Source organism: Humulus lupulus, chromosome 6 (genome assembly GCF_963169125.1).
Source record: "Humulus lupulus chromosome 6, drHumLupu1.1, whole genome shotgun sequence".
Classification (NCBI taxonomy): domain Eukaryota; kingdom Viridiplantae; phylum Streptophyta; class Magnoliopsida; order Rosales; family Cannabaceae; genus Humulus; species Humulus lupulus.
Genome location: NC_084798.1, coordinates 214,138,808 through 214,210,896, shown reverse-complemented (window position 1 = coordinate 214,210,896; position 72,089 = coordinate 214,138,808). Strand labels below are relative to the sequence as shown.

General features: G+C 32.6%; 1 protein-coding gene and 1 non-coding gene across 2 annotated transcripts; both read left to right on the top strand.

Moving 5' to 3' along the window:
* Positions 1–29,298: 29,298 nt before the first annotated feature.
* Positions 29,299–29,405, top strand: LOC133787279 (small nucleolar RNA R71). Its single transcript, XR_009872309.1, has one exon. It is a non-coding gene; the product is annotated as a small nucleolar RNA R71 (small nucleolar RNA).
* Positions 29,406–54,849: 25,444 nt separating this feature from the next.
* On the top strand, positions 54,850–66,265 carry LOC133783198 (lupeol synthase-like). The gene is made up of 18 exons (XM_062222748.1): positions 54,850–55,067; positions 57,420–57,608; positions 58,882–58,971; positions 59,073–59,270; positions 59,550–59,634; positions 59,756–59,922; positions 60,020–60,208; positions 60,833–60,946; positions 61,049–61,168; positions 61,251–61,373; positions 62,122–62,220; positions 62,333–62,389; positions 62,493–62,539; positions 62,618–62,761; positions 63,314–63,491; positions 63,600–63,680; positions 64,589–64,672; positions 65,994–66,265. The coding sequence occupies exons 1-18, from the start codon at positions 54,873–54,875 to the stop codon at positions 66,105–66,107; spliced, it is 2,274 nt and encodes a 757-aa protein (XP_062078732.1). The 5' UTR covers positions 54,850–54,872; the 3' UTR covers positions 66,108–66,265.
* Positions 66,266–72,089: the final 5,824 nt, after the last annotated feature.

The window sequence follows — 72,089 nt, the reverse complement described above, 5'->3', positions numbered from 1 at the left end:
CTGTACAGGGTGCAACTATGTCCATACACTGTTTTCTTACCTCAAGTTCGAGCGAGAAGTATGGTAAAGACGACCCCTGAGAACGATCGGTCTTTTAGTTCCTTAACGGTTACCTAATCACAACCAATTATAACCTCCATTAATGAGAATCCACAATAATAGGGTCTTAACCTAAGCACCATCCTCGGGACCTCGAAACATGCCCACACGGTGAGTAGAATCGATCCCGGGCCTTAAGGATTGAAACCCCAAGTCAAAAACCCTTAAAAACACTCAAAACGGGGTTTGGAAGGAACAGGGTAGCGCTACAGCGCTCAACCCCTAGCGCTACAGCGCTATACTCAGAACCGCCCAAGTGCCAGAAACCTCCCTGAGGAGCGCTATAGCGCCCTAGGGTGGGCGCTGTAGCGCTACCTCCAGCCCAGAACACCCCTGAACCGACCTTGATGCCAAGCTTCCAAAGCCTATTCTTGATGCCAAATGAACCCAAAAACCATCCCAACACATCCCAAACATCACAAGCATGGGAACCCTAGCCAAAACTCCCAACAAAACCCATGAATTCACCCTAAACATTTCAGCTGCAAAACAAAACTAAAACAGAGCAAACCAGAGAAACTATGGTTAGAAACTTACCCAAAGCTTGGATTATGATGGCCTTCACTAGTGGAACATACTCCCAATCTCCCAAGGCTTGCTTCCCAAGCTAGAATCCTCAAAATTGGTTCAGAAATCACAAAGAACAGTGAAGAGAAAAAGGTACGGGAGGACTCTCAAAAACACTCTGTTTTTCCATCACCTTTTCAGCTGAATAAGGGTTATATCTATCCTAGGGGTGAAATGACCATTTTACCCCTAGGTCAATTAATGGTTTCTAAAGACTCCCAAGGGCATTTTTGGTACTTTCCTCCTAACTCGTTAATCATAATTAACGCTCTCCAATTCCCGTTATTCTCGAAAATCATAAACACCAATTATTCACATCCCGTTACCCTTTATCTCCCGGTAACGCTCTAATCATCAAAATCACCCCGAGACTCAAACCAAGTGTAGAGTCCAAGAACTTTACTTAGCTAATTGTTAGTAGTATTATAGTATGTTTAGTGTTATCTTTGTTACTATGGATTTTTGGTTCAGACCGGGAATTATTTGGACACTCATAGTAGTACTTATAGATTTTCTAAGTTTAACCTATAGTTTAAGAATATTAAGTATAACCTAAGGTTTGATTAATGTGTCTGATATTAAGGAATATATTATTATATTATAAGGTTTAGACATCAACCAATAGGATTTTAAGCACATGTTTTGAATGGTAATTAAGGATTTAGTATTTTTGAGGATTAAATTAAATAAGGGTAAAAGTTTGAATGATATAGGGTCAGTCAGCAGCTTTGAGTACGTTGAGGGCTTAGTCAAGGCTGTTTACTCCATTCAAACTTAGCTAAAAATGTGTAATTTCGTGTTTAAATATTCAGCGTATGCCGATATATCGCAGCTATAGGGGGCGATATATCGCAGCACGTAGATACGGAAAACACGAATCGATGCACGGTCGCCTCGGGAACAAAGGTCCAGGCGATATATCGCCTATAGGGGGCGATATATCGCCTCCACCAGCATGTTTTCAAATACATTTGAATTATTTTCCTTTCAGCCATTCAAACTCCTTCAACAGTCCAGCATCTTCTGAACGAGTCTTCAGCCTCTGCTGAACGATTATTCAAATGATTTTCACCTAAAAAGCCATTATTTTTATTCAAGTAAAATCAAGATATTTTCATTCCCAAACTCTATAAATAGGACCTAGTACCCAGCCATTATTCACCATTTGCTCTAAGTTCAGAAGCTGCTAGTGTTAAGTGAGTGTGAGAGTGTAAACACCTGGTTTGGGGAAAAACTATAAGCTTAAACATCATAAGCTTATCAAACACTTTGGGAAGTGAGTTCTATAGTATTTCGGTGGAGGTTAGATTGATCTTGCAAATCTTTGAGGTAACCAAAACTCTAGTTCCTTTCTGTATTATGTTTCCTTTCTCTTAGTCTTCTACTCAATTTCCTAACCTCATTCTTATTTTGGTTAGGGAATCCAAGTTCTTAAGCACTTAAGTTGTGGTAAGCATATTTTCTTTTAATGGTTTAGTCTTCCTATTCTCTTTCATTTCATCTCCTTTCTTAGACTCACTCTTTCTTATGGTTTTAGGAGTGTTCCAAAAGTCCCAACTCAGTCCATAATCCCGGTAACTTTGGTAAGGAAAATAGGCTAGAATTAATATGTTATGTGCTTATGTTATCTATATGTTTTATGTTATTAATGTGTTATGATATGTATATGTGTATGTTTGTAGGCTTGGGCATATGACCCATATGGCTAACAAGACCCCAAATGGGTTATGGGCATATGACCTACTTAGCTAGTAGGACCCCACTAATCCCATGGGCATATGCTTGTTTAGTCTATGGGACCCCAAGTAATAATGGCCATTATAATAAGTGTATGTTATATGTATTATGTTAAGTCTTTATGTTTTCTTATGAAATTATGTATGTGACTTTGTGTTAGATTTTCCTTACTGGGCATTAGGCTCACTCCTTTCTGTTTATGTGCAGGAAAATAAGTTTAGAGGCGGAAAGATTCGTGACGCTTGGAGAATGTGTATCGATGATGAATGGAGTCAAGGGGCCGAGCGTTATCGATTCGAGGATGTAGTCTCCTTTTATGTTTTTTATGGTTTTACATGTATTTTCCGCATTATTATGTAATGTCTTTTATTTTAAATCTTATTTTGTTTTAAAAACAATGGGATCCCATAATCCTTCTTAGTATTCTGTTTCTTTGTAAATAACTCTTATTTTTCAAGTTACTCAATAAATTATGGTATTTTTGTAAAAATGTAAGTTTTATGTATAGTTTCGATAATGGTCCAATTAGTCTAGAGTAGTGGGTCATTACACCAAGTCACGGCACTTAAACCCGTTGTGATTAAACCGCTAATCAATAATCTACGATCGTCTCATGTCGAACAGCTCGAACAAACCCACATCATAATGTGGTCTCAACATATATCACCGACATGCATACAATTAACATTATATTATAATATAATTCTCATAAACATTCATAAACACGTTTAACAGCATAATTAAGCAATTATGGCCCTCCCGGCCTACTAATCCAGCCGTTAAACCACATTAGGGAATCCGGGGCATTACAACTATCCCCTCCTTACAGAAATTTCGTCCTCGAAATTTACCTGAACAGCTCGGGATACTGACTCCGCATATCAGACTCCAGCTCCCAGGTCGCCTCCTCGACCTTGCTGTTCCTCCACAATACCTTAACCAAAGGTATTGTCTTGTTCCTGAGGACCTTATCCTTCTGATCAAGTATCTGAACAGGCTGCTCCTCAAAGGAGAGATCTGGCTCAAGCTCCAGATCCTCATAACTCAAAACATGTCTCTCATCAGATACATACCTCCGAAGAGCGGATACATGAAACACATTATGCACGGCCGACAACGCCGGAGGCAAAGCTAGCCTGTAAGCTACTTGACCAATCCTCTCCATGATCTCAAATGGACCTACAAACCTGGGACTCAGCTTGCCTTTCTTCCCAAATCTTCTCACCCCTTTCCATGGCGAGACTCTAAGGAAGACATAGTCTCCTACCTGGAACTCCACGTTCCTGCGTTTGGGATTTGCATAGCTCTTCTGCCTACTCTGAGAAGTAAGCATCCGAGCTCTAATCTTATCAATAGCCTCACTGGTCCTCTGAACTGCCTCAGGACCTAAGTATCTCCTTTCACCTGTCTCATCCCAATGAATGGGAGATCTACACTTCCTACCATACAGCATCTCATAAGGTGCAACACCAATGGTAGACTGGTAACTGTTATTATAGGAGAACTCTATCAAAGGCAGATACTTACTCCATGATCCACCAAAATCCAGTACACATGCCCTCAGCATGTCTTCTAATATCTGGATCGTCCTCTCAGATTGCCCATCTGTCTGAGGATGATAAGCTGTACTGAACTTCAGTCGTGTACCCATGGCTGTCTGTAAACTCTTCCAAAACTTGGAAGTGAATGTAGGGTCCCGATCAGACACGATCGACCTAGGAGCTCCATGGAGACGCACGATCTCTCTCATATAGAGATCTGCATACTGGTCAACAGTATAAGTAGTCCTCACTGGTAGAAAGTGAGCTGACTTGGTATAGCGATCCACTATCACCCAAATGGAATCATGCTGACCAACAGTCCTGGGCAAGCCCACCACAAAGTCCATTGTGATGTCTTCCCACTTCCATTCTGGGATATCCAGAGGCTGCAATAACCCTGCCGGCCTCTGATGCTCAGCCTTGACCTGCTGACAAGTCAAGCACTTAGCCACATACTCTACTACATCTCTCTTCATCCCTGGCCACCAGTACAATGATCTTACATCCTGGTACATCTTAGTGGTGCCTGGATGCAAAGAGTAAGGTGTAGTATGAGATTCATCCAGAATCTCCCGCCTCAATGCAGTGTCTAACGGAACACATATTCGTCCCTTGTATCTCAACAACCCCAAATCAGACACTGTATAATCCCTGGATACTCCAGCCAAGACATCCTCTCTAATCCTGATCAGCTGTGGATCACTCAATTGACCCTCTTTAATCTTCTCTAGCAGCGTAGACTGTAGCGTAACATTGGCCAACTGGCCTACCAGCAACTCTATACCAGCTCTGGTCATATCATCAGCTAACTCCCTGGCTATCAGCCTAATACCATGATTCTGTCCCGGACCCTTCCGGCTTAAAGCATCAGCTACCACGTTGGCTTTCCCTGGGTGATACAAAATCTCACAATCGTAATCTTTTACTAATTCTAGCCAACGCCTTTGCCTCATGTTCAAGTCTTTTTGAGTGAAGAAATACTTCAGGCTCTTGTGGTCTGTATAAATCTCACACTTCTCTCCATAGAGATAGTGCCTCCAAATCTTTAAAGCGAAAACCACCGCCGCCAACTCTAAATCATGGGTAGGATACCTCTTCTCGTACTCCTTCAGCTGACGAGAAGCATAAGCTATAACTCTCTCTGATTGCATCAAAACACAGCCCAAACCCTGATGAGAAGCATCGCAGTATATCACAAACTTCTCCTGGTCTGTCGGAAGACTCAGAACTGGAGCTGTAATCAACCTCTGTTTTAACTCCTGGAAGCTGTTCTCACATTTGTCTGACCACACAAACTTCTGACCTTTGCGTGTCAACTCAGTCAACGAAGTAGTAATCTTTGAGAACCCCTCCACAAAACGTCTGTAATACCCTGCCAATCCAAGGAAACTCCTAACCTCAGAAGCATTCTTTGGCCTTGGCCAATCTCTGACCGCTTCAATCTTTGCTGGATCCACTGTAATCCCCTCCTTACTAACAATGTGCCCAAGAAAGGACACCTGAGACAACCAGAATTCACACTTCTTGAACTTCGCAAACAATCTGTGCTCCCTCAACCTCTGCAGAACCAACCTCAGATGCTGCTCATGCTCTAACTCAGTCTGAGAATACACCAGAATATCATCAATAAAGACGATCACAAACTGGTCCAAATAATCCTTGAACACTCTGTTCATCATATCCATGAAAGCAGCAGGGGCATTAGTCAATCCAAATGACATAACTAAAAACTCATAATGCCCATACCTAGTGCGAAAAGCGGTCTTCGGTATGTCTCCCTCCTTAACCCTCAACTGATGATAACCAGAACGAAGGTCAATCTTAGAGAATACCGTCTTACCCTGCAACTGATCAAACAGATCGTCTATCCTTGGCAAAGGATACCGGTTCTTGATTGTCAACTTATTCAGTTCTCTGTAATCTATACACATCCTCAGAGAACCATCTTTCTTCTTCACAAACAGAACTGGCGCACCCCAAGGTGAAAAGCTAGGTCTGATAAAACCCAAGTCCAACAGCTCTTGCAACTGTACTTTTAATTCTTTCAACTCAGCTGGGGCCATTCTGTATGGTGCTCTAGACACTGGCTCCGTCCCTGGGGCCAATTCTATAACGAACTCAATCTCTCTATGTGGTGGCAACCCTGGCAGATCCTCCGGAAACACGTCCAGAAACTCACACACAAGTCTAGTGTCCTCTGGTCTCACTGGCATGACCTTAGTGGTATCAACCACACTGGCTAAGAATCCAATGCAACCCCCTTGCAATAAATCCCTAGCCCTCAATACCGAAATCATAGGAATACGGGGTCCATGCACAGTACCAACAAATACAAAAGGATCCTCACCCTCAGGCTCAAAGGCGACCATCTTCCTCCTGCAGTCAATGGTTGCCCCATACTTGGCCAACCAATCCATACCCAGTATCATATCGAAGTCAGTCATAACCAACTCTATAAGATCCACTGACAATTCTCTGCCCTCCACTACCACTGGCAAAGATCTGACCCACCTCCTGGATACAACCAGCTCCCCAGTGGGTAACAAAGTACCAAACCCCACAGCATAGAAATCACAAGGTCTACACAATCTATCAATAACACTACTCGCAACAAAGGAATGTGTAGCACCAGAGTCAATCAATACATTATAAACAGTTCCTGCACTAAGAAGCTGACCTGTAACAACTGAGGGCGAAGCCTCAGCTTCTGCTTGAGTCAAAGCAAACACTCGCGCTGGGGCCGAGCTATCTGCCTTCCTGGGCTCTTCCTTTCTTGCCTTAGGGCAATCCTTTTTCAGATGACCTGCTGCTCCACAAGAGAAGCAGGCCCTTGCCTTACACTCTCCCAAGTGATGCCTCTTGCATCTAGGACACTCGGGATAGGACTTCCAGGCTTCACTGCCCCCAGGACGACCTATTGTAACACCACGAGGTCTCCTGTCAGGACCTGAAACTGGGAAGGTGTCAGGAACCTTCCTCTTCTGATCACTGGGGCCAACACCCCTACCAGAACCCACAAATGGAGGACCTGGCCTCCTAAAATCCCTTCTGGCTGCATTCTCGCGCCAGATCTTAATCTCTGCAGTTTCAGCTGTAAGTGCTTTCTCCACCGCCTGTGCATAAGTAGTGACTCCTGCCACAGTGGTGATGCGCACATCTCGGGCTAACCTAGGTTGTAGCCCCTGTAAGAAACGCTCTCTCCTGGTCCCATCAGTGGGCACCAACTCCTTGGCAAACTTTGCCAAACGGTCAAACCTTAAGGCATACTCGGTCACTGATAAGTTTCCCTGAAGTAGCCTCATAAATTCATCAGCCTTCGCCGCTCTAATGGCGTCATTGTAATACTTTTCATTGAACAAGGTCTGAAATTCCTCCCAGCTCAGGAGATTAACATCCTTGGTCTGGCCAACCACTTCCCACCATATCCGGGCATCTTCCCGAAACATATAGGCAGCACAGGCCACCCTCTCATTACCAACTACCCTCATAAAGTCAAGCATAGTGGTAAGCATGCTCATCCATTGTTCAGCTTTGGTAGGATCAGCACTGCCTCCAAACACAGGAGGTTGCTGTTTCCTGAACCGCTCATAAAGAGGTTCCAATCTGTTTTCAACCCCAGGCAGTGACCCAATAACTGGCACTGACACAGAAGGTGCCTCTGCAACACTAGCCACTACAGGCACTTGCTGCTGTCTTAGGAGACGAAGCTCTTCTCCCTGTTTTAACACTGTAGCCTGCAAATCGTTAAACAACTGTTGCCAGTTTGCAGGTGCTGGCTGTGGAACCTGAGATTGGTCATTCTCTTGACCCTGACTGTTATTATTCTGGCCTGGATCACTCTGGCCAGCTGACATGTCTGTCTGTCCTGAGTTCATTCTGTCACTGATACCTTACTGAAACAATAATCAATACGGCCAGTCAGGTAGTAATAACTAAACCTCTTGCCGCCTCACGGTCCAAGAACAACAGACAACTATTACATTCCACAGTCATTCAGTATTCACAAACAGATACATGTTTATGGCACTCAGCACTCAACATGTATCACATAATAACTTATAAACAACCATGCTAATAAGCAGGCGCCAGCAATCTCAGTACTAATTAGTACACATTTGCTGAAGATATAATATCTCAGGGCACAAGCTCAACATAATACCTCATGCACACAGGTAAAGCATATATATCACATTTAAACAATTATACATGTAACCACTTAGATAGTTACCAAACCATGAGTCGAGCTTGTCTTCGACGATGTGTGTACATACCCAGCCAGTCTACAGGAACCCTAACCTTGGCATTGCTCTGATACCAAGTTGTAACGCCCTGGCTACCCCAGAACAGTTACGGAGAACGGTGAACCGAAAATTTGACCCGCTACCCGAGTCCTTTGGCTAAAAACGTGATCTAAGTGTTATTATCAGGTTAAGGTGGAAAACCAGTAAAAGGAAAGGGTACATTTCATTAAGTACATAAACTGCTCATGAGCCTTTTAAAATGTTTACAAGTAGTTCAAGTTACAAAAGAGTTGCTACAGTTCATATATACAATCCCCGCCGGCCTAAGCGGCAAAAATAGGGTAAACCCCTAGTCCCTCTGAGAACTCCTTGACCGTGGCAGTCAAGCGGCCCTGTATGTACATTACATCGCCCAAGCTCTCCACTCAAGGCTGGCCAAGCTTTTCCTTTCCTTTACCTGCACCACACAGCACCCATGAGCCGAGGCCCAGCAAGAAAACACAATATAGCATGATATATTATCAACAATAATCATAGTTATTCCCTCAGGACTATCAGTCCAACAAATAGGTGACAATAGCCAAAAGTCACAATAATGAGCATCGCTCCCTCTAGCCATGTGACGATAGGGTCACCAGGGCTTAATCGATAAGTGTTTCACTCATAAGTTTGTTCAGGACAGGTGCATGGTGATTGGTCACCAACATAACCTTCCTCACGACTCTAGAGCCGAAACTATGGACAACGTCCCTTAGCCACGTGACAAACGGTCACCGGGGTCATATACCTTGGCTACAGTCATCTGGTCGTAGACCAGGCAAGCGCTTATAAGTTCATCGACCTTAGGTCGGTCTCGCATTAATGCCATAGAGCCACTCAATGCGTGATCATCGACTTTAGAGTCGGTCCCTGACTAGTCAGTGTCTTTAACAGGTGATTAGCAATCATTAGCATTTGATATGCAATCCACGTTCACATATAACAAACAACATGCCTCAATATCAAACCATGCATGTCATATACCTGTACAGGGTGCAACTGTGTCCATACACTGTTTTCTTACCTCAAGTTCGAGCGAGAAGTATGGTAAAGACGACCCCTGAGAACGATCGGTCTTTTAGTTCCTTAACGGTTACCTAATCACAACCAATTATAACCTCCATTAATGAGAATCCACAATAATAGGGTCTTAACCTAAGCACCATCCTCGGGACCTCGAAACATGCCCACACGGTGAGTAGAATCGATCCCGGGCCTTAAGGATTGAAACCCCAAGTCAAAAACCCTTAAAAACACTCAAAACGGGGTTTGGAAGGAACAGGGTAGCGCTACAGCGCTCAACCCCTAGCGCTACAGCGCTATACTCAGAACCGCCCAAGTGCCAGAAACCTCCCTGAGGAGCGCTATAGCGCCCTAGGTTGGGCGCTGTAGCGCTACCTCCAGCCCAGAACACCCCTGAACCGACCTTCTTCATCTCCTTCGATTCTAACTCGATTCCCAAGCTTCCAAAGCCTATTCTTGATGCCAAATGAACCCAAAAACCATCCCAACACATCCCAAACATCACAAGCATGGGAACCCTAGCCAAAACTCCCAACAAAACCCATGAATTCACCCTAAACATTTCAGCTGCAAAACAAAACTAAAACAGAGCAAACCAGAGAAACTATGGTTAGAAACTTACCCAAAGCTTGGATTATGATGGCCTTCACTAGTGGAACATACTCCCAATCTCCCAAGGCTTGCTTCCCAAGCTAGAATCCTCAAAATTGGTTCAGAAATCACAAAGAACAGTGAAGAGAAAAAGGTACGGGAGGACTCTCAAAAACACTCTGTTTTTCCATCACCTTTTCAGCTGAATAAGGGTTATATCTATCCTAGGGGTGAAATGACCATTTTACCCCTAGGTCAATTAATGGTTTCTAAAGACTCCCAAGGGCATTTTTGGTACTTTCCTCCTAACTCGTTAATCATAATTAACGCTCTCCAATTCCCATTATTCTCGAAAATCATAAACACCAATTATTCACATCCCGTTACCCTTTATCTCCCGGTAACGCTCTAATCATCAAAATCACCCCGAGACTCAAACCAAGTCACGGCACTTAAACCCGTTGTGATTAAACCGCTAATCAATAATCTACGATCGTCTCATGTCGAACAGCTCGAACAAACCCACATCATAATGTGGTCTCAACATATATCACCGACATGCATACAATTAACATTATATTATAATATAATTCTCATAAACATTCATAAACACGTTTAACAGCATAATTAAGCAATTATGGCCCTCCCGGCCTACTAATCCAGCCGTTAAACCACATTAGGGAATCTGGGGCATTACATTGTCTTTAAGCAGCTGGAAGCTTTCTTCACATCTATCATTCCAGTTGAATCTTTGCTGTTTCCGGGTCAGGTTGGTGAGTGGAGTGGCTATCTTAGAAAAACCCTCTATGAACCTCCTATAATAACCTGCTAATCCCAAAAAGCTCCTTACTTCAGATGCGTTCTTTGGTCTTAGCCAATCCTTCACGGCCTCTACTTTAGATGGGTCTATAGAAATCCAGTCCTTGGATACTATGTGGCCGAGAAATGCTACTTGTGAAAGCCAAAATTCGCACTTCTTGAACTTGGCGTAAAGCTGATGCTCCTTCAGTCACAGCAAGATCAACCTTAAATGTTTCTTATGCTCGACTTTATCCTTTAAGTACACCTAGATATCGTCAATGAATACTACGACGAATTTATCCAAATAATCCATAAATACCCTATTCATTAAATCCATAAACGCGGCTGGAGTGTTGGTAAAACCAAAAGACATAACTAGAAACTCGTAATGTCCATAATGAGTTCTAAAAGTTGTCTTGGGATTATCCTCATCCCGTACTTTGAGCTGTGATACCCGGTTCGTAGATCAATCTTTGAAAACACGGTTGTTCCTCGAAGTTGATCAAACAAGTCGTCAAGTCGGGGTAGCGGGTACTTATTGTTAATTGTCACCTTATTTAGCTCGTGATAATCTATACACATATGCATACTTCCGTCCTTCTTTTTCACAAATAGAACCGGTGCTCCCCATAGCGAATGGCTCAATGCCCGATACTAGTTCAATTGTGAAGTCTATCTCCTGTGTCGGCGGCAATCCTGCTAGTTTCTAGGAAATACCTCTAGGAATTCCCTTACATTGAGGAAGTCTCCAACTTTTAGTGTATTTCCTTTACCACATCCGTAACGCTAGCTAAGAATGCTTGACACCCTTTTTCTATCATTCTTTGGGCATTGAGAGATGATATTAGCAGCGTACGTAGTCCTAAAACTTTTCCCATATAGCATCGTTTCTGACCATCAGAAGTCTCGAACATCACTTGCTTACGTCTGCTATCGATGGTTACGCCATGCCTTGCTAGTCCGTCCATTCCTAATATCATGTCGAAATCTTTAATCTCTAGTTCTATCAGGTCTCCTTCCAGTTCTATCAGGCCACCCAAGGCAAGAAATGCAAACCATCCAAGAAGGACAAGTGGAAAAATAAAGTGCCTCCCCAAGGCGATATAAAGAAGGATTCCATCAAGTGTTTCTTCTGCAAAAGAAGGGACATGCGAAAGAGGAATGCGCCAAGTTCAAGAAATGGATGGACGACAAAGGTAATCCAATTTCATTCGTATGTTATTAATCTAATATGACTAATGTTAATATTAACACATGGTGGATTGATTCTGGATCAACAATTCACATTTCAAATTCCTTGCAGGGTTTACGAAACCTAAGGAAGCTAGTGGGAAGTGAGCAAAGCATCTTATCCGGAAACAAGATGGGCTCACATGTGGAGGCTATTGGAACGTGCCATTTAGTTTTAGGTAGCATTTTTGTTTTAAAGTTAGAAAATACATTTTATGTACCAAGTTTCTCTAGAAACTTGATTTTCGTTTCAAGACTTGTACCTTTTGGTTTTTCCTTTACATTTTTAGACAAATATTTTAATTTATATAATAAATTTGGAAATTGTATTTTGTCTGATGGTCTTTACTGCCTTAATTTACAAAACACTACCGCTTATAATATTGTGCACATTCACGCTGGCAATAAAAGATGTGTTATGAATGAGAATTTCTCCACATTATGGCACCGGAGAATGGAACATATCTCCATTGATAGAGTTAGAAGGTTAGTGAAAGATGGGGTACTCAATACCTTGGATTTTACTGATTTTGATACTTGTGTGGATTGCATTAAGGGAAAGCATACCTCCAAGTCTAAGAAAAGTGGTGTCCATAGGAGTTTCGACCTATTAGAAATCATACATACTGATATATGTAGTCCAGACATGGACTCATATGGTCAGAAATACTTCATCTCTTTCATAGATGATTACTCTCGCTACATGTATATCTACTTACTTCATAACAAAAGCGAAGCGTTAGATGTCTTTAAGATATTTAAAGCTGAAGTAGAGAAACAATGCAACAAGCCAATTAAGATAGTGAGATCAGATAGAGGTGGAGAATATTATGGTAGATACATTGAAGATGGACAAGCATTATGGTAGATACACTGAAGATGGACAAGCACCTGACCCTTTTGCAAAGTTTCTTAAAAAAAATGGGATTGTTGCCCAATATACCATGCTTGGTACACCGGAGCAAAATGGTGGTGCAGAAAGGAGAAATCGAACATTGATGGACGTGGTGCAGAGTATGCTTAGCAGCAACCCTAAACTTCCTAATTCATTGTGGACTGAAGCTCTAAAGACATCTGTATACATATTAAACCGAGTTCCAACGAAGGCGGTCTCAAAAACTCCTTTTGAATTATGGAAAGGTTGGAGACCAAGTTTGCAACATGTACGCATTTGGGGATGCCCATCTGAAGCTAGGGTATACAATCCACAAGAAAAGAAACTAGACCTAAGGACCATAAGTGGATACTTTATTGGATAAGCTAATAGGTCTAAAGGTTATAAGTTTTATTGTCCATCTCATAGCACTAGGATTATGGAATCAAGGAATGCAAAATTTCTTGAAAATGCCTTGATTAGTGGGAGTGATCAATCCAAGGACTTAGGTTCTGCGAAAGATCCTTCAGAACCCTCCACCTCAAGAGCACGATTGATTGTGGTTGAAAACACCCTGCAGTCCAAATGGATGTTGAATCACCACAACCAATTGTTGAAGATCCACAAGTCAATGATGAAGTTCAAATGGATCAAGTTGTTCAAGAGTTGCCTATAATTTTTGAACAACAAGCTGAACCACCTGCTCCCCAAGAGCCTGCTGGTGTAGCCTTAAGAAGATCCACTAGGACAACAAAATCGGCAATACCTAGTGACTACATTATGTATTTGAAAGAATCTGACTGCAATATTGGAGCCGAAAATGATCCAGAAATGTTTTCACAAGCTATGAATAGCAAAGAATCGGAACTGTGGTACAATGCCATGAATGAAGAATGAATTCTATGAAGAGCAACGAAGTCTGGGATCTTGTTAAGTTTCCTAATGGGGCGAGGGCTATTGGGTGTAAATGGGTCTTCAAAACAAAGAAAGACTCATTAGGCAACATTGAGAGACACAAAGCGAGACTAGTTGCTAAGGGATTCACTCAAAAAGAAGGAATTGACTACACGGAGATTTTTTCTCCAGTATCTAAGAAAGATTCTCTCAGAGTTATCCTGGCATTAGTTGCTCATTTCGATTTAGAGCTGCAACAAATGGGTGTGAAAACTGCTTTCCTAAATGGTGACCTAGAGGAGGAGGTATACATGAAACAACCAGAAGGATTCTTCTCTAGTGATGGTGAGCATTTGGTGTGCAAGCTTAAGAAGTCCATCTATGGTTTAAAACAAGCGTCCTGCAAATGGTATTTAAAATTCCATGATGTCATCTCTTCCTTTGGATTTGAAGAGAATGTCATGGATCAATGTATATACCAGAAGGTAAGTGGGAGTAAGATTTGTTTTCTAGTTTTATATGTGGACGATATTCTTCTTGTAACCAATGATAAGGGCATGCTACATGAGGTGAAGCAATTTTTCTCAAAGAACTTTGAGATTAAGGATATGGGTGATGCGTCTTATGTCATTGGAATTAAAATCCATCGAGACAGATTCAAAGGTATCTTAGGTCTTTCTCAAGAATCCTACATTAACAAAGTTTTAGAGAGATTTCAGATAAAAGATTGTTCACCAAGTGTTGCTCCTATCGTTAAGGGTGATAAATTAAATTTGAGTCAGTGTCTAAAGAATGATTTTGAAAAGGAAGAAATGAAGAACATCCCATATGCTTCTGCTATTGGAAGCTTAATGTATGCTCAGGTGTGCACAAGACCTGACATTGCCTTTGTTGTCGAAATGCTAGGAAGATTTCAGAGTAACGGGTTAGACCACTGGAAAGCTGCAAAGAAAGTTCTGAGGTATCTTCAGGGTACTAAGGATTACAAACTCATGTTCAGACGAACCGACAACCTAGAAGTAGTTGGCTACTCAGATTCAGACTTTGCTGGTTGTACTGATTCACATAAATTAACCTCTTGTTACATGTTTATGTTTGTCAGTAGAACTATATCATGGAAGAGTAACAAACATACCTTGACTGCTACTTCTACTATAGAAGCCGAGTTCGTTTCGTGTTTTGAGGCTACATCGCATGGTGTATGGCTAAATAGTTTCATTTCAGGCCTTAGAGTTTTAGATTCCATATCTAGGCCATTGAGAATGTTCTGCTGTATTTGTGGATAAGAACAACAAGAGTGGTAGTCGAAGCAAGCACATCGACATCAAGTACTTAGCCATGAGAGAACGTGTTAAAGAAAATAAAGTGGTCATTCAACACATTAGCACTAAATTGATGATCCTATGACGAAAGGCTTGTCACCTCATAAATTCAAGGATCATGTACTGAACATGGGACTTGGTTCCCTTATGTAAATTTATCGTACAAACTGAAGTTATTATTAATGAAACTCTTATTTTGATGTTTTCTCATATTTATGCGCATTTTAATTTTATTTGAGAAAACTATATAAGGCCCTGAATAAACATAGAATTTATTCGTTTAAGTACATAGCCACATAAATTAAATTGTTATATAATAAATATATTGTAATACATGGAAGATAATACTCTTCATAAAAAGAGGACCTATCGCCATGATTCATGTGTTTGTTATCTAACAGGGATGATCGTCGGGCTTAAGTAATACATTAATTTAAATGCTGACCAAGTGGGAGAATGTTAGAATATTTATTTAAATGATATATAAAATCAACTAATTGATTTAATATATCAAAGTCAATATTTTATTTATTGACAAAATATTCTAATTAATAGTCAACATTATTTGTTACCTGATTTTAGTTGTTACCGATTTTGCATATCCCAACTGATTGAGAAAAAATCTCAATCTGTGGTAGAGACTCTGATGGTAGGTCTCACTCTATAAATATAGAGTACCGGTCCCCAAGCTCACTACTCATTCTGACTATCAGTAACTCCATCTAAAAGAGTTAGTGAGAGTTTGGAAGGTTGTGTACTCGTTCTAACTTCTGTTTGTTTTCTTTTGTAGATCTAAAGCTAGATCGATATTATCAATTGCAATGGCTTGATGTATATATTATTCGATCCTCTCTTCGTATATGTTCAATCTATATATATATATATCAATTCCGCCTACATGTATAGAATTGTTCACATGCATATATTTCATTTTAATCCAACATAGTATTAGTAAAAATAAAATTTTAGAAAATTAATTTGTAAAATATGATTACTTTGAATGTTATTTAACTATAATATTAGTTTTATTGAGAAACAATTTCTACCATGCCCACTCTCGAGAAAGATTCCCGATCCCACATGATTTGTGGCCTTTATTTTAAGGGTTCTTTGGCAAAATGACATATTTTTAAAAGTTATTTTGCAATATAGCCTAATTTTAATAATTCTTTGTAAAATAATCTCTCATAATTTAGATAGTTAGTCGAAAATTTAGAAAAATGGTCGAAAAATTAAAACAGTCGGCCGAAAATTTTAGACAGCTGGTCAAATTTTAGACAGATTATCATTTTATAAAAAATTATTAAAAATATGCCAAAATATAAAATCACTTAAAAAAAATAGGTAATTTTTATAGATTTCTCTTATTTTAAATTAGTTACTACCGCGTTTCTACATTGGCTTTTCTGAGTGTTATAAAAGCGTTGGGGAATATGAATTTAACACACTAGAAACACGTTAGGGAAGAAGTAACTACAATAATTATTAACTAAGACAAAATAGAGAAAAGACAAAGAGAGAAACTCAAAAGAGAATAACAGAGAAAAGAGAGCAATGATTATTAGGGATTTGTGTATTCATGAACTAATAAAAACCCTGTAAAACGTTCATAATCGAATCGAAGCTACGTTTTTCAATCCAAAAAGAAAAAGAAAAAAAAGTTCATAATCGTGATACATGAACACCTATAAAAGAAAATAATTATAGTGAAATGAATGATACAACTACGATAGTGTATATATATATATATATATATATATATGCATGTTTTTCCAAGCTAACATGAAAATTCAAACTTGGCTTAAATTTGAAATTTTCCAATTCAATTAATGATATATGTTACGTATATATATTTTCTAAGATTTATATAAGAGGTAGAAATCAAAGTTAAAACAATTTTTTTAACCCAAAAAAAAAAGTTAATACTATTTTTATTATTATGATTCAGTAATATTTTCAAATATTCATAAATCACCATTATTCTATATTATAAATAACTATGTCAACAACCAAGTCATGCTCAAAGCATTATCATTTTGCACTTATTGGGCTCAATAAGTCAATTGACTTTTTTTTATATTGAAAGTTACAAAATATATAAATATATATATATATGAGATTTTTAATAGATTAAATAAAAATATGGCTTTTTTTTTTCAAAAAAAGTTAGTCTATGTTTTTTTTTTTAATTTTACTTTTGTAGGTTAATCAAGTTTTATTAATTTGGAAGGGTATGTTTGTAATTTTTTTTTAGCTTATTTAATTTTTTATTTTAATTTTATACAACTATTTTTATATTAAATTTTTCCATGGTTGTTTTGTAAATTTTGTATTAATTTTTTTTTTGTAATATGAATTGTGTTTATTATTTTTTTTATTTATTATAACATATTTTTGAATTTTTTTAGATTGTATGTTTTTTTTTCAAAGTCTAGGTAAATTTTATTTGATTATTTTTTCACAGTTATGTAAAAAAAAATCTTACAGCTAGGTTAAATAACATTTATTCAGAGGGGTAACTAATTACTTGTTTGATTTTTCACAGTTATATAAAAAATAGTCTTACAAGTTAAATAACATGTATCAGGAGGGGTAACTAGTTACAGTGAGATGAGTAACCTTCCGCCATAAGATGGGTAACCAATTACCATAAGAGGGGTGATGAGTCACTCATATTAGAAATGAAAAGAAACATCTTGAAGGAAAAAAAAGGAAGAATAAGTATGATTTAGTGACCTAGGTAACCAGTTACCATAAAGAACCCAGAAATATACACACACATCATTTCGTGAAGGTAACCAGTTACCATCTGAAATATACACACAAAGAACGTGAAGGAAACCAGTTACCACAGAATCTGAAGATAGAAAAAAAAAAACAGATCTGATCACGAACCAACCTCCTCCCTCGCCTCCGACCACCACCAGAACCCCCCATCCCCTGCGCGCAAAACCCCGTCGCAACCCCAGCCATCCCCGTCATTTTGTGCAGCTTCGAGCACCACGAATCGCACTCAGCCCAGGCGCCACCCTTCTCCCTCGCCTCCGACCACCACCATCACATCCCCCACCTCAGTCTATCCCTCTTGTTTTGGATTTGGGGGCTCGCGACTGGAATGGCGCAGAGATGTGCGAATTGGGGATGTGTTTGTCAATGGTGCGGCTGGGTGTTAATGCTTGGCTGGGTTTCACGGAGGTGCGCGCCTAAGGTGGATCGCAGGTGGTGAAGGTGGGTGGGTGGAGATGATAGGGAGATGGTGAGGCATGCGAGTGGAGGACAGGGAGGTGGCATCTACGGCAAAATGAAAGAGAAGAGGTGGCTTGGTTGGAGACACGATATGGACTCAAGTTTCAAATGATGAGTTTTTGTTATGTTAATTACTATAGTACCCCTCCTTTTGTTGATGTTTCTTTGTTTAATTTTGATTTCTAACATGTGATTAGTTTTCTCATAAACTGGGTTTTTGTTAACTAAATTTTCTCATACAAATTAAAGAAAGTTTAATTCCCATATTTTTGCACATTAATAGTTAGAATGCCATATTTTTTAAAAATTCCTTTTTTATATATGAAAAAAGACACAAGTAAAGTGCTTCACATTTATGTTTCATTAACTCTTCCACCAAGTATCTCTTCTATATAAAAAGTTTGTAGATTAACCGATTTTTATTTATAGATTGTGAACATGATTTAAACTCAAATTAAATTAATCTAAATGAGATATTTTTTTAGATATTTTACAATAATAATTATTTAAAAATAATAAAATCATACATTTTATAACTTAAATAAAGTTCAATTAAATTTCACGTATTAGAATAATATCATATTAAACTTATAATATAATATGATCTACTATCAACTAACAATAAACAACAAACTTCTTTCCAAAAAAAAAAACTAGCAACAAACTTAAATTTAATTAAAATTCATATATAGTATATATACTATTAATATAATTAATATATAAAATAAAATCCAAGCAACAGCAAACTTAACAACAATGTTAAGTTTATTAATTATTATATATAATTTTAGTGTCATATATATACATGTTTTTTATTATTTAATATTAACATACGCTTTATAACTTAAATAAAATTTAATTAAATTAACTTAAAATTCACCTATTATAATAATCTACTATCAACTAGCAACAAACTTCTTTTCTTCTCGTGTGTCAAATGGTGAAAATGGAGCTTACCCGTGGTTGGGGACGAAGGTGGAGCCGCTCTGTAACGCCCTGGTTACCCCAGAACAGTTACGGTGAACCGGAAATTTGACCCGGTACCCGAGTCCTATGGTTAAAAACGTGATCTAAGTGTTAATATCAGGTTAAGGTGAAAAACCAGCAAAAAGGAAATGGTGCATTTTATTAAGTAAACAAACTGCTCATGAGCCTTTCAAAATATTTACAAGTAGTTCGTAATACAAAAGAATCGCTACAGTTCCAAATTTACAATCCCCGCCGACCTAAGCGGCAAAAATAGGGTAAACCCCTACTCCCTCTGAGAACTCCTTGACCGTGGCGGTCAAGCGGCCCTGTATGTACATCACATCGCCCAAGCTCTCCGCTCAAGGCTGGCCAAGTTTTTCCTTTCCTTTACCTGCACCACATAGCACCCATGAGCCAAGGCCCAGCAAGAAAACATAATAAAACATGATATAATATCATGTTCGATCATAATAACCATTCAAGACTATCAGTCCAACAAATAGGTGACATTAGCCAAAAGTCACAATAATGAGCATCGCTCCCTCTAGCCATGTGACGATAGAGTCACCAAGGCTTAACTAACAGGTGATTCTTTCATAAGCATGTTCAGGACAGGTGCATGGTGATTGGTCACCAACATAACCTTCCTCACGACTCTAGGGTCGAAACTATGGACAACGTCCCTTAGCCACGTGACAAACGGTCACTGGGGTCATATACCTTGGCTATAGTCTTCTGGTCGTAGACCAGGCAAGCGCTTATAATTTCTTCGACCTTAGGGTCGGTCCCGCATTAATGTCATAGGGCCATTCAATGCATGATCATCGACTTTAGAGTCGGTCCCTGACTAGTCAGTGTCTTAAACAGGTAATCAGCATTCATTAGCATTTAATATGAAATCCACGTTCATATATATCAACCAACACGCCTCAATATCAAACCATGCATGTCATATACCTGTACAGGGTGCAACTGTATTCATACACTGTTTTCTTACCTCAAGTTCGAGCGGGAAATATGGTAAAGACGACCCCTGAGAACGATCGACCTTTTAGTTCCTTAGCGGTTACCTAATCACAACCAATTATAACCTTCATTAATGAGAATCCACAATAATAGGGTCTTAACCTAAGCACCACCCTCGGGACCTCGAAACATGCCCACACGGTGAGTAGATTCGATCCCGGGCCTTAAGGATTGAAACCCCAAGTCAAAAACCCTTAAAAACACTCAAAACGGGACTTAGAAGGAACAGGGTAGCGCTACAGCGCTCAACCCCTAGCGCCACAGCGCTCTACTCAGAACCGCCCAAGCACCAGAAAGCCTCCTGAGGAGCGCTATAGCGCCCTAGGGTGGGCACTGTAGCGCTACCTCCAGGCCCAAACACCCCTGAACTGACCTTCTTCATCTCCTTCGATTCTAACTCGATTTTCAAGCTTCCAAAGCCTATTCTTGATGCCAAATAAACCCAAAAACCATCCTAACACACCCCAAACATCACAAGCATGGGAACCTTAGCCAAAACTCCCAACAAAAACCATGAATTCATCCTAGGAAACTCAGCTGCAAAACAAAACCAAAACAAAGCAAACCAGAGAAACCATGGTTAGAAACTTACCCAAAGCTTGGCTTATGATGGCCTTCAATGATGGAACACACTACCAAACTCCCAAGGCTTGCTTCCTAAGCTTGAATCCTCAAAATTGGTTCAAAAACCACAAAGAACAGTGAGGAGAAGAAGGTACGGGAGAACTCTAAAGTGTACTCTGTTTTTCCATCACTTTTCTCAGCTATCAAGGGTTATATCTATCCTAGGGGTGAAATGTCCATTTTACCCCTAGGTCATTTAATACTTTCTAAAGGCTCCTAAGAGCATTTTTTTGGTACTTTCCTCCTAACTCGTTAATCATAATTAACGCTCTCCAATTCCCGCTATTCTCAATAATCTCAAGCACCAATAATTCACATCCCGTTACCCCTTTATCTCCCGGTAACGCTCTAATCATCAAAATCACCCCGAGACTCAACCCAAGTCCTGACACTTAATCCCGTTGTGACTAAACCACTAATCAATAATCTACGATCGTCTCATGTCGAAAAGCTCAAACCAACCCACATCATAATGTGGTCTCAACACATCACATCGATATGCATACAACTAACATTATATTATAATATAATTCTCATAAACATGCATAAACACATTCAATGGCGTAATTAAGCAATTATGGCCCTCCCGGCCTACAAATCCAGCCGCTAAACCACATTAGGGAATCCGGGGCATTACACGCTCCTTGTTCTTCTCATGTGTCAAATGTGGGAATAAGGGTAAGGTTTAGGGTCTCAGATTGTTTTTAGGGTTTTCTCTGCGGTCATATGGAAAAAACCGGGGAGAAAAGTGTACTTTTCTCTGCGATTTCTAGAATATATGACCGCGGAGAAAAGTCCTTACCTCCTCCTCGCTTAAAACTTTACACTGCGCTTTTTTTAAAACCACAATAAAATAGGGCACTGATATCGCCCAATAAACTCCTAAGCGGTCGCAGTAGTAATCGGGCTATGTCGTATCCACAGAGAGGTAAAATACAAAATTAAAAGAAAGATTAGTCAATTAAAAACAATAAACTTTGGAAAAATGTGAATTTGAAAAAGAATATAAACATTAAATGAATAAAATCGAGGAATTAGAATCAGAAAGAAAGTATGGAAGACATAAGTTTCATTCATGCAAACATATATATATTTTAATAAAATTGATTCATTATACTCAACTATAATTCTACACCATTAATTATAGTTGGAAAATATATATATTAAAGCTCACCTTAAAATATGTTCTTTAATTAAATTATACTAACTTCTAATTTTAAAAACCTATCATATTATATACTTTAGAGCGACAAAATACCATTGGCAGAATGCAGTAAAAAGCATATAATATAACAAATATTCTAAATTAAATTAAAAACCTAAATTACATAAGAAGAGCATGACTAGACTTATGTAAAAGATAATAATAAATTTAGAACAAAAATTAGAAGAAAATAAATTTAATTGTAACAAATATATAGAAATGAAGAACAAAATAAAGAATCAATATATTAAAAATATAATGTAACACATGAACTCCACTCTAGCCTTTCCACAAGAAAATTTAGCCTAAAATAGGCATTGTTTTCACTCACAAAAATGTAAAAGAAAAATATGAAAAACTAAGTGTTTTTCTCTCCAATACTCTCTACTATTCCCTTGCACAATCTGATATGATTTTTACACCATTTGGTACTCTATTTATAGTGTAAATAGGACTCAAAATCGTGTAGAACTGTGTATAAAATAGTGGGAAAGTGGCTTAAAAAGCTGATGAAAATGGGAGACACGGACTGGTCGTGGTTGGGTGCTGGGGAGCATGGGCTGACGAGTGGGACGCGTGGCGGGCTATGGTTCGCTGCTGGGCTGGAGGCGTCAGTCAAGGTCGGGCCGTGGGAGACAAAGCAGGCGCGTCAGGCTGGCGTGTCAGGTGCAGTCCGTCAGACTGTGGCAGGTGGGGCAGTGGCAGCTTGGCGGCTGCGGCTTGGCGGCTGGGACATGTGGCAGTCCGTGGTTTGCTCAGCAGCTGCTCGTGTCAGGCGGACGGGACGCGTGTCAGGTGGCAGGTGCGGCTGTCAGAGGCTCAGCTGGAATGCAGCTCGGTGGCTTCGGCAGGCTGCTGGTGGGACACGTGTCGAAATCTGATGAAACGGCTCGGCTCGGCTCGGCTGGCGTGAGGCTGAGGTGGACGAATGGCAGGCTGCCATGTGGCAGCGTTAGGAGCAGCCCTTGCTTGGGTTTGGGCTCCATTTTGGGCCTAGTCCTCCTTCAAAAATACCACTTTATCATCATTTTTTTCGATTTTAATTCTTTCTTTCTCCTTTCTTTTTCTTTGTGTCAAAAATATATTTTATTTCCTGAAAATTAAACATAAATTAAATTAAAATTAATATTTTCAAATATAAAATATATGACAATAAATCCATGAAAATATTAATTAAAACTTAATTAATTTTACACTTTTAAGACTAATAAAATGATATTTTTGAGCACTAATCACAACCCCCAACCAGCTTATTGCTAGTCTCTAGCAATTTAAGCGAAATGATAAATGTCAACATGATATATTTCCGGTCAAAAATGATAAAAGAACTTAAGTATTAACACAAAATGTTAGTAACAAGTCAACAAGAGTTATCAAGATTACTTTGAATAAATCTAGAGTTGTGAGTGTGTGCACCAAACTTGAATCTTCTTACCGCAAACCATAGCACATAAAGCCTTTGAAATTATGCCAAGTAAAAATCCCAACTCCATTAACCTCCCATGTAATTGAAAGTATTTAAAGTTTAAGGGTTTCACTCATGGAGTTGGAAAAGAAGTAAGCACTCATCAAATTGGTATATATTTAGGACAAACTCATAAATAATTATTGAAACGAAGATAGGATATAAACTATTTGGACAACCACCATAAAGAGTACCACAAAACCATTTTTTCGGGATTTTAAGTTAAATAGACAATCTTTACATTTATTCTAAGAGCCGTAAAATAAAACATGAAATTAATATACTTTTTTTTTTTGGACACAAGAGACAACATAACTGAAAAATGATAGAAATATTGCTCTTGTGTCTTTCTCTCTTTTTTTTCTATTTTTTTTTTTTTTGTTTTTTCTTCTTCTTCTTTTTTATTTTTTTTTATTTTCTTTTTCATGAACAACATAATAAAAGGCTCTCTAATAAGATTTGTCTATAGAAAATATTATCCCTAAAACATCATCCATTCATACCACAATACCTTGTCCAAATAATTATAACCATTTCTAAGAATCAATAAAAATTTAAAAGTTGTTTTCTCAAGTCTCACTTCTCACACAAAAGAATGAATTACTTAAACATGGAAAATTTCTAAGCAAATATGTGCTAACAACCATCTTACCACAACAATTGGCATGTGCATGAGGTAACTCTAGAGAAACTCTTAATAATATAGATAACAAAAATTGACTCAAAAGTAACATTTTGCAAAAATAAATAAGTAATTTTTAAAAATTTGACCGTGAAAATATTAATATGACAAAAATCAACATGAACGTGCATGAATATGCTCACCACCCCCAACCAAAATCTGACAGTGTCCTCAATGTCTCAAAAGATAATAAATGTAAAAGAGCAGGGAAAGAGAACACCTGGATAGCGAGCGTCGAGTGGTAGAGCGAATATTGATTCTCTAAAACATGAAAAATTGAGAACACAAAATGATAACAAATAAAATAAAATGACAAAAGGGAAATAAACAGAAAACAAACCTATTTACAAACAATTTGGAACACTACTCAGACTTGGTAAACTGGTTCCACGAGAGTGACTTCTTCAGGCTGGGTCACCCTTTCTATGTAGTGTTTCAGTCGCTGGCCATTTACTTTGAATTCTCTCCCATCAGTTGGGTCTATGACCTCAACAGCACCGTTGGGAAAGACGGTTTTCACAACATATGGGCCAGTCCACCTTGATCTCAGCTTGCCAGGGTGGATATGCAGACGAGAGTCATAAAGATGCACTCGTTGGTTTGGCTCAAATTCTTTTCTTAGGATCTGCTTGTCATGAACCGCTTTCATTTTAGCCTTGTAGATCCTAGAGTTGTCGTAAGCATCATTTCTTAATTCTTCAATTTCTGACAACTAAAGTTTACGATTGAGTCATGCCGCCTTGAGATCAAAATTTAGGCTTTTAACTGCCCAATAAGCTTTGTGTTCCAGCTCAACAGGAAGGTGGCAGGCTTTACCATAGACTAGCCTATAAGGAGACATACCAAGTTGAGTTTTGTAAGCAGTGCGGTATGCCCAGAGAGCATCGAGAAGTCGTGAGGACCAATCTTTGCGGTCAGGATTAACCGTCTTTTCTAAAATTTGCTTAATTTCTCGATTGGCTAACTCAGCTTGGCCATTTGTCTGTGGGTGATAAGGCAATGCAACCTTGTGAATTACACCATATTTTTGCATTAAGGTCTCGAAAGAATAGTTGCAAAAATGGGTGCCTTGATCACTTATGATAGCGTGAGGTGTGCCAAACCTAGATAACACATTTTCTTTTAAGTATTTTACAACAGTTGTGTTATCATTATTTCGACAAGGCACAGCCTCCACCCATTTTGAGACATAGTCTATGGCGAGGAGAATGTAAAGGTAGCCAGAAGAAGGTGGAAATGGTCCCATAAAGTCTATCCCCCAACAATCGAATATTTCTATTACAAGTATTGGGTTTAATGGCATCATGTGTCGTCGGGACAGGGCACCTAATTTCTGACACCTTTCACATGATCGACAGAAATTGTTAGTGTCTTTGAACAAAGTGGGCCAATAAAGACCACACTGTAAGATTTTTGTAGCAGTCTTTTTCATAGAAAAATGACCACCACAAGCTTCATTATGACAAAAGTTCAGGACACTAAAAATTTCATCATCTGGAATGCAACGTCTCATAATTTGGTCGGGGCAATACTTGAAAAGATATGGGTCGTCCCAATAGAAGTTACGAACCTCGACCAAAAATTTACGTTTATCTTGTGCACTCCATGCAGTTGGAAGTTCGCCAGTCACTAAGTAATTGACGATATGAGCGTACCATGGCAACTTAGTGACTGCGAAGAGATGTTCATCAGGAAAGTCATCTCGAATGGCTGGGCCATCAGCGGAATCAGAAAATTCAAGACGAGATAAGTGGTCCGCTATCACGTTTTCAACTCCTTTCTTGTCTTTTATGGTCAGATCAAATTCCTGTAACAGAAGGATCCACCTAATTAAACGCGCCTTAGCATCCTTTTTGGAAAGGAGGTATTTTAAGGCGGAATGGTCCGTAAAGACTGTGATAGGTGAACCAATCAGGTAGGAACGAAACTTGTCAAGTGCAAATACTACAGCAAGTAACTATTTTTAAGTGGTAGAATAGTTCATTTGAGCACTGTTAAGAGTTCTACTTGCGTAATAGACAACGAAGGGCCTCCCTTCCCTTCTTTGACCTAAGACAGCCCCTATAGCATAATTGCTAGCATCACACATGATTTCGAACGGTAAGTTCCAATCTGGTGGCTGAATGATAGGGGCGGAAGTGAGTTTTGCAACGAGTGTTCGGAAAGATTCCTCACACTCAGGTGTCCAACTGAACACAACCGCTTTTGCTAGGAGGTTTGACAAAGGGCGAGCAATTGTCGAAAAGTTTTGTATGAACATCCTATAGAATCCTGCATGCCCAAGAAAAGACCGAATGTCTTTAACAGTCTTGGGGGTGGGCAGCTTTGATATGAGTTCAATCTTTGATTGATCAACCTCAATTCCTCGTTCCGACACGACATGCCCCAAGACTATGCCTGATGGCACCATGAAATGACACTTTTCCCAGTTGAGTACCAAGCCTTTCTCTTTGCAACGTTTAAGCACAGACTCCAAATTGAGAAGGCTTGATTCAAAGGAATCTCCAAAGACTGTCAAATCATCCATGAATACTTCCATACATTTCTCGATCATATCACTAAATATGCTCATCATGCATCGCTGGAAAGTGGCTGGAGCATTGCACAGGCCAAATGGCATACGCTGGAAGGAAAAAGTACCAAAAGGACAAGTGAATGTGGTCTTATCCTGATCTTCTAAGGCAATCTCGATTTGGTAATACCCTGAATAACCATCGAGAAAGCTATAGAAAGGATGACCTGCCACACGTTCCAATATTTGATCGATGAATGGAAGTGGAAAATGGTCTTTGCGGGTGGCTGCATTTAATTTTCTATAATCAATGCACATGCGCCACCCAGTTGTGACCTTGGTAGGAACAAGTTCCCCTTTTTCATTTGGTACCACTGTTACCCCAGATTTCTTGGGAACAACCTGAGTTGGGCTGACCCATTTACTATCAGCAACAGGATAGATTATGCCAAAATCAAGAAGTTTCAAGACTTCAGTCTTTACTACTTCCTTCATCGTTGGGTTCAATCTTCTTTGAGGGTCACGACGTGGTATAGCCCCGTCTTCCAATTGAATGTGATGGGAGCAAATTAAAGGACTAATACCTTTGATGTCAGCTATCGTCCATCCTAATGCATCTCTTTGTTCTTGCAACACATTGATGAGTTGGCGCTCTTGTGTGGCAGTGATCTTGGAGGATATTATGACAGGAAAAGTGTTGTCAGCTCCCAGGAAAACATGCTTAAGACCGTCAGGAAGTTGGGCCAACTTTGGTTGAGGAGCTTGTTCAATAGATGGTTTTGGTGTTTCTCGATCTTGAGGGAGTTCCTCAAAGATTGGATTCCAAAACATGGTTCTTTTAGCCTGTGAGTGTTTGACGATTTCAGGGTTGATTGTAGACTCATCAGGCTCAGAATTTTCTGAAATTTGGAAGAGGTGATTAAAATGACTAGAAGTGTATTTTGATTCGACCTCTTCCGAAATAAGTGTATCGATCAGATAGGATTGGAAACACTCATCGTTGTCAGGTTGTTGTTTGCCGATGTGGAAAACATTCACTTCTAGAGTCATGTTCCCGAAAGAGATTTTCATGAGACCATTCCTACAGTTAATGAGTGCATTTACTGTTGCGAGGAAAGGTCTACTGAGAATGATGGGAATTTTGGACTCTATACTTACTTCAGATTGAGTGTCCAAGATGAGAAAATCAACAGGGTAATAGAATTTTTCAATTTGAATCAGAACGTCTTCTACTATTCCCCGAGGTTTCTTAACTGATCGATCAGCCAATTGTAGCACCACAGATGTGGCCTTGAGTTCTCCTAGACCTAATTGCAAGTATATTGAATACGGCATGAGATTTACACTTGCTCCTAAGTCTAGAAGGGCTTGACCAAATTCCTGTTCCCCTATTTGGCATGAGATGGTGGGACAACCAGGATCTTTGTACTTGGGCGGTGTCTTGCAGTCAATTACCGCGCTAGCTTGTTCTGCCAAGAATGCAGTTTTCTTGACATGGTGCTTTCTTTTAACGGTGCACAAATCCTTGATAACCTTGGCATAAGCCGGCACTTGTTTGATCACATGCAACAATGGCAAGTTGATCTTCACTTGTGTTAAAAGGTCTAGGATTTCACCATGATTTTCCAATACCTTTCCAGTAGATTTCAAAGCTTGAGGAAAGGGTGTCTTTACTGGAATGCTTATTAGCACATCATCATCTGGAGCGGGCATTGACGTACTCGTTGTCTTAGTTAACGGTGAAACCGTACTTTGACCACTTCGAGTAGTGATGGCATTAACCTCTTTGAAATTTGTATCTGCAGAGGAGGAGGTTTGTGCCATGTGTTGCCCTTTTTGATGGATTAGAGGTTGAGCGGGAAGTTTCCCATGCTCTTGAATCGCCAAAGTAGTGTTTAACTTTGTCATTTGGACTTTCATGTCTTTCATTTCCTCTACCATTTGTGTGAAACAAGCTTTGAGCTCTTGAGTTGAGGCTATCTGAGTTTGCGCAAGCATTTGCAAAGTACTCTCAAGAGAATTACTTGACTGCATGATATTTTGAGGAGCGTTGTATGATTTTGGTGGTTGTTGCTGCTCAGGCCTCCATTGGCTTCCAGATGCTTGGTTCGAATCCTTCCAGCTGAAATTTGGATGGTTGCGCCAACCAGGATTGTAAGTGTTTGAGAAAGGGTTATAAGGTTTCTTGTAATCCCCTAAGGCATTGCATTGTTCCTCTTTTCCTCCTCTTAACTCACTAAGAGTTGGGCACTCTTGCGGTTGATGTTACGTTCCTCCACAGATGAAGCATGGATCTCGTGTCTCTACTTTTGCAGCCATGTGGATTCCTCTACCTTCTTGAGATTTGAAAGCCTCGAATTGTTGTCTCAATGATTCAATTTGGCTTTTGACGTTATCCTCTTCCTTCAATTGGTAGATTCCAGTTGATCGTGGCTTGTCCATAGGACTTGGTCCATTCCATGTGTAGGATTTTTCAGCAAGATCGTCGAGGTACTCGAAAGCTTCATCGGGATCTTTTTGAAGGAATTCGCCATTGCACATCATTTGTACGAATTGTCTTTGTCCGGTTGTGAGACCGTCATAGAAATAGCTGATCAGACGCCAGCTTTCGTATCCATGATGTGGGCATTGATTTATCAAATCTCTAAACCTCTCCCAGACCTGATGGAAAGTTTCATGGTCTTTCTGGATGAAAGTAGAGATTTGCCTCTTAAGGCTGCTAGTCTTATGGGGCGGGAAATATTTGGCAAAGAATGCTTTTGTCATTTCGTCCCATATTCCGAAAGATCTAGGCCTTAAGGAATACAACTAGCTTTTTGCTTTGTCTTTGAGTGAGAAAGGAAAGAATTTCAATCTCACAATGTTGGTGACATCAGCACGGTTGTTGAATGTAGCCACCACCTCTTCGAATTCCCAAATATGCACGTACGGACTCTCATTTTCCTACCCATGGAAGGTTGGTAAGAGGTTAATCATGCCGGGTTTGAAATCGAAATTTGGCATATTGTTGGGATACATTATGCACGAAGGTGTGGCTGTACGCGTAGGATGTAAATATTCCTGTAGCGTTCTTGGTTGGACTTCGTCTTGATGAGCCATCGTGGGTGGTTCGGGAAGTCTCGGTGAATCGGAAGTGTTTGAACGAATGGAAGAAAATGACGAACTAGGAGATTTTTCTAAAGTTTCTACTTGTTGTCTCACAAATCTCCCTAGTGCGTCTCTGTTTCGTGGCATAAATATTTTTTTTTATTTTTTATTTTGTAAGTATTATAAGCGCAAATGTGTAATAATGTAATAAGTATACACCAAAATGTTCCCAGGCCAATTGGAAAGGCTGCCAAGGTACCACTTTAGACCCAAGAGCTTTTCTAGAACTCCCCGAGGTTCTTAGAAAAGATTGGAGGGTAACGCTAACACAGACCTTATTTAAGAACCAATTTTTCTAAGACAAAACAAGTTTGGTTTTTACTAATTTCCACGATTACACAAATGTTCTCAATACTTTGTTTGATTTTTTTTTTAAAATTTTATGCTCTTTTTTTTTTTTGGAAAAAAAAACTAAATCTAAAATAAAAATTCTAAACTAAAAAAAATGAATAAATAAAATAAATAAATAAATAAAACTACTAAGGAAAAATAAAATAAAAGAGAAATTAAAAATTACACTACTTTTTTCTTTATATTGAAAGAAAAAAAAATTAATTTACTAGGCAAACCTTTAATTGTAGAATTACCTCCCCGGCAACGGCGCCAAAAATTGATATCGCCCAATAAACTCCTAAGCGGTCGCAGTAGTAATCGGGCTATGTCGTATCCACAGAGAGGTAAAATACAAAATTAAAAGAAAGATTAGTAAATTAAAAACAATAAACTTTGGAAAAATGTGAATTTGAAAAAGAATATAAACATTAAATGAATAAAATCGAGGAATTAGAATCAGAAAGAAAGTATGGAAGGCATAAATTTCATTCATGCAAATATATATATTTTAATAAAATTGATTCATTATACTCAACTATAATTCTACACCATTAATTATAGTTGGAAAATATATATATTAAAGCTCACCTTAAAATATGTTCTTTAATTAAATTATACTAACTTCTAATTTTAAAAACCTATCATATTATATACTTTAGAGCGACAAAATACCATTGGCAGAATGCAGTAAAAAGCATATAATATAACAAATATTCTAAATTAAATTAAAAACTTAAATTACATAAGAAGAGTATGACTAGACTTGTGTAAAAGATAATAATAAATTTAGAACAAAAATTAGAAGAAAATAAATTTAATTGTAACAAATATATAGAAATGAAGAACAAAATAAAGAATCAATATATTAAAAATATAATGTAACACATGAACTCCACTCTAGCCTTTCCACAAGAAAATTTAGCCTAAAATAGGCATTGTTTTCACTCACAAAAATGTAAAATAAAAATATGAAAAACTAAGTGTTTTTCTCTCCAATACTCTCTACTATTCCCTTGCACAATCTGATATGATTTTTACACGATTTGGTACTCTATTTATAGTGTAAATATGACTCAAAATCGTGTAAAACCGTGTATAAAATAGTGGGAAAGTGGCTTAAAAAGCTGATGAAAATGGGAGACACAGACTAGTCGTGGTCGGGTGCTGGGGAGCATGGGCTGACGAGTGGGACGCGTGGCGGGCTATGGTTCGCTGCTGGGCTGGAGGCGTCAGTCAAGGTCGGGTCGTGGGAGACAAAGCAGGCGCGTCAGGCTGGCGTGTCAGGTGCAGTCCGTCAGACTGTGGCAGGTGGGGCAGTGGCGGCTTGGCGGCTGCGGCTTGGCGGCTGGGACAGGTGGCAGTCCGTGGTTTGCTCAGCAGCTGCTCGTGTCAGGCGGACGGGACGCGTGTCAAGTGGCAGGTGCGGCTGTCAGAGGCTCATCTGGAATGCGGCTCGGCGGCTTCGGCAGGCTGCTGGTGGGACACGTGTCGAAACACTACTAGAAATATAGGTTTTTACTTTGGTTTTTATAGTGAGCATACAAAAAAAGCGAAGTAAAAACGTTTTCAAACTCTTTTACTTCGCATTTCAAATTGGCGCTCTGAAAAAAATTACTTACTACTTCGCTTTTTTAAAAAAACGAAGTGAAAAATTCATAGTGGAGAGGGCCGTGTTTGTTTGCACAAGCCCTTATATTATGTTTAGAGGTAATAAAAATGCAAAAAACTGGCCAAACCAAACGCGGCCCTTGTGCACTTTTAACTTCGGTTTTTTGGTAAAAACCGAAGTAGAAAGTGGACTTTCCACTTCGGTTTTTACCAAAAAACCGAAGTTAAAAGTCTCCAACGGGTATAACTTAAGGACCTTTAACTTTCCATGTTTTTTTTAATTTTTTTTATTATTCCGAATTTAAAATTAATATAATTAATATTTTATTAATTTTTATAATTATTTGTTTATTTTGTTAGTTTAAATAATGTGATAAAAATTAGGTTTATTATAAATATATATATATATGCATATTAGTTAGTTTTAGAAATTTTTACAATAGATAAATTTGTTTTTTAAATATTTGAAAAAAAATAACTTGAAGATGATCAAAGTGTTGTTCATTAGTTTCATTAACTAGTTTGATTTTTTTTATTTATTGATTTGATAATTAATTATGTAGTTTACTAATTATGTAATGTTTTAGTAGGGTCGTTGATTGAGTGGTGAACTTTGTTGTTCATTTCGGGTGCATTGAAGATTAATATTGAAGGTTAGTTATTTTTTGTATTTATATTACTATAAGATTTATGTATAAAAATAAGACTAATGTAATCATGCATATTAGATTTAGTGAAAGTTATGTTTGAAAATTAGTGAAGTAGGCTCTGGGAAATTTGCGTGCTGTGGTGATATAAGGATGAATTGATTTATGCTTGATTATTTTGTTTGTTTGTATTGTTGTTATAGGAAATTTTGAAATTGCGGTATGCTATAGAAATAGCGGATACTCTGCCGAATTTTTAAAAAAACTTATAAGACTAGAAACTAATAATGATAGATTCATCTATGCTTGATTATTGTGTTTGTTTTAAATGGTTTTATAGGTAATTTTTAAATTACGGTATGCTATAGAAACAGAGGATACTCTGCCGAATTTTTTAAAAAATTTATAAGACTAGAACCTTATAATGATGGATTCATATATGCTTGATTATTGTGTTTGTTTGTATTGATTTTATAGGTAATTATGAAATTACGGTATGCTATAGAAACAGAGGATACTCTGCCGAATTTTTTAAAAAATTTATAAGACTAGAACCTAATATAAGTTTTTTTTCTAACTTATTAGGAATTGAATATTGTTATTAGTATGGATAAATCATGGATGCTTGAGAGGAGAGAAACATCACAATTTCAAGATGGATTCAACAAATTTTTAGAGTTTTGCCTAAAGAATTGTAGTGATCCACAAAAAATTCGTTGTCCTTGTATCGATTGTGGTAATGGAGTAAAGGGGAATATTACCATGATAAAGGATCATGTATTTTGTCGGAGATTTGATATGAGTTATAGTAAATGGTATTGGCATGGAGAATTATTAAATGATGACCCATATCCATTAGGTAGGCGAGGTGTAGATGATTTTGAGAGTAATGATTTTGATGATCATCCTATAGAATTGCTTGATGAAGCACAAGAAGAGTTTTTTCATAATCCAGAAAAATTTGATAGTATGGTTAGAGATGCAGACAGACAATTGTTCAGTGGTTGCAATAAACTAAGATTGCCCACAATGGTTAAATTTTATAACATAAAAGCAGAAAATGGAGTTAGTGATAAGTGTTTCAGTCAATTTTTAGCTGCTTTCAAGGAGATTTTGCCGCTAGAAAATTGTTTTCCGGAGTCTACATATGAAGTAAAGAAAACATTAAGTTTGATAGGGTTGAAGTATGAGAAGATTCATGCATGTCCGAATGATTGTATTTTATATCGTAAGGAGTATGCAGACATGGACGCTTGCCCAGAATGTGGTTTATCACGGTACAAACCTAACAAAAGTAAAGAGATTAGGAAACTTATTCCTCAGAAAGTGCTATGGTACTTACCTTTGATTTCGCGGCTGAAGCGATTATATCGAAGTGCAGAACACTCTAAGAACTTAATATGGCACGAGACTGGACGAGTGAAAGATGGTAAACTCCGGCATCCTGCAGATTCACAGGCCTGGAAGAAGGTAGATTATATCAATCCAGAATTCAAAAATGAACCAAGACATCTTCGTCTTGGTTTAGCTGCTGATGGAGTAAACCCGCATAGATCTCTTAGTAGTAGGCATAGTTCATGGCCTGTCTTCCTGGTTATGTACAATCTTCCTCCTTGGTTGGTGATGAAAAGGAAGTTCATGATGCTTTCATTAATGATTTCGGGCCCAAAACAACCAGGACATGATATCGATGTTTACTTGGCACCATTAATTGATGATTTGAAAGAGTTGTATGAAAATGGTGTTGAGGCATATGATGGTTTTAAAAAAGAAGTGTTTAATTTGAAAGCGGTGTTGTTATGGACTGTTAATGATTTTCCAGCATATGGTAACCTATCAGGTTTAAGCACAAAAGGTTTCCAAGCTTGTCCAATTTGTTGCACCAACACAAGGGCCCGTCGCTTGTCAAATGGACGCAAAATGTGTTATATGGGTCATAGACGATATTTGCATTTAAGTCATCCTGACAGAAATAAAAAAAAAGCATTTGACGGTACTGTGGAACGAGACATTGCTCCTTTGCCATTGTCAGGTGAGCAAATTCTTAAGGAAGTAGAAAAAGTTGACTTTAGGTATGGGAAGAAGAATAAAAACAAAAAAGTCAATGGATGTTTTCAAAGAAAATCAATTTTCTTTCAACTTCCTTACTGGAAAGATTTACTCGTTAGACATTGCTTGGATGTCATGCACATAGAAAAAAATGTATGTGAAAGTATAATCGGTACATTACTTGATATCCCAGGTAAAACCAAAGATGGTTTGTCTAGTCGTTTAGATCTTGTTGAAATGGGTATAAGACATCGCTTGGCACCTGAAGAAAAGGGGGCTCGCACATATTTGCCTCCTGCTTATTTTACATTGTCTAAAGAAGAGAAGCAAGCCGTATGTAAATCATTGGCAGGGATGAAAGTGCCTGATGGTTACTCATCGAATGTTCGAAACTTGGTGTCTATGGAAGATTTGAAGTTAATTGGAATGAAATCACATGATTGTCATATATTAATGCAACAATTACTTCCAATTGCCATTCGGTCTGTTTTACCAAAAAAAGTTAGAGATAGTGTGACAAGTGTGTGCATCTTCTTTAATCAACTATGCGGAAAAGAATTGGAAATGAAGAAGTTGAATGCATTGCATGATGAAATAGTTGAAACCTTATGCAAGCTTGAAAAATATTTTCCACCATCATTTTTTGACATCATGATACATTTGATGGTCCATTTAGTAAGAGAAGCCAAGTTGTGTGGGCCAGTTTGGGCGAGATGGATGTATCCATTTGAAAGGAATATGAAGGTGTTGAAAGGATATGTACGTAATCACCATCGCCCTGAAGCTTGTATGGTTGAGTGTTATTTAGCTGAAGAAGCTGTGGAATTTTGTTCAGAGTACATGGTTGGAATCGACACAATCGGAATTAGCAAACCACGGAATAACTCGGATGGAGTTGATAGAGGATTACGAGGGAAAGGAACAGTAGTGACCATATCTCGTGCAGAATTAGATCAAGCTCATTTAGTTGTGTTGGAAAACAATCCCGAAGTTCAACCCTATATAACGTAAGTTATAGATTTAATAAACATTATACTCATTTTTATGTACAATTGAAATTTTAATATGTTGTATTTTGTATTGTAGTGAGCACATGGAGTTATTACAATCAATGATTCCCAACAAGGTTAAAAATAAACAGAAATGGATTATAGATGAGCACAATAAAACATTTAGTCGATGGTTGAAAAATATTATTCTAGCAAGGTTGGGAGAAGAAAACCATGGAGTGTCGACAGAGTTAAAACGCATATCATTTGGACCAAGTGTTCATGTAATAAAGCACAATGCTTACATTGTTGGAGGAAAACGATTTCACACAAAGTCACGAGATGATGCTCGAATGGTTCAAAATAGTGGAGTAAGTATTGTGGCAGAAGCAGTGCATTTCGCTAGTGCAAAAGACAATAATCCAGTTGCTGGTACTATGGCATATTATGGGGTTGTTGAAGAAATATGGGAACTTGATTATTCCTTATTTCAAATTCCTCTGCTCAAGTGTTCTTGGGTGGACAACAATGTTGGGGTTAGAATTGATGAACTTGGATTCACTTTGGTTGATTTAAGTAAGAAAGGTCACAAGAATGATCCTTTCATCATGGCTACCCAAGCAAAATAAGTGTTTTACATAACTGATCCTGCTGATGATAAATGGTCAGTTGTTTTACGAACCCCAGAAAGGCAGTTTATAGAAGATGAAAATGACGAAGAAAACGATGATTTGTTCCATGACAATTTTATTGTTGGACAACCAATACATGAGCAAGTTGAGAAAATCCATGATTTCCATGAAGTTGATGATGATGGGGAATATATTAGAAATGATATTAGAGACGGAATATGGGTAGATTGTGGATCAACCAAGAAAAGAAAAAAGAAAAGAAAATGTGTCCAGTGAGTAATGTATTCATTTTTATGTTAAATATGTATTTATTTATGTCATAATTGTAACGTTAATTCTTGTTTATGTGCAGATGACAATTTCTGAAGGGGAGAACACACCAAATAGGCGAGGCCCAACAAAGAAGAACAATATCAATAATCAAAAAGCTAAGGGAATAAAGAGAAATATTCAGTTTAATGATAAAGGTCAACCTATAGGGAAAGCATATAGTGAGATGCAATCGTACCTTGGAGTTAAAACTAGGAGAACGGTCTCTCTCAATTATAAGGATTGGAGACAAGTCCCACAAGAATTGAAGAATAGAATATGGGAGGATGTATATGTAAGAAAATATTTTATGAATATTTTATCTACTTTAATATATTGATCATTTTCATGAATTACTTTGCATTTCATTAATCATTTTCTTTCTATTTCAGGGTGCCTTTAACATTCCAGAAAATTGGAAACCAGAATTAATGAAAAGTGCGGGAAGAATGATGAGAGATTTTAAGACCAACATCACTAGTGACTACATCTACCCTTTGGCAGAAGACGGTCTGATAGATGAACTCCAAATCCTTCCTAAGAAATATCCAGAACTTGACCTAGAAGATTGGAGGACATTTGTTAGCCACCGTTTATCTCCTGAGTTTATGGTACTATTGTGTATATCTATTATGTATATGATTTATTAGTTTTGAAATACTAATAATTGCTTAAAAACTTATTGTTACCTATTTAATGTAGGCTTTGCGGGAAGCACAACGTGAAAGATCTCTCAAATATACTTCGAGGCATCGTACATCTCGTAGAGGGCTTGCCAATGTTAGAGAGGACCTGGTAAGTAATTCGCATCACTATTTTATAACTGTCAACTTGTTATGAAGAATATTGCACTCACCAACTTTAATTAATTGTTGTATGTTGTAGAAAACTGAACTAGGTGTGGCAGATGTAGAACGGTACCAAGTATGGATAAGAGCACGAGAAAAGAGGAAGGTTCTTGTTACAGATTTGGACAAACAAATTGAAGCAAGAATTGTAAGTGGTTTCAAGCAAGTATTTTAAAGTAATTTAGGAATGATAAAGTTCTTATAAGTCACTAATATAAGTGACCACTGGTTTGTTCCACAGAATGAGCTGAAAGAAAAAGTTAGTAGTGGAGAAATCATTGCAAAGGGTCGAAATGACATATTAACGCAAGCTTTAGGGACACCTGAGCACCCAGGGCGTGTTAGAGCACTTGGGTATGATATTATTTTTTATTTGTTGCATTTAACTTAATTCTATAATATTTTAGTTTTAAAATAAATTTGGTTGATTATTGTAGGTCGTTTGCGAAGATTTCGTCCGTCTTTGGAAGAAAACCAAAAATAGCAACAGAAATGGCTGATGTTGTAAGTAAGAAAGATGCAGAAATTGCGAGGCTCAAAGCAGAACTTAAAGCTTTAGAGGAGGAAAAAGCTAAACAAGCAGGTGGGTTAGATGATATGGATGAACACGACAATGATGACGAGCAGAGCGACGAAGAATACCACACACCGCACATGCAGGATGACACACCGTACATGCAGGATGTGTTACTTTGTTCGGATAATATTCATAATGTGGTGGCAGAGGGTGTTATCATTGATGGGGTGGGTCCACTGACTATTCATGGTGTCCAACTGACAGACAAATATGCGAGGGTGCGAGTCACCAAAATGTTACAAGAGGATGCTGAAATCCCATGTTCTGCTGGGGAGATACAATATGTTCGAGATACTTATGACACATTTCTTCCTTGGCCAAAAGATTTAATTATGACTGACCAGGTATAAACGAATTCTTTAATTTGTTACCTATTAAAATATTTGTTGGTCCAGTATTTTAATATTATTTTAACTTGATGTTGTGTAGGGTCCTCTAAGAAAGAAACCTCCTATGTCAAAAAGTTCATCCAAGGATATGTCAAAACCTCCTATGACTAGCCCGCATCTGTCATCAGCTGGGTCTCACATCAATCCAGAAAACACTCTGACCGAAGGCCAACCATTTGCCGATCACATCATGAATCGCATCCATGTTAGCCTTCAGTTTATGGTGAGAGAATTTTGCAGAGTTAAGGGAATAAACTCAGTCGTCTCCATTCCAGTGGACCCAACATTCATGAATCGCGAGTCAATATTCCTAACTTCAGAGGATGTGGAACAAGTTGCTACCTTGCATATGATTGGAGGCTCAGCAATGATATTCGGATTAAGGTATCCCTTAAACTAATTCTTTGGAATGATAGGAATTTAGAATCAGTTATGAGTACTGCTCTGTGATCTGTTGAAAATTTTCATAGACATTGAATGTTTACAGGTTTGGGAAGTCCTATTTATAGGGGAAACTCTGCCGAAATTTTTCAAAATATTTAACACTAAAGAAAATTTTGCAGATGCATTTGGGAGTCTCTATTTCCAAATCAGCGTGTCTATTACAAGTTTTATGACATTGAACGTCTTAGCATTAATAATGTTAACGATGTAGAGCGATCAACCATTGACTTGGCGAATTGGTTGATGACCATGGATAGAGTTGGTCAACTTTACTTTATACCTTGGAACATACGGTAAGAAATAGTGTAAAAAAATTTTATTTGATTAGTCATATATTAAAAATTTAATTATTTTACTTAACATACGCTTCTTATTTTAGGGAACATTGGATGTTGGTGATTGCTATGCCAAAAGGAAAAATCGTGTTCTTAGATCCATTGAAATCACACAAACGTCCAGAAGAAATTGATTCAATGATAATGAGGTAAGTTTTAAATTTTTTAAAATATTTCTTAATATGCAACAAATATTACATGTTACTACATTTTAATAACTTTTGTTAATAATTTTCTTTTTAAATAGTGCATATTATAGAGCTTCTTCCAATGCATTACTCGGCAATCCCACAAAGATATTCAATGTTACATGTCCAAGACAACCACAAAGTCATGAATGTGGTTTTTATGTCTTGAAGTACATTAGAGATCTTGTACGGGCATCAAATGCAATGACTACCCTAAAAGAAAAAGTAAGTTCATTTTTTATAATTTATTTGCTATCGATAATCTATGAAATTAATTTATATTTATTAATTTTACAGTTTGGTGGGAAGACGCAATATTGTGAGATTGCAGACCTCTTGCCAATCCAACACGAATGGTTAGCCAAATTGATACCATACATTTATCAGTAAGCCTATTTTTGTTTAGTTGTAAGTTTAGTATTTTGTAAATGTATTAATGTTAAGGCTATGTAAATGTATTAATGTTAAGGCTAGTTATCTTACTTAAGTACTTGTATTTTATATGTTTATGTACAACATTTTTAATTAATAAAAGTTATCATATATTTATTCAAAAAAATTTCTTAACCAATTTCAATTGTAAAAATATATATAATTGTAATATTATATAATTAAATTGTTGAAAAATAATTAGGCCAAAAAAAAAATATATTAATTAGATCAATTAAATAAAATCAGGCCAAAATATATATATTTATATAAAAATAGAAACCATCCATTTAAAAATAATTAGAAACATATATTAAATAAAAAATGCGGGCACTTTCTACTTCGGTTTTTAGGTAAAACCGAAGTAAAATGTACACTTTCTACTTCGGTTTTACCTAAGAACCGAAGTAGAAAGTCCCCTTTTACTTCGGTTCTTAGGTAAAACCGAAGTAGAAAGTGTACATTTTACTTCGGTTTTACCTAAAAACCGAAGTAGAATCCCCACTTTCTACTTCGGTTTTACCTAAAAACCGAAGTAGAAAGTGCCCAGGATGCTAGCGTATATACACTTTCTACTTCGGTTATTAAGTAAAAACCGAAGTAGAAAGTGGGGATTCTACTTCGGTTTTTAGCTAGTTTTTACTTCGCTCCGAACTACTTCGGTTGCGAATTTTAGCGAAAACCGAAGTAAATCAAGCTTAAAAACCGAAGTAAAAGCCCTTTTTCCTTGTTGTGAAATCTGATGAAACGGCTCGGCTCGGCTCGGCTGGCGTGAGGCTGAGGTGGACGAATGGCAGGCTGCCATGTGGCAGCGTTAGGAGCAGCCCTTGCTTGGGTTTGGGCTCCATTTTGGGCCTAGTTCTCCTTCAAAAATACTACTTTATTATCATTTTTTTTCGATTTTAATTCTTTCTTTCTCCTTTCTTTTTCTTTGTGTCAAAAATATATTTTATTTCCTGAAAATTAAACACAAATTAAATTAAAATTAATATTTTCAAATATAAAATATATGACAATAAATCCATGAAAATATTAATTAAAACTTAATTAATTTTACACTTTTAAGACTAATAAAATGATATTTTTGAGCACTAATCAGGCGCGGGTATTAAATGTGATATTTTAGACTCAATCAAACTTTTTTTTTCGCTTTTTCTTTGAGGTTGAAAAAAAAGAGCAGAGAAAACCTATATTTATAGTAATATATATATAAGACAATTCTTCTGTAGGGGCTTCACTTTTAGCCCTACCGGTAGGGCTTTTAGTGTTTCTCGACTTATGAGCATTTTTCGGCGTGATTTTTTTTATAACCGTGTATATTGTAGTTGTTTAGAGCATCCTGCAAATTTTCTGAAAACTCTGAATAGTTAACAGTACTGAAAACTAGGTTCAAACAAGTTGTTTTCCAAGCGCATAAAAAAAATTAGTCACGCGTGTAACAACATGTTTGAACCTAATTTTTGGTACTATAAACTATTCGGAATTTTATAAAAATCGTGTCGATGCTCTAAATAGCTACAATATACACAATCATCAAAAAAAATTGTGTCGAAAACTATTCAAATGTTGAAAATACTGAAAGTCCTACTTAGTAGGGCTTACAGTGAAACTCCTATAAATAGGAGAATTCTTATATATATATATATATATATATATTATATAGTTTAAGATCCATGTTTAATTGTCTTTTGAAAAGCCGTATATTAGGTAAGAGAATATGAGGTTATAATGACACGGGATGTCATCTATAAAGAAGTAAATGCTATTAACTAAGACTGCGTAAAGAAAATAGACATTGTCAAAAGGTAAAAAGAGATGGAAATAAAGCAATATTTAGTAATTAATGTGTTCATGAACTAATAAAAGCCTCTAAAAAGCAAGTTGAAATTTTCCAATTCAACGAATATTACCCAAACAAGAAATCACCGAAGGCCTAGCTAGAAGTACATATAAATATATTTATATATTTTTTATATAATAGGAATTCTTACTTTTAAATTTTAATAGAATATTATTTTATTTAACAGATTGTAACTTAAATTAAATTAAATAAATTAAAATAAGATATTTTTAAAATATTTTACAATAATAAAATCATATATTTAATAACTTAAATAAAATTAAATTAAATTGAATTTAAACTTCACTTATTAGAGTAATATCATATTAAATATATAACATAATATAATCTACTATCAACTAGAAACAAATAAATAAGCAATTAAACAAATTAAAATAAATTATTTTACAATAACAATTATTTAAAAATATTAAAACTATATATTTTATAAGTTAAATAAAATTGAATTAAATTTAACTTAAACTTCACTTATTAAAATAATATCATATTAAATATATAATATAATATAATCTACTATCAACTAGAAACAATAAATAAACAATTAAACAAATTAAAATAAGATATTTTACAATGAAAATTATTTAAAAATAATAAAACCATATATTTATAACTTAAATAAAATTTAATTAAACTTTAACTTCACTTATTAGAATAATATCGCATTAAACATATAACATAATATAATCTACTATAAACTAGAAACAAACATTTTTAAAAAAAAAAAAAAACTAGCAACAAACTTAAATTTAAAATATATGTATAATTTTAATATTATATTAAAACATATAATATATAATCTCTTATTGTCAGTGTCAAATTTAAAAATTAAAACAAACATAAACTTAAACAAAAATTAATTAATTAATTAATCAAAACTAAGTTCAAATATGTTGTTGCACGCGTGACTAATTTTTTTTATGTGCTTGGAAGCAATATGTTTGAACCTAATTTTCGGTACTGTAAACTATTCGGAATTTTCTAAACATTTGCAGGATGTTCTAAATAGTTACAATATACGCAGTCATAAAAAAAATTGCGTCGAAAATTATTTACGGGTAAAGAAACACTGAGAGTCCCACCGATAGGACTTAAAGTGAAGCCCCTATAGAAGAATTGTCGTGTATATATATAGGGGAATTCTCCTATAGGGGCTTCAATTTAAGCTCGACTGGTGGGACTCTCAGTGTTCTCGACCCGTGAACAGTTTTCAGCGTGAATTTTTTTTATGATCGCATATATTGTAGTTATTTAGAGCATCCTGCAAATTTTTAGAAAATTTTAAATAATTTACAGTACCGAAAACTAAGTTCAAACATGTTGTTGCACTCGTGACTAATTTTTTTATGTGCGTAGAAAGTACATGTTTGAACCTAGTTTTCGGTATTGTAAACTATTTAAAAAAATTTGAAAATTTGCATGATATTCTAAATAGCTATAATATATACGGTTATAAAAAAATCGTACTAAAAACTGCTCACAAATCGAGATCACTGAAAATCCTACCAATAAAGTTTAAAATAAAGGCGTGTAAAAAAATGGTCCTGGATATATAAATGTACAAATTTATTGCATGATTAATGCCTTTAAATACTCATAGCACTTGCGCCTCGACCACTACAAGTTGGCCTTCGAACTGACTTGGTTGTTGACTTGACCATAGCAATCTCTCATTTATTACTCAACTATCGCTTGTCGAGAGGTGTGGTGTCACTTTCTACATATAACAATTATGTTCTCATAAATATTGAGACACCTTTAATAGTTTGTTAATTATAAATAATTATTAAATTAATATTAATAGTTTATATTTATAATTATTAATTAATATTTTTTAAATAAATTTAATTTTTTAAAAAATTTAAAAGAATTATCTAATTACATGGCAGACAAATATTTATTAATTAAAATATAAAAAAAATTATTTAATATTCATTTTCTATTCTTTTTATTTATTTCATGAGAAAAAAAATTATTTTGAAATTAATGTGACTATTATATTTCCATCTAATGTTTATTATTTAATTAATCTAAAATATTCGAATTATTGATTTTATATATTTTATTTATTTATTTTTATAATCATTGTAATAATTTCTCATCAAAAATTTGTTTAATGATTTATGGTAACCATCCATAAGTAATAACCATGAAGAAGTCTTACATATATATATATTAGATACAAGTAACGTGCAATATGTATGTTTGTTTAGTTTTATTTATAGAATTTATTAATTATTTTTATTAAATTTATATTAATGTCATATAAATTTTGAAATAAATATCTTATTTTAATTAAATAATTTATTTATTTTTGAATAAGTTTATATTTGTTCTAGTTTTTTAATTTGGGAGTGACAACAAGAGATTATATATTATATGTTTTATGTAATATTAAATATTATACGTATATTTTAAATGTAAGTTTATTGCCAGCTTTTTTAAAAAATTATTTTGTTGCTAATTGACAGTAAATTATATTATATGTGTTAATATGATGTTATTCTAATAAGTAATTTTAAGTTTAATTAAATTTTATTTAAATTATAAAACATATGATTTTATTATTTTTAAATAATTATCATTGTAAAATATCCAAAAAAATATCATATTTTAATTTATTTAGTTATTTATTATTTTTAAATAATTATCATTGTAAAATATCTAAAAAAATATATTATTTTAATTTGTTTAATTATTTATTATTTTAAAATAATTATCATGGTAAAATCTCTCAAAAATATCATATTCTAATTTGTTTAATTATTTATTATTTTTAAATAATTATTATAAAATATCATATTTTATTTTTTTAATTATTTATTTTATTTAATTGTTTACAAACTATCGTTAAATAGAAGAATATTTTATTAAATATAAGAATATTCTGTTAAAGTTAACATTAGAAAAATAAAAAATTGTTAAAACTAAGAATTTTCGTTATCTACACATTTATTATATAAAAGAGATTTGGTATAAATATTTAAAGTATGAAATTTGGCATAAAATTACCCCAAAAGCCTAAAATGTGCGTATGATTATATCACTAGTTATTTTTCGTCTTTGGATTAACTAATGCGTAACACTAGCCCGTGAATGCGTTAGGTAAGAAGTAATTACAATAATTATCAACTAAGAAAAAATAGAGAGAAACAGAGAAAAGAGAGCAGTGATTATTAGGGATTTGTGTATTTATGAACTGATAAAAAAAAGGCCTGTAAAATGTTCATAATCGAATCCAAGTAGCTACATTTCAATCCCAAAAAAAAAAAGTTCATAATCGTGATACATGAACACCTATCAAAGAAAATAATTATAGTGAAATGAATGATACAACTACGATAGTGTAATATATATGCATGTTTTTCCAAGCCAACATGAAAATTAAAAAACATGGCTTGAATTTGAAATTTTCCAATTCAACTGATGTTATATATGACCTAATATATGGTCTGAGATTTATATAAACATGCAGTAGGAATCAAAGTTAAAACATTTATTTTTTTTAAAAATAAAATATTATATTTTTATTCTAATTGTTGTGGCAAAGCATTATCATTTTGACATACAAATGAGCTCAATAAGTCAATTGAATTTTTTTTGTATATATATCCAAAGTCTAAAGTGCTTCTCATTTATGTTTCATCAATTCTTCCACCAAGTGTATATATATATATATATATATATATATATTTATAGTTGTACATGCATGTATTAGGTAGAGACTATTTAGGACAATTCTCGGGTTTTACTTTAAGTCTTACTAGTGGAGTTCTTAATGTTCTCGATCCGTGAATAGTTTTTTGCGCGATTTTTTTTATGACTATGTATATTATAGCTATTTAGAGCATTCTGCAAATTTTCAGAAAATTTTGAATAGTTTACGATACCGAAAACTAAACTCAAACATGTTGTTGCACACGTGACTAATTTTCATGTTTGAACCTAATTTTTGGTACTATAAACTATTCGAAATTTTTTGAAAATTTGCAGGATGCTTTAGACAACTGCAATATACACGGTCATAAAAAAAATCGTACCGAGAATATTCGCGGGTCAAGAACACTGAAGAGCCCCACCGGTAAGAGTTAAAGTGAAACCTCCTTTATGAGAATTGTCGTATATATTTATAGACTGTATGGTTGTGCCTTAATCTATAAATATAAGCATGTATTAAAAGCAATGATATCATTGCTAACTAGGTTGAGATCAAATAGTCTTTAGTTTCAAAGATACATTAGATATGGAGGAGACATAGAAATGCAAAAATATAACATTTTAATACAAGCACTAATAAACTTAGCCAAATTTCTATATCACATGAGAAGTTCTTTATAAATATTCAATCTAATTTTAGGATAGCTTTGAATATTTAATGTTATAATTGAAGACATTTGAATATTTAATATATGTAGATATATATATATATTCTATATAATAAGTGTGTAGATAACAAAAATTTTTGATTTTAATGGTCTTTTATTTTTTTAATGTTAATTTTAACGAAATATTCTTATATTTAATGGTAATTTGTAAACACTTAAACTTAAATAAAATAAATAATTAAAAAATTAAAATAAGATATTTTTGAGATATTTTACAATGATAATTATTTAAAAATAATAAATAATTAAAAAAATTAAAATATGATATTTTTGAGATATTTTACAATGATAATTATTTAAAAATAATTAAAATAAGATATTTTTTTTAGATATTTTACAATAATAAAATCATACGTTTTATTACTTAAACAAAATTTAATTAAATTTAAACTCACCTATTAGAATACTATCATATTAAATATATAATATATATTTTTAGTCAATTAGCAACAAATTACTTTTTTTTAAAAACTAGCAATAGACTTAAATTTAAAAATTATGTATAATATTTAATTTTATATTAAACATATAATATATAATCTCTTGTTGTCACCCTTAAATTAAAAAACTATAACAAACATAAACTTAAACAAAAATAAATAAATTATTTAATTAAAATAAAATATTTATTAAAAATTTATATGACATTAATATAAATTTAATAAAATAATTAATAAATTCTATAAATAAAACTAAATAAATGTGCATATTGCATATTCTCTATATCTAGTATATATATATATTTATATATCTAGTATATATATATATATATATTTATATACTTCGGTAGTAGAATAAGACATTTGAAAGTAGTTATCCATTTAATATTCTATATACTAATGCATTTTCACCATGTGTTTATGGATAAGGTGTTGTTCGTTTATTTCTTATATAGTTTTTTTTTCCTTAAAATCGGAGGGTAAAAAACACTATTTATTAATTGATATATTTATGAAATAAATAGTTAAATAAAATTTTTGTTTTTGAATTTTTTAAACACAAAAGTAGAAATATTATTTTTATTTTTAATTCTTTATTTTTTTAAAATAAAATTATGTTTGATAACTATTTTTAAAAAAAAAAACAAAAATTAATAAATGTGTTTTATAACTTTTATTTTTATATTTTGTTTAACAATATAAAATAAGATGTTGATTTGAAGAAGAAAAAAAACTAAAAGTTTAAAATAGTTTAAAAAAAATTTGAAAGTGAAAATTTTTTATTTTCAAAATTTAATAAAGTTTGCTTAAAATTTTAAAAAATAAAAAATAAAAATAAAGTTACTAAAGACTATGTTTGATTGTCAAATTTTTAATTAATTAAATAAAAAAACTATTTTTTTAATTGTTACCTATATTTCTATTCCTCATTATTAATTGGGTGGTGATATATACTGAAAAATCTACTCGATCGGTTTACTTTATGTATATATAAAAAATATACATATATTGGTGTGTTAACTTAGAATTTTTAATGATTTGTTATATGAAATATATTATTGATGAAATTTATTGATCATCCCAACTGTACATAAATAAAGATTCAACAACTAAAACTTAATAATAATTATCATTTATTATGAAGAAATATTTGAGATGACTATTGAGCATTAAAATATAAATATCTATGTACAAAATGATTGGAAATGATAATTGGAAAAATTGAGAAAATTCATTGCTATGTGATGGATTTTCCATATAGCCAAGCACATTTGTTATTAATGATAACGGATGAGTTTTTGTTATAACAATATAACATGTTACTTAAGTAAGGTAATTGTCTTAAATTAATTTAATTTGTTTCTCAAAAATTAAAGCATAAGATATTTTAGTTGTTGTTACAATTTGAATACTAAATAAGAGTGTTGATATTTGACATATTAGGGTGTCCAACATCAAATGAGATGCCACAATATAATTAATTAGTCGTACTTTATAATATTTATTAAATTTAAATATTTGAGCCCAATATTAGATTACATTGTATTAAACAATACATGTATGTAAGTAAATGAGAAAGTCACCAATCATATTTTATTTATTAAGGCAGAGATCTATTATTTTAAAATACAGTGGGGAATATTTGAGTGCATGAAAGTTTTCTGTATTCATTAATGCTTTGACCAATTTAGATAAGGAACCACCATTAATGGCTCAAAACATAATTAAATGGCCATTATTATTAATTCCATACTTTTATTCAGTCGCATATAGCACGCTCAAAGTCAAACTACGACACTATTGAGTGAAGTGAAGTGATATTATTCCCTGAATTTTACTTGCAAAATTATTTAATTGATTATTGGCCGCTTATAACCTAAAATTATCCACAAAAAAACATTTAAGAATAAAATAACAAAACAGAAAACGAAACTTATTGATAGAGAAAGAAATCATATAGGATTGTCAAAACATCATTATTATTATTTTTAGATATAAACATTTTTATTCAAATATTTATTTATTTTTATTATTTTTTTAATAATCATATAAATTTTAAATAAATAAATAATATATTTAACATAATATATAATATAAATGTATTACAAAATTAAGACAAACATTATCTATAATTTTAATAAAAACTGATTTATTTTTTTCTTCCGTATATAATAGAATGAATTTCAGTTTTATAGTATATATAAATATTTATATCAATAATTGTTACATATATGACATCTAAACACAACGTTGACATAAATATATATTTACATGGCTAGATGACATATATATATATAATACAATAATATTTAAAAAGAAATTATTAATAGAAATAAAATAAGAATATAAAAAGGTATAGTGTAGATAGTAACATATATGCATCAATTATTTTTAGTTTCTAATATCTTGCAATGTCATTTGGTGACTTTAATGAAGAATTTATAAGATAAAAGGAATGATATGTATGACTTTATTATTTTTAAATAAATATGATTTAATTATTTAAATTATCATAAAATATCTTATTTTAATTTATTTTTTTGAAGTTTATGTAGTTGTTAATTATTGATAGTAGATTATATTATGGTATATGTTTAATATGGTATTATTCTAATACGTGAAGTTTAAATTTAATTAAATTTTATTTAAGTTATAAAACATATAGTTTTATTAATATTTTAAATAATTGTCATTGTAAAATATCTAAAAAATATCATATTTTAATTTGTTTAATTATTTATTTATTTAATTTGATTTAAGTTTAAATCATGTTTACAAATTTACCGTTAAATATAAGAATATTATGTTAAAGTTAACGGAAAAAAAATAAAAAACCGTTAAAACTAATAATTTTCGTTATCTACAAACTTATTATATAGAAGAGATATATAGGATTAATGATGTCTAAAATACTTAATGTTTTTAAAATGTTATACTTTTATACCCTTTTTTGTGGTAAATATATTCAATGTCTTTAAAATGTTGTATTTTTATAAACTTTTTTTTTGTTATAAATATAGTCAATATTTTTAAAATGTTGCACTTTTATACCTATTTTTTATTATTTTGATAAATAATATTAAAGTGAAAGAAAAATATAAGATTTTAATTATTTTCTAAATTTTAAATTATTTTCTCTTACTTATTTTTTCTCAAAATAACTATTTTAAATTAAACATTAATAAATGATTTATTAAAATTAATAAAAATGATTTAAAATTTATATATTGTAATGCCCCGCATCACTGTAACAGCTTCTTGGAATGACAACTGACCCTGCAAATCAACACGAGTCTTTCCAGCGTGCTTTGTCCTCACTCACACGCTTTCTAAGAAAACTTCCCAGGAGGTCACCCATCATGAGACTACTCCAGGTCAAACATGCTTAACTTTAGAGTTCTCAAGTGATGGGCTACCGAAAAGAATATGTTTCTTGTTGGCATAAGTAGTACTCATCAATCCATTTTAAGTCATCTTCAATTGTGTATTCTCATACTTACACAGTCTTAGAATCATCACACTTGACTTTCCCCAAGCAATATAGGATTGCACAACTTTTACCCGGTCTTTCTCCGACGGGATTCTGACTGTCACATATATTTTCATCAATTTAAAATATAAGTTTTTTTTAAAAAAAAATGTAAAGAAAAAATATAATTTTTGATTAGTTTTACTAATCTTAACTTTTTTTTATATTATTTTGAAATTGAAAATAATTTAAAATTTTAAAAATAACTAAAATCTTATTTATATATATGAGTGTTGATGGTTCAACACAGGACCTCTTATACTGTTACTAAAGTATATCTTAGTATATTATGGAACTTGTGATACTAAATACTAGCTAAAAAAAAGTAATATTATCTATGAAGCTTGAATTTCAATCACATGAGATGAAAAATTTTATTAAAAAATTTCAGATATATTCTAGGATTCCAGTCACAAGCTTAATTAATTATAATTATTAACATGATTCTTAAGTAATTGATAGTTCATCATCATTTAATAAGATGCGATATTCATATTTTAATATTTTAAGATATCAGAATATTTTTGCTATTTGTTTTTCTATTATATATATTTACATAGGGAGACTTTAATGTGAGGGTGTCCCTTTAAGAAATTGTAATTCAATATTTTATTAGATGGTGTACAGTTATAAAATACATTTCTTACTAATTTAAAAAAAAAATTAAATAATTTACTATACCAATGAATAGCAATCAACTACACATGTAAATATTTTTCTTATGTGTGTAATGTAGACTTGTTGAACAAGCTTTATTTGCTTCTTTTTTTTTCATCAAATCTTACCAAAATATATTGTTGAACAAATTGTGGCTAAATATTCTTCATTATAATACAAAATATATTCAAATATATCTCGTATATAAAAATATGTTATTTAATAAAAAATCTTGATTTTAATAATTTATTTTGTTAATTTTAATATAATATTCTAAATATTTAACATAATATATTTTTTAAACTAATTAAAAATAGATATTTATTAATTATATTATTATAAATTCAAATATTATAAAATATCATTATTATAATAATATTTAATATAAGAGTACATATATAATAATTACATTAATATAAATTCAAATTCAAATTTAATTGTTATAAAATATCATTATTATAATAAAATATAATACAAAACTAGAGATTTAATAATTATATTATTATAAAGTTCAATATTAGAAAATATTATTATGATAATAATATATAATCTTAATTTTTTACTAATTATATATAATGAATTCAAATATTATAAAATATTATTATTATAATAATATTTAATACAAGACTATATATTTAATATTTATTATAATATAAATTTAAAATATTATAAAATATCATTACAATAATAATATATAATACATAATCTTAATTTTTATTAAAAAAATATCATTTATGTTTAAAAATAAATCATAAACAATATTTTGGTTTAAATTTTCATTTAATATGTTTATATCATTATTTTATAAAGGTATTTGCAACATAAATACCAAATGTTTCATATTTGTTATAGTTAAATACTTAATCTTTTATTTTTATGACAAAAATACCCAATGTTTAACTTGTATTTTATTATTACATATTTATTATAATTATATTATGTATTTTAATTCTAATGTATATTTTTCATTACATAAACAATAATTAATTGACAAAAATTTATTAAATTATATATTTCTGAAAAAAAATGCATTTAAAATTTCTAATAATAAGAATATATTTCTGCATTTAAAATTTAACTGAGGAGTTTTGTTATCCATCACCATATATAGAATTTCTAAACGATTTTTGAGGTAAAATTTGTCATTAGAAGATATGAATAACTTGCAAAAGTCAAAATTTTCTATCCATTCATTCTTATTAAAGTTTGTAATCAATGAGTTAGTTGGTCAGTAGATTATCCAACTATATATAGCTTAGTATTATTATTGCGGAGAATTCTCTTATAGGAGCTTCACTTTAAGCCCTATCGGTAGGGCTATCAGTGTTTGCAACTCGTGAACATTTTTTGACGTGATTGTGTTTTTATGACCGTGTATATTGTAGCTATTTAGAGCATCCTGCAAATTTTCAGAAAATTCCGAATAGTTTATAGTACCGAAAACTAGGTTCAAACATGTTGTTGCAAGCGTGACTAATTTTTTTTTTGCGCATGGAAAACAACATGTTTGAACCTAGTTTTCGGTACTGTAAACTATTCAAAATTTTCTGAAAATTTGCAGAATGCTCTAAATAGCTACAATATACACGGTTATAAAAAAATCACGCCGAAAACTATTCACGAGTCGAGAAACACTGAGAGTCCTACCGGTAGAGCTTAAAGTGAAGCCCTTATAGAAGAATTGTCCTTATTATTATTATTATTATTATTATTATAGCTTAGTATTATTTTAGTTGCATGCATGCATATAAAATTCATATCTTGTCTATTAATTTATCTCCTTATCTTTTTTCATTTATAAACTAGAATTTATATGTATATACTAGAAAAAGAAAAGGTAGGGTATATATATACACACTAAATTCTATTCATTTTTAATCGCCAATCATTATATATATGTATGTATCTGAATTTAATTTATTTTGATGTCAACAATTTTTTTTTTATTATTATTATGTTTGAGGGAGACCAAATCTTAAACAGATAAGTCCTCAAATCCATCTGTGTGGTTCTTCTCGGGGACCATATATATATAAATATATATATATAATGACTATCTCACGCTACTATATATGTTAGATATTTATATATATATATATTTATTGTTCAAAAAATAGTAAAACCAAGATACAACTATATGCAAAATGTTACAATAGACATGTTACAATAGACAAGACAGATAAATAAAAGTTACAAATCTATTATAAAAAATAGAAGTAAATAGAGATAGAAAAAGGGAAGATAAAAACAATAATAGAAATAAGAAATAATAATAACAATAAGCAAAATTATTTCTCTCACACAACCAAAGTAAAGAGCAAATTGAGGATCACTAACTTGAACAATGTTTACAATCCGAAAGCTTATTTCCCTATATTTCAAGTACTAAGGGATTCTTTCAATATTGGAAATAGTTATCTGGAATAATCAAATATTTTGGTGTATTTCTAGTCAAGTGTTCTAATTGATAGAAATTGAGTTGTCTTACAAATGAGCAATAGACTCGTATTTATAGAGTTTTGAGATACCCTTTGAATTTCAAATTCCACCAACCTCCATGGCTATTATCAATGTTTAATTGGATGTTTTATGGAATTAAAATGAAGTTCTAGGAGTTACTTTGGATATTAGAACCGTTCAAATTGAAGAAAAAAAATGAAAAGAGAAGTTGGTTATCAGCACCCCTAGTCGTGGCCAGGAGTATCAGTAGTTGTGGCCACTGGCCTTTGTCTCCCAAGCCGCAGCCAGGGATTTTCAGTGGCCGCGGCCACAGCTCCAATTTCACCAACAAAATTTTCAGTTTTTCCAAAACGTCTCAAACTCTTTCCCATATAATTTTGTAACCTCCATACACCTAATGAGAGTTAAAAACATATCTCAAACAGTCATATTTCATAATAACTTTGTGAAATCCGAACTCAAATGTGTAACACACAATCTACACATTATTATTGGGTAATATTTGGGAGTTACAAATTTGTAACTAATTTTATAACTTCAGAATATGTTATATTTGGGCACGCATGTGTCTAATTTTGTGACACTCAATAATATATTACAAAGTATAATAAATCATATTTTGTCACATTATTTAATCTAACATTATATTATTTAAAATAATATAACACATTCCTTGTGTAATAAACACGTAGCAATAAGCTTAGAGAAAAGTGAAATGGATAGGTTGGGGAGGTTACGTTTTTAACAGTTAGCACTGGATATCCATTTTGATTGTATCTAGTATATAAATATATATATATATTTTTTGTAATGTGTGATAAGAACTACAGGAGGTGTTGAAATAGTGTTTTATTTAAAAAAATACAAAAGAAAAAAGGAAAAGACAAAATAGATAAACGAAAACAAATTTTGGTAATAAATAAAGGGTATTACAAAAGTCGTATTTCATCGTATAATTACTTTGGCACTGCCATGAATCTATAACTATTAAGAAATATTTGTTTTGAGTATAGGAGTTATCTTGGAAGTGCAGCAAGATTTAAGATAGAAGTAATATTAAATTTTTGTGTATAAAAGAAAATTATTTTATTCTTAAAATAAATATAGGGCTCACATAAATTATTAATTTTACTTCTTTAAAATTTATACTAGACTTAAAAATTGACTTAGATTCTCATTCCCATCTCCATTTTACCTCATACCAGACACCTCGTAAGTTGGTAATTAATAATGAGTTAGTTGGGAAGCATGAGAGCCGCCATAGCTATATTATATATTTTAGTAGTATATAAGGGAGATTCAAAATTCAATATACGTTGTCAATTTATCATATCAATCGTCTTCTTTCTGATATTCTAATAAAGTATTTTAACTTTCTCCATCTTGCAATACTAAATTCACACAAAAAATAGGTATGTATACATATGTTTGCATACTAAATTCTTTTCATTTTCTTTTTCATATCATCCTATATATATATATATCTGAATTTTTCATTTTATGTTGTTATGAATAATTATATATTTTTGTTATATATGTATATGAACTAAACCAATTCTTAAACAGAAAAATAATCTTTTCTATTTCCACATATATGTAATTCGTCTCATAATAAACCAATCTTTCTGATATATATATATTTATGAAGTGTTATTATTTGACACCTTCAAATCCTCAACACCACATGGAGTATTACCTTATGGTTCATTTGCATAATATTTATTAAATTTTAATGTGTGGTATATTAGATTACTCCAATAAAAGTACGCTACCTCTTTATTGGGTTAGACGCCAATAATGCTCATCGGCAATTATCTCATTCCTACGATAATATTAACAAAACTAGATATAATAATTTTATGTGTGATATATATATGTCATCGTCAGGCGTATAGATTTGAGATCGAGCAAGGGCAAACAAGGGGATTATATATGTGGAAGTTGAAGATAGCCGAGGGAGAGCCGTGGCTGAAATCTGAAAATAACCACGTGGGGCGACAGTGCTGGGAATTCGATCACAATGCCGGTACACCTCAAGAACTTGCTCAAGTTGACCAAGCTCGTCAACAATTCAACAAAAATCGCTTTCGCAGAAAACAAAGTTCTGATCTACTTATGAGAATGCAGGTATATTTATATATATTTTACTACACCAAAAACATACGATTAATAAAGTGAAATTCAGAATAAGAAGAAAAAATTCAACAAAACACTAGCTAGAAGTTTATTGAATCTCAAAAAATAGATATATATATATATGTGGTTATTTAAAAAAAAACCAAAATAGATATATATATAGTAAAATTTTGTTTAAGACTTCTAAAAAATTTAGGGAGCTCATAATCATCCAAGCAAATTCATATTGAGTAAAATCTCCATAAAATATTATTCTATATTGGAATAATTCTCATATCCTCATAAAAAAATTTAATCCCAACTTGATACTAGATATAAATAAAAATAAACTATACATTGTAATAATTAAAATATTTTTTTTATGTCGCCTTTAAAAAATATGCCTCTATATAGCAATAATTATCTTAATATTAAATATATTTATATATATATATGATATCTTAATCATACTAAATATTTAATTTTTAATTTATACTTCTAAAATAACTTTATATATTTTCAACATTATATAAATATTTATAACTATAACTTTATGTCATTTTTCATTTATTATTATATATTCAATCAATTATTGTTAAATTTATATTTAAATGTGTATAAGTATAACATTTTACAGATATAATTCTATTAATAATAAAATATGTTGGCCTAACATTATTAGTATAGTGAGGTTTCACAGTAAATGCTTTATAAAAGCGTGTTATTAAGCGTGCTCATAATCAACAGTCAAATGCTTAATTTGTTTGTTTTTAAGCAAATAAATTAAATAGAAAAGACAGTCAGAGGCCTAATAAGGCAGGTCAATGAATCAATTTATTATTTGTTTTCAGTTTTGTCAAATTGCTACTTATTTATTTAATAAATTAATAAGAAAAAGAAAGACCGTGCTTAAATATAGCGAACTTAATATAATTTTTTTTATATAAAAAAAAAAGTGTAAAATGAGAAAACAAAAAAATCAATAAGGAGAGTAAAATATTCTTACATTTTGTGACTGTACATGAAGAAAAGAGACCTAATAGTCACTTCCATTAGTAGATGTGACACAAAAAGGAGGAAATAAACAAAATTGAGAGTGATTTATTATTATTATTATTATTATTATTATTATTATTATTATAACCATTTGATTTATCAAAATACATATTTAATATATTATATTTTAAATAATATTTATTTGATATTTTGTAATTTAAAATTATATATATTTTGTATTTTATATATTTATATTTAAATAATAAAATTTTATCAATGTCCAAACTACCATAAATTATAAGTAATTAAATTTAAATTTAAAACTTATATAATTAAAGATAATTTTGTTATATTGATAAAATTTAAGTCCAGAGTACTGAATATATACAATTTCAAATTACAAACTACAAGACGAATTATTAAAAATAAAAAGTATCAAATATGTATTTCAATAAAATACATGATATCAAATAAATATTTGTCGTTATTATTATCGTTATTATATGTAGTATAAAGGATATGGTTGAAAAATGGAAGACATATTATATTTAAATAATATTATAAAATTACACTCATAAAATAATAATATTATATTTATTTGAAATGCATTTATTATATGTGTTGTTATCTTAAATTTATTATTAATATATTTCTTTATTTTTTGTTGATTTTTTTTTTAAAAAAAAAATAGAGACGCCGTAAATTAAATTTTTCCTTTTAAATAAATTAAGAGAACTCACACACAATATCCTCTTTAAAAAACTATTTTTTATTTTATTTTAGAGAAGAGAAGAGAACAAAAAGTAGAAAAATAGCACTACATCAGATAATGTATTTAATTTAGAGAAGGATATAAAGAGTTGAATAATGTTTCTTTAAATGTAAAGAAACACTATTTATGCCTCAAAAATATTTTAATAATTTTTTATTTATATATTTGATTGCTACTTTATTATCGTGCATTATATATAGTAAAAAATATATTATTTAAATAATATAGATAAAATATAAAGAAGTTATGGTATGACATAATTTAAAATTTTGATATAAAATAAAAAAAAAAGTGAGGTTTTGGTGATATATTTTAAAATGTAAAGTATAAAAATATGTGAATCCAAACATTACATAAAGTGATATAATTTTTTTTTTCTATCAATCACATTTTTTTAAACTTGGACCCACCCTATTTTAAAAAAATGGTGTTATATCACTATGTGTAATATTTTAAGTACACGTAACATATTATTACTCATCATGTAGATTAAAATTGGAGCTAAACCATAGTGATAATAATTTTGATAAATATTACCTTTATAACATATATTTATATTTATTATTGTTGTCATCAATGAAAAAAAAAAATTGCAGCTTACAAGGGAAAGTTCATGTAAAAGAATTATTCCAGCAGCTGTGAAAATGAAGGAAAGTGATACGATAACAGAGGAAGCAGTAACAGTCACACTAAGAAGGGCTCTTGCTTACTTCTCTTCAATTCAAGCCCGCGATGGCCATTGGCCTGCTGAATGTGCAGCTGGATTAATTTTCCTTCCTCCATTGGTAAACTTTTAATTAATTAATTAAACTTATTATTACAAGGGGTGTTTATTTTTAGTAGTTGAGTTGTCTTGAAAAATGTAGAGAGACTTATGATAGAAGAAATATTAAACTCTTGTGTACAAAATAATTCACTTTACCCTTAAAATACATGTGAGACCCATATAAATTATTAACTTTACCTTTTTAAAATTTGAACTAAACATAGGAAGGGTTTTAAATTCTTATTCACACATTTATTTTACTTCATACCAAACACCCCCTAATAGTATATATTATCTCATGATTTTTGAATTATTAATTAATTATATATGTAAATATATATATATATATATATATTATCCCTGAGTTATAATGATTCCAACACACTTAAATTGCATACAATTTTTACATATATGTGATGTAGTCCTCACTTCAAAATATTTGTCACTAAAATTAAATACACATCATAATATATAAAAAGTGTGTGCAATTAAAATGTGTATGTAACATTACTCATTATCCATAGGAATAGGCGAGCTAGGCCTATGTCTATGACCACATTTCAAAAGGATCCCCTAATATAAAATTCATTTATAAAAATAGAAATTTTTTGAGTTATATTAAAATATAGAGAATTTTACTTATTTGGTACTCTATGTTTGTACAAAGTATCATTTTGGTATTTTTTTTTTTCAATAATGCTCATATGATACTATGTATTTTAAAATCATGCATATTTGGTGTCCTGGACTTAGATTTGATAAATAGAATTTTGTCAATATGATTAAACAATCATCGATTATATATATTTAAGTAATTAAATTTAAATTTGGAACTCATATAATTGAGAGCAGTTTGATTAAATTAGTAAAATTTTATTAATTAAATTTGAATTTAGGGTACCAAAGATGTATAATTTTTAAATACAAGGTACCAAATATGTCCAATTTCAAAATATAAAGTACCAAATAAGCATTATTGTAAATACAGAATACCAAAACGATATTTTACAAAAACATAGAGTATTAAATAGGTAGCTACTTAAAATATATCATATATTGTTTTTTTATATATAATAATATATTAAAAAAATTCCACTCTACCTAATCGATACTTCATAATCTTAATACTTAATTATCAATTTTAAATAATGCTAGCTAGCTAGGTGAATCGATTGAAGAAGGCTGACTTAATAAGTTACAAAAATTAACTCCACACAAACATATATATATATATATATATATATATAAATTTGAGTTTATATTAAAACCAACTCAATCGTAACAATTTGCAGGTAATAGTGTTATATATTACTGGATCACTTAATACTGTTTTTGGACCAGAACACAAAAAGGAACTTATTCGCTACATCTATAATCACCAGGTATATATATATTATATATTATTTTGACATCATTTAAATTAAAGCTATTATATAAGACATAATTAATATATATATATATGTATATATGTATATATTATTAGAATGAAGATGGAGGTTGGGGACAACACATAGAAGGACCTAGCACCATGTTTGGTTCGGTAGAGAGTTATGTTACGTTGAGGTTATTGGGAGAGGGTCCTATCCATAGTGAGAAAAATTCTATATCTAAAGGCAGAAAATGGATTGTTGATCATGGTGGTGCTGTTGGGATCCCATCTTGGGGAAAGTTTTGGCTAACGGTATACATCACATATATGACTTATTTTTTGTAAAGTACTTTATCCTAGTTTTAATAATTCTGTGTAAAATAATTTCTTATAATTTAGACAGTTAGTCAAAAAATTTAAACAATATAACAGATGTTATTTTATAAAAAATTATCAAAAGTATATCATAATGCAAAATCACCTAAAAAAAAAAAATAGCAATTTTACTAATTTCTCATATTTATATTTATCTATGGAAAGAAAAATATTTATATATATCAATATGCATGGTATAAATATATATATTATTAGGTGCTTGGTGTGTATGAGTGGTCAGGATGCAATCCAGTACCCCCAGAGCTTTGGCTTTTGCCGAGAGTGTTTTTCTTTCATCCAGGTTGAATTAATATATATACATATATATAATTTTTTATTTTATTTTGTATCACTAAATTAATACAAGTAGTTTGTAGTAATTATAAAAAAGTTGTGTTTGTTGGTGTGGTTGTATCATGTAGGGAAAATGGTTGCCTTGGCTCGCTTGGTTTATTTGCCTATGTCATTCCTATATGGGAAGAGGTTTGTTGGTCCAATCACTGAGTTGGTTCAATCACTAAGGCAAGAACTCTATACCGAACCATATCATTATATAAATTGGAACAAAGCTCGAAACACTGTTGCTAAGGTCTGTTCAAAACATACACACACATATATATATATAAGCAAGAAATATAATAAATATATAGATCGATATATATATATATGATGTAATTTTGTTTTAGGAGGATCTGTTTTATCCTCATCCTTCGGTGCAAGATATGGTGTGGGGACTACTTTACAATTGTGGAGAACCATTGCTAACACGATGGCCTTTTTCTATGCTAAGAAAGAAGGCACTGCAAGTTGCTATGGATCATATACATTATGAGGATAAAATTAGTAATTATCTTTCGGTTGCGAGTCAAGAGAAGGTAAAGTGTGTTAGAGAAAATATCTCACACGAAAAGTGTGTGTTGGTATATTCAACAATTTACAAGAGCATGAGTTACTCTACTCATCGTCAATTAATTTTGAGATATAACCGCATATTTCTTACGATGCACTTAGATATTTGGTTTTAAATATACAAGACTAAATATTTAATACTTATATTAATATAAATTTAAATATTATAAAATATCATTATAACAATAATATATAATACATGTAATGTTAATTTTTATTAAAAAAATTATCGTTTATATTTAAAAAGGTTAATATATTATATTTTAAAAAAAATTATTTGCAATGATTTTGTTTAATTTTTCTTTTAATATGTTTATATCATTTTTTTTAATATAATATTGTTTATTTATTTAAAATTATATGATAATGATATACAAATTTAATAAAATAATTAATAAATTTTATAAATAAAACTAAGAAAACTTATATCAGAGTTGTTTGTAACTAGTATATATATATATATATATAAATATAAATATAAAGAGTTCAATTCATGTAAATATGGCTAATTAGATGTTATATATATATATATATATATTACTCAAGTATTCCCATGAAAACTTATAAAATCAGTTGTGGCATATATACAGATAATAACTATGCTTGCTCGTTGGGTTGAAGATCCAAATTCAAAAGCTTTTAAGTGTCACTTAGCTAGAATTCCAGATTATTTTTGGATTGCTGAAGATGGAGCCAAGTGTCAGGTTTAAAATTTCATATTGAAAATTAATATTATTACAGTAATTTTTTAAACACAATCTAAAATACTTAAATAAAATCTTTTGTGTGTATTTATATATATTAAGGGTGTTGGTTCTCAATCATGGGATGGAGCTCTTGCTGTTCAAGCTATTATTTCATGTAATCTAAATGAAGAGTATGGCCATACTCTTCGAAAAGCGCATGAGTTTTTAAAGGCTTCACAGGTTTGATCTCACATATATATATATATATTTGTATAATTATATATTTATGTGTATATAAATCATGTTCTTATTAAATATGCAGATTCGTAAAAATCCTCCTGGAAACTATACTCAAATGTATAGACATATATCTAAAGGTGGGTGGACCTTTAATACTGCTGACCAAGGTTGGGTAATCTCTGATTGTACTGCCGAAGCATTAAAGGTAACACCTACAATATATTTAAATATCTATTTCTCTCATTACTATGCATGCATTTAATTTTGTACAAAATCTAGTTATATTATAATAATAATAATAAATGTTCCAATAATGTGTGATATTATTGTTTGTGTCAATTGTGTTCAAATAGGCACATACAATATAGTTTGTAATAATATGCTACAATTTCCAATGTTTTCCTACGATTTTGTCTCCCTTTCCGAATATATTGTTGTTGTACTTTCAGTGCTCATTTAGTCGTTGCCACGTGATCATTACCAATTGGGCCTCTATCACTTGGTGTGGACTTGTGTTTGTTTTGGTCCTATTGTATATATATCATCTTTACTCTTTCATTTAATTTAGTCACGATTTGATAGTGTTAAAATTTGAGGGGACAAAATTATTATTTATTCCAAAATAAATATTAGAGTACAGCTGAGAATAAATAGACATAAATTTCATAAACAATCATAGTTGATCTATGTGGATATGAAATTCATGAAATTTACTTTGATGGGGCACCTTGATGCTTAATACCACATATAAACATTGATGTAATTAACATAATATCAAGCATTTTTAAATATATGAGATTTAATATTAAATTACACAGGTACGATATTATGCATGATAGAATACCTCATAGCAATAGTATTCTTAAAGAAAAACAAATTAAGGTTCCAAAATGAAGTTCTCTACAGCTTGTTAATTAACTTTATTTTTCATTAATTGTTTGATTAATTTACAGGCCACACTAATGCTCTCTCGAATCTCACCAAGTCTAGTTGGAGAGAAAATGGACATAGAGTGCTTCTATGATGCAGTAAATCTATTGATCACATATCAAGTACGTGTACTTGTTAATTACAATCTCTATTAGTCATTAATTATATTTATCCTACTTTTCTTATATTTTATAGATTTTTGTCATTTTTACTATATGCCTATACTACGTACAGAGTAATGATGGGGGTTTCTCTGCTTGGGAACCCAAAAGAGGATATCATTGGTTGGAGGTATTTTCAGCATTATATATATAGATATACAATTATTTTGTAACAAGTGATTATTGAAGAAAAAACTTAATTATTTTGTAATTTTAGCTCTCTTATCTTGCAGTACTTAAATCCCATAGAGTTCCTTGCAGACACTGTGGTTGAGAGAGAGTAAGAATATGTTATATTTATAGATAGATGTGGTTGATTAGTATTTTCTTCTAATAAATATAATGTCATGAATTTCAGCTATGTAGAGTGCTCTTCTTCGGTTATCCAAAGTTTGGTACTCTTTAGGAAACTATATCCAACATACCGAAGAGATGAAATAGACAAATGCATTACAAAGGGAGAGCTCTACATTATCAATACACAAAACCCTGATGGCTCATGGTAATAATAAATATTTCATGAATTTTTATTATTAGTTTGAATATATATATAAACACACAAATATTATAATAAATGGCTATAAACTAATCGTAAAAGGTTAGGTGTATGTTTTAGGTGTTTTAGAGTGTAGTTATTTGACATCTTACTTGAGGTGTCACTCTGTTATTGGTTAGTCATAATAAAATTTGTCACTAAAGAAAAATCATCCTACATATGTCATCATTAAAAAAGTATGTGACTAAAAGTATATTAGTTACAAAAATCACAATTTATTGTTACTAATAAATTTATTTTTAGTCACAACAAACTTTATCGCTAAAAGTAATAGGTTGTGATTAAAACTATATTAATGACAATTTGTGATTAAGTATGACTTTTTAGTCACAGAGAATTTTTTGTTGTGACTAAAGTGTTGTCACTAAAAAGTACATTTATTTATAGTGTAACGATATTTCATAATAATTATTAAATTAAAATACGTGCGATACCCGATAGGATTGTATCTTATAGGATTGTATCTTAGGTGCTTTAATATTCATATAAAACTGTCAGGTATGGTCGATGGGGACTTTGCTACACGTACGGTGCATGGTTTGGCGTAGAGGCGTTGGTAGCTTGTGGTAAAACTTATACCAATTGCCCTAACTTACGAAAGGCATGTCAATATCTCTTGTCCAAGCAACTCTCTGATGGTGGTTGGGGAGAAAGTTACCTTTCAAGCGTAAATGAGGTCATAATCTAATTAATCTTATTAAAATGTTATTCTCAAAATTAATATGAGAATATATATATATATATATTATGATGATAATTCGTCTTCAAATTGTGAATTAAATAGGTGTATACCAACATAGAAGGAGATCGATCAAATGTGGTCCAAACTGCATGGGCACTGTTAGCTCTCATTGTGGCTGGGCAGGTGAGTGCTATGCATACACATATATATATGGTAAAAACTAATGTATATTTATATTTCCAATTACAAACATAGATTGTTAGACCACCTCTAATAGTACAACTTTTAAATTGTGTTAAATTTGACACAAAAATTGTAAAACTATTATATTGGACAAAGCAAAATAACATTGTAATATGCGAATTGATGTATATAGATATATATATATATATATAATAAAACTATCATTGATTCATTGATGAAATATCAATTTTCTATCTTTCTTTTTCATTTTTTTATTCTCTAATGGCAATATTGTAATTATACAAATTTATTAATTATTACTACACTAAAGTTGCCCCATACTATATTTTGTACAAAATTTAATTGCTTTTAGCACACCATATGAGCAATTTATTTTTCTTTTCTAAAATAATAAATATACAGCCACGCATCATTTATTTACAATTCCAATGAAAATTCTCTAATAGGCTTATTTGTATTGTTGGTCTCCATCATTTGTGTGTGTAGGAAGATTAGTCTTTATTTAACCTTTTTTTATTTTTATAAAATGGTCCCCAAATTTTAATTTTTCATCAAAACACATCTCTAGAACTACCGGTTACAATTATGTGAACCTACAACAAATATTAAGAAAATACTATTTTGTCCCCCATTTTCTTTTATTAGCAGATTGCCCAACCTTCTTTTTGTTAATATATTTTTAATTTTAAATCTTAAAAATAGAAGCAAAAATTATTAAAATAAATAAAATAATATCAAACAAAAAATGAATAAAATCTACAAAAATTGACAGGAAAGATATATGTATTATGAAATTAAAATGTTAAAAAGTTGAATAAGAAATTATTATTAAAAGTTTCCTCAATATAATAAGACACATAATCCACGTAATGTTTTATTCAATTCAGGCTGATATTGATCCAACACCCATACATCGAGGAATAAGATTATTGATCAATGAACAAATTGAAGATGGTGACTTTCCTCAACAGGTATATATGACATTAATTATGTACATAATATGTACTGTAGATATACATGTATAACTCTCATAAATTGTATAAATATGTAGAGAAATTTTATTATAGGGGATTCAGCCAAAGAGCTCCATTGGTGGGACTTTTGTATATTCCCGACCCGTGAATAGTTTTTGGCACGATTTTTTTATAACCGTATATTTTTTAGTTATTTAAAACACTCAGAAAATTTTCAGAAAATTTCGAATAATTTACAGTGCCGAAAATTATGTACAAACATGTTGTTTTCCACGCGCATAAAAAATTAGTCACGCGAGCAACAACATGTTTTGAACCTAGTTTTCGGCACTGTAAATTATTCAAAAAATTTTGAAAATTTGCAGGATGCGCTAAATAACTACAAAATATATGGTTATATAAAAATTGCACCGAAAACTATTCACGAGTCGGGAATACACAAGAGCCCACCCGGTAGGTGGGGCTCTTTTTGAAGCTCCTATACTAGAATTATATACATATATATATATGGAATATCTCATAGAGGGGTTTCACTTTAAGCTCTATCGGTGAGGCTCTTCAATGTTCTCGACCCGTGAATAGTTTTCGGCGCGATTTTTTTATGACCGTGTATCGTAGTAATTTAAAGCATGTTGCAAATTTTCAGAAAATTCCAAATATTTTACAGTACCGAAAATTAGGCTCAAACATGTTGTTTTCCACGTGCATAAAAAAAATTAGTCACACATACAACAACATGTTTAAACCTAGTTTTCGGTACTGCAAATTATTCAGAATTTTCTGAAAATCACGCCGATGCTCTAAATAACTACAATATACACTGTTATAAAAAAAATCGCGCAAAAAATTGTTCAAAGGTCGAGAACACTGAGAGCCTCAACAATAGGGCTTAAAGTGAAACCCCTATACAAGAATTATCCTATATAATATATATATATCTATATATTTACCTGGCAAAGTGTGATTTTTCATGTAAGCTCTATTAGGTAGTATGTTTAGTGGGATTTTTTCATAAATATGGTTTTTTAGCTTTTAATATGCAAAAATATGGTAATTAAACTTTTCGTAGTTTGTATGGAAAAATTTAATTAAAAAAAATTAGATTATGGGAAAAAAATATGGCATAATAATGATTTTTTTACAAAAATATGGGGAAAAAATCCCATAAAAGTTAATACAAATTTTAAAAAGCTATAAAATAATAATTGTAAAAAAAAAGCCATATTTTTTAAAATTTTATTAAAAAACTCATATAAAATGTAATTTTCACATATTTAATTTGATGAATATATTAATTATAAAACATATTTGATTGCAGGAAGTAAATGGAATATATATGAAGAATGGGGTGTTAAACTTCGCATCATATCGTAATATCTTTCCAATATGGGCTATAGGAGAATATCGTCGACGAGTTTTAACTAAATATTAAACTTAGTTGGACTCAGATCGAAGAAAACTATTATAAATTATCAGTTTGAGTAGTTGTGTCTTTGTACTCTATAATAAACAAACTTCTCCAATAATATGTCATGTTCACCATGCATCATGTCATATTTTTATTTAATTAATGTTATTTTGCTTACATTATTAATTTGTCCAAGTCAAGTTTGTGGTCAAAATATATAAGTACGTAATGTTGTGTATGCCATTAAAAATTAATAAATAAAAAATAGTTCTATCTGAGGGGCTGCTTGTGAAATAATAATGAATATATGTATATTTATCTTGGGTTTATAGAACTCAAATTGAAAATTTGATTATTTAGTATTTAACAATTTAACTAATATGAAAATTTGATCATTATAAATATTTATAATTTAATTACAATTTTTAAACTTTCTAAACATCGTATGCATTATGGATCGTATCTGAAGGCAACTACCGTTATAAGTTACTAGATTAACTTTCGAGTTAATTGATCTAGCAATCTATCATTTATAATCATAAGTCACGCAGATTGGAATGTAAGTCATGCATATACTTGTGAAAAATTGCTGGATTTATTAATTCGATAGTTTGTCTAACTAACTTGTAGCAAGAACACCTAATAGTATCAAAGCATGGAAGATTACGATTTTTTTCAACTTTGAGAACCCCAAACATCTAACTTTATTTTATCTTTTAGCAATTAACAATCATTTGATCTTTTAATATTTGGATATATAATTCATAATTATTTGACTTTATAACACAGATTTAAAATTTTATTTTTGAATAAAGAAATCAATTCAACCACCTTGACATTAATCCCAAAAGGTAAATGCCCGAACTCTGTCTTGGACTTTCGACCCATAGCTTGTTGCAACGTGATTTACAAGATTGCAACCAAACTCATATGCTCTAGACTGCGAATGATTCTTCCTGATATCATTGCTCAAAACCAAAGTGGGTTTGTCCAAGGTAGATTCATAGCATATAACACTATGATTTGTCACGACTTGGTGAGGCATTATGGGAGGAAGGGGAGGCGTCCCAAATGCATGATAAAATTAGATATAAGGAAAGCATATGATACAATTGAATGGGACTTTATTGAAGAGATGCTGAATGCTTTCAAGTTTCCGAAAAAGTTTGTGGATCTAGTTATGATGTGTGTAAGAACTCCTCGTTTTAGTCTTATGTTTAATGGGAGTTTGCATGGGTTTTTTGAAGCCAAGAGGGGTCTTCGTCAAGGAGACCCGATGTCTCCTCTTCTTTTTGTCTTGGGCATGGAATATTTATCAAGAGTGATGATGAAGGTTGGGGAGAAAGAAGATTTTAAGTTCCATGGTCGCTGTGAACAACTAAAATTGAATCATCTTTGCTTTGCGGATGATGTCTTGCTTTTTTGTCATGGTGACTTTAAATCGATTTACCGTATGCCTCAAGGTCCCAAGCTTTTTTCTCAAACTTCGGGTCTACAACCAAGTGAGGCCAAATCTGAACTTTATTGTTGCAACATGGCTGAAAGTGAAGTTCAAAGAGTGGTGGATGCCTCTGGATTTGGAAGGAGCCAACTGCCATTTCGTTACTTGGGCATCCCGATTTGTGCCAAAAAATTGCCTATTGCTGAATGTGACATTTTGATAGAGAAGATGGTGCAAAGAATCAAAGTGTGGAGTTCAAGGAACTTGTCTTATGCAGGTCGGGTAACATTGGTAAACTCTGTGCTCATTGCTATTCATACTTATTGGTCACAACTAATGATTCTTCCTTTGAAAGTTCTACAAAAAGTCAACTCTGTCTGTAGAAGTTTTCTTTGGAAAGGGGTGGATTCAAGCGGTCCGGGATTAGTAGCTTGGGAGGATTTGTGTAAGACCAAAAAAGAAGGTGGATTGGGGTTCAGAAGAACCAAAGAATGGAATGAGGCGGCGATAGGCAAATATGTTTGGGCTATTGAATCTAAAAAGGACACATTATGGGTGAAATGGGTGAATGCAGTGTATATAGGAGAAGAAGATTGGAGGGCCTATGAGGCTCCTCCTTCCAGCAGCTGGTATTGGAAGCAAATTGTAAGAGTGAAGAACAAATTGATGGGGCTGAATGTCTTCCCAAGCTCTGCAACAGGTACATACTTGATCAAAGAGGGATATGCTAGCCTTTGTCCTGAATTTCCAGCAATTAATTGGCAAGGACAAGTGTGGAATAGACTGTCTATACCAAAGCATAGATTTATTTTATGGCTTGTGGTTTTAGATAGATTGAGACTCAAAACCAAATTGTTCACATATAATATTTGTCCAGATGAGGATTGTCCAATTTGTGGAATGAGCAAGGAGACAGGAGAGCATTTATTCTTTATCTGTCAGTTGAGTTTTCAGGTGTTGGCTGAAATTAAACAGTGGCTGCATTGGACTACCACTATGGTTAGCGTCCCTGGTTTGTTGCAATGGATTTCTAGAGCAAAACTCAACAGGTTCAGGCGCCAAGTTTTTTCAGCGACACTTGCGGCAACAATATATCACATATGGTGGTGTAGAAATGAAGCTCTTTGGAGCATGAAAACTTATACAATTACTGTAGTTGTAAAAAGAATCAAATATGATGTAAAGAGTAGAATCACAAGTATTTTGCCCAAAAAAGTGGCAAAACAGGATTTAGCATGGTTTGAGCAATTGTAAATTAGCAGACCTATGATAATTGGTGCTGCTGAGTTGTAAAGTTTGATAGTGGAATATACTTATCTGATTGACCAAAAAAAAATATATATATATATTTTCTCGCTGAACATTTGACATTACCAGATTAATTGTGTCCTCTAAAATATATAGTATGTTCAAATTTCCTCATGAACTATTGATATTATCAAATCGTGCCCCCTGTTACGATTTGTATATAAAATAATTAGCATTTTTGTCTCCGAACTTTGACAACTACCAAATTGTGCCCCCTTTAATTATAAAAATTTAAAATTCTATTTTTCTATTAGTTCTTGAAAAAATTAAAGAAAAAATGTTAAAAAAATCAATAAAAGAAAAATTATTCAAAATTCTTTTTAAATACATTTAAGTTTAAAAATGTTTTTGTTACAACCAAATTTTGAGAATAGAAATTATGGTCTCGAAAGATAGACTCGAAATAAGCAAGTATGCCACGACATCGGCATATGCGCGAACTGAGTTTGACAATTTCGCTTGGTATCAATGTAACGACCTAAATTTCCTAATAAGGCTTAGGGCTTTGATTAGGGGACCATGATGGCAAATTTTGGAATTATGTAATTATATGATATTTATGTGTATCATTATGAGAATAATATTATAATATGACTTGATATGCATGTGTTAGATGTATTAAATATGCATGTGGACCCATTTCTGTTTAATTGGGTAATTTTCATAATTTAGCACGTTTTTTGTATATTTGGCATATATGTGGTATATGTGTGGTACTTCATTATTATTTGGTTATACTAAGGTTACTCAGCACGAGACGATCTTAGGAGGCAAGCCAGTGGGAAAGTCACAACGGGATCCATACTTGACTCGGAGTGAGACATTGGGTATTTAGCACATTACCGGGATATTGAGTAATGGGAATAAATATTTGATGATAAATTTGGAGTTCATAAGATGAGGAGGGAATTCTTGGAATTTCGACTATTTTACCCCGGGGGGCGTTTTTGGAACCCCGAGCATTAGGATTTTCTTGAGGTTACTTAATCTCGAAGTAACTTGTCATAAACATAAAAAGAACGTTCTCTCTCCCTCTCGTTCCATTTTCGACACCCGTTCGCATTTTCGAAGGAAACTCGAGTTTTAGAACTCGAATTCAAGCAAGGATCGAGGCATAGCAATTCTATGAAAGATTATAAGCTTTTTAGCCGGAGGATTTAGTAAGAAACAACATAATCAGAGGTAATTTAAGCTTTGAATTTCCAAGTTTCTGTTTCCTGGAATTTCTTAAGTTTTGAAATTGGATTTTTCATTTTGATGAGTTTTTGGATGAATTGAAACTTGGGTTTTGATGGTTTTGGGCCATTGAGATGATTGGAAACTTTGTTTATGAGATTTGAGTATGTTTGGATAGGTTTTTGGAAGAATTTAAAATGGGAAAAATTGAGTTTCTTGGTTGTGTTCGTGGTTGGGCCGCGACCCTTTTATTGTGTGTCGTGGCCCAGGCTTGAAAATATGAGGTTTTTGGTTGTTGGAGGCACTTTGGGTTGCTGCCCCTTTCTGTCAGGCCGCGACCCACGACGCAGACAGAGAGGGGTGTAGCCCCTGTTCTTGATCAGGTCACGACCTAAGGTTTTGGGGTCGCGACCCAAAAGGGCATAAATGGCCAAAATGGGTTTTTAATCATGGGAACTTAAACCTAAGATTAACATTGGGTATTTTGTCATTTTTAGATTTTTCATAAGATTAACATTGTGTTTTTAAAGTAAAGAACTTTATAACTCAAATGGACTTTTGTTAGAAAAGAATATGGACTTTAATGTTAGATTTTCCAAATGTTAGGATGTGAACTATTTACTTGTGCATTTTTGTAAATCAAGTAACTAAGTAGCTAACACTACTACAAAAAGGTCTTTCTCTGCGGTTTTTTTACTTAATACACTGCGGTTTTCGAGAGTATTGAAAAGCGTAGTGTATTCGACCGCAGAGAAAAATGGTATGAAAACCGCAGAGAAAAGCCACACTTTTCTCTGCGGTTGTGTTGAAAAAACCGCGAAGAAAGGTACCATTTTCTCTGCGGTATATTCAACACAACCGCAGAGAAAATGGTACATTTCTCCGCGGTTTTGTTAATACAACCGCAGAGAAAGCCATTTTAATAAAAAAAAAATTATTTTTCAATTTCGATTATATGTAATTATTTTTAATTCCGATTATATATATATTTTCAATATTATAACCTAATTTGATAAATAATTTTCAATATTATATATATATACATTTCATAAAAAATATAAAAAATTATGTCAAATACAATACATTTTAAAGAGTAAACATAATTAATATTAACATAATCAAAATACATATAAACTAGATAAATAATATAAAAATAACAAAAAACTGAGATAATTAAAAATAAATAAAAGAAAGTCAAGTTTTAGTGATCAATACCTGATTTGAACAATAAAAATGTCTTTTAATCCTTCACAAATGTTCAAAAACGTTGGAAAAAAGCTTGAAAATCACCCTATAAACATACATTCAAAACACATTATACTCAATTAATATATCTTCATTTTTGCCCTAAACCTTCAAAACAAATCAATATATATGTATATTTACATGAGTTGTAGCCTAAATATGGAAGAAAATGAAAAAAAAAAACTAAAAAAAAAAGTGAAAAGAGCACTAACCGTGGCTGGGGAAGAATGGTTTGCGCATTTCCTCTCGGGTCTGCCAAAGTGGAAGAAATTAGAAGAATGAGTAAAGGATGTGAGTCGAGGGTTTTATGTAGTAAGGGCTTTCTCCGCGGTTCCATAAAGAAAATCGCAGAGAAAGGTACCCTTTTCTCTGCGGTTTTGTATAGAAAACCGCGGAGAAAAGTGTAAGTGGTACACTTTTCTCTGCGGTTTTTTCTATGGAACCGTGGAAAAAAGTCTATTTTTTTCCCACTTCGTGTTTCAGACTCATTTCAACTTTTTCTAGAAAAAAAAGCGCAGAGAAAGCCTATATCTGTAGTAGTGTAAACAAGCATACGGATGATTCTTGAAATCTTTCTATTTCTCAAACTCTTGATTACCCTTATTTTTATTTCACTTATCTCATTTTATCACTTCATCAAAAAGACAATACCAAAATCTCAAATCTCTTTCCATTTTTTATTTTATGTTACTAACTTTTTGTGTTATTTTCTACTAATCTTTTGGTTTTAGGTTACTTCTTTGTGGATCGACCGCCCGATCTATACTACAACCACCGCTTAGTGGTTGTCACGATTTTGGCGTTAAACATTTCCAAACTATTATCACTATCTGTGA

What these genes read in the sequence shown, in the direction of transcription:
- LOC133783198 (XM_062222748.1), top strand. Translation starts at nt 54,873, where the DNA reads ATGTGGAAGTTGAAGATAGCCGAGGGAGAGCCGTGGCTGAAATCTGAA. An exon ending in TAATTTTCCTTCCTCCATTG is followed by an intron (nt 57,609 to 58,881) that starts GTAAACTTTTAA and finishes AACAATTTGCAG; the next exon opens with GTAATAGTGTTATATATTAC. An exon ending in GAGGATATCATTGGTTGGAG is followed by an intron (nt 62,390 to 62,492) that starts GTATTTTCAGCA and finishes CTTATCTTGCAG; the next exon opens with TACTTAAATCCCATAGAGTT.